Source organism: Carassius auratus, unplaced genomic scaffold, assembly GCF_003368295.1.
Source record: "Carassius auratus strain Wakin unplaced genomic scaffold, ASM336829v1 scaf_tig00005954, whole genome shotgun sequence".
Classification (NCBI taxonomy): domain Eukaryota; kingdom Metazoa; phylum Chordata; class Actinopteri; order Cypriniformes; family Cyprinidae; genus Carassius; species Carassius auratus.
Window position 1 is genome coordinate 237,373 of NW_020523716.1, and position 59,301 is coordinate 296,673.

Consider the following 59,301-nt stretch of genomic DNA (forward strand, 5'->3'; position numbering starts at 1 on the left):
AGATTTAAACTGCAAGAGTGTGTCTGCCTCCCGAACAATGTTAGGTAGGTTATTCCAGAGTTTAGGCGCCAAATAGGAAAAGGGTCTGCCGCCCGCAGTTGATTTTGATATTCTAGGTATTATCAAATTGCCTGACTTTTGAGAACGTAGCGGACGTAGAGGATTATAATGTAAATGGAGCTCATTCAAATACTGAGGTGCTAAACCAGTCAGGGCTTTATACGTAATAAGCAATATTTTAAAATCTATACGATGTTTGATAGGGAGCCAGTGCTGTGTTGACAGGACCGGGCTAATATGGTCATACTTATTGGTTCTGGTAAGAACTCTTGCTGCTGCATCTTGGACTAGCTGTAGTCTGTTTACCAAGCGTGCAGAACAACCACCTAATAAAGCATTACAATAATCTAACCTTGAGGTCATAAATGCATGGATTAACATTCCTATATTTGACATTGAGAGCATAGGCCGTAATTTAGATATATTTTTGAGATGGAAAAATGCAGTTTTACAAATGCTAGAAACGTGACTTTCAAAGGAAAGATTGCGATCAAATAGCACACCTAGCTTCCTAACTGATGACGAAGAATTGACAGAGCAGCCATCAAGTCTTAGATAGTGTTCTAGGTTATTACATGCAGAGTTTTTAGGGCCTATACTTAACACCTCTGTTTTTTTTTTCAGAATTTAGCAGTAAGAAATGACTCATCATCCAGTTTTTTATATCAACTATGCATTCCATTAGTTTTTGAAATTGGTGTGTTTCACCGGGCCGTGAAGAAATATAGAGCTGAGTATCATCAGCATAACAGTGAAAGCTAACACCATTTTTCCTGATGATATCTCCCAAGGGTAACATGTAGAGCGTGAAGAGTAGCGGCCTTAGTACTGAGCCTTGAGGTACTCCATACTGCACTTGTGATCGATATGATACATCTGGATTTACTGCTACGAACTGATGGTGGTCATATAATAGACAGCAATTTGTCTTTTGAAAATCATATTTCCAATGTTACAAAAACTGCATTCTTCCATCTCAGAAACATTGCCAAGCTACGAAACATGTTATCTGTTTCTGATGCAGAAAAGCTAGTTCATGCATTTATGACCTCTAGACTGGATTATTGTAATGCACTTCTATGTGGTTGTCCTGCCTAGTCAATAAACAAGCTACAGGTAGTCCAAAATGCAGCAGCTAAAGTCCTTACGAGGTCAAGAAAATATGATCATATTACCCCAATTTAACAGTCTCTGCACTGGCTACCTATTAAGTTCCGTATCAGTTACAAATGATCATTACTTACCTATAAGCCCCTAAATGGTTTAGCTCCTGCGTACCTAACTAGCCTTCTACCACGCTACAACCCATCATGCACCCTAATGTCACAACACGCTGGACTTTTGGTAGTTCCTAGGATAGCAAAGTCCACTAAAGGAGGTAGAGCTTTCTCACATTTGGCTCCCAAACTCTGTAATAGCCTTCCTGATAATGTTCGGGGTTCAGACACACTCTCTCTGTTTAAATCTAGATTATAAACGCATCTCTTTCGCCAAGCATTCGAATAATGTATATCTTAAATTGTGAGTTTAGTTGCATCTGATCAAATGTGCATTTTTATTCATTAGCTTGGGTTAAATTAATTTTACTTTGTTGGATCAGCAGCTATGCTAATGATGTCTCTATTTTGTTTCTATGTTTTGCCACCCTAGGATTTACACGAGCTCCAGTCTGGATCCAGAATACCTGAGAAGAGATGATGCTGACCCTCAGAGGACCCCAGATGTTGTAAGCCTGAATCAACAAACAGAACTAACAAACATTGCTACATGTGTGACTGCATCATATAATAATTATTAATTAATAATATTAATAATGTTCATCCTCTAGCTGACTACGTCTTGTATTATTTTTTTCTAAAAATCCTGTCAAATGTGCACAAACTGACAGTCACCAACATAAGCTACTACTAAATATTGTAGAAACATAGTTTTCTGTAAAAAAAAGTGCATGAACAGTTCTCTCTCCACCTTCAATACCACGACTTAGGTGCCCTTGAGCAAGGCATCGAACCCCCAACTGCTCCCCGGGCGCCGCAGCATAAATGGCTGCCCACTGCTCCGGGTGTATGCTCACAGTGTGTGTGTGTGTGTTCACTGCTCTGTGTGTGTGCATTTCGGATGGGTTAAATGCAGAGCACAAATTCTGAGTATGGGTCACCATACTTGGCTGAATGTCACTTCACTTTCACTTTCACTTTAAAGTTGCTTTGTAACGATTTGTATTGTAAAAAGCGCTATACAAATAAATTATACCAATAAACTTGAATATAAGTATGATTTAAACCATGCTAATGTACTTCCATTAATGCCAACAAAGTGTTAAAGTCTATGCAAAAGAATGTTGTGGTCAATTGTGTCAAACGCAGCACTAAGATCCAATAAAACTAATAGAGAGATACAACCACCATCAGATGATAAGAGCAGGTCATTTATAACTCAGTACTATGATATGGTCTAAATCCTGACTGGAAATAGTATCTTGGACAGAAAAGGGAGATTCGAGATTGGTCTATAATTAACTAGTTCTTTGGGGTCAAGTTGTGGTTTTTTGATGAGAGGCTTAATAACAGCCAGTTTGAAGGTTTAGGGGACATATCCTAATGACAATGAGGAATTAATAATAGTCACAAGAGGATCTATGACTTCTGGAAGCACTTCTTTTAGGAGCTTAGATGGTAAAGGATCTAACATACATGTTGTTGGTTATGATGATTTAACAAGTTTACACAATTCTTCCTCTCCTATAGTAGAGAATGGAGCTGTTCCTCGGGGGGTCTATAGTGCACTGTCTGATGCAATACTGTAGCTGACGGTTGAATGGTTACAATTGTATCTCTAATAGTATCGATTTTAGAAGTAAAGTATTTCATAAAGTCATTACTGCTGTGATGTCTGGAAATGTCAACACTTTATTATTCGTTAAATTAGCCACTGTATTGAATAAATACCTGGGGTTATGTTTGTTTTCTTCTAAAACAGAAGAAAAGTAATCGGATCTAGCAGTTTTTAATGCTTTTCTGTAGGATAGGTTACTTTCCTGCCAAGCAATACAAAATACCTATAGCTTTGTTTTCCTCCGGTTGCACTCCATTTTTCGGGCTGCTCTCTTTAGGGTGCGAGTATGCTCATTATACCATGGTGTCATACTGGTTTCCTTAACCCTCCTTAAGCTTAAAGGAGCAACTGTATTTAAAATGCTAGAAAAGAGAGAGTCCGTAGTTTCTGTTATATCATCACGTTGTTCTGAGGTTTTGGATATGCTAAGGAATTTGGATACATCAGGAAGATAACTTAAAAAGCAGTCTTTTGTGGTAGAAGTGATGGTACTTCCATACTTGTAACAAGAAGTATAATTTACAATTTTCGCTATATGAATATTGCACAAAATTAATAATGATCTGAGATATCATCACTGGCTATAATTTCATAATTTCAACACTATCAACATCAATTCCATGTGACAGTATTAAATTTAGAGTATGATTTTGACAATGGGTAGGTCCTGAAACGTGTTGTCTAATCCCAATAGAGTTCAGAATGTCTATAAATGCTGATCCCAATGCATCTTTTTCATTATCAACATGGATATTAAAATCACCAACTATTAAAACTTTATCTGCAGCCAGAACTAACTCGGACGTAAAATCACCAAACTCTTTAATAAAGACTGTATGGTGCCCTGGTGGCCTGTATACAGTAGCCAGTACAATCATAACAGGGGATTTTTCATTAACATTTGTTTCTCTGGATAATGTTATATGAAGCACCATTACGTCAAACAAGATATACTTGAAGCCTGCCCTCTGAGAAATCCTGAAAACGTTGTTATAAATAGAAGAAACACCCCTGCTATGCATCTCGTCACCACGGTAAGCAGGGAGGGGACCAAATATTGCAGTGTCTGACATCGTGCTTGCAAGTTCACACACCTCTTTAATGTTATTTTTAGTGATCTCCAACTGGCGAAGTTGAACATCATTAGGGCCGGCATGAATAACAATCTTACTGTATTTACGTTTAGCATTAGCCAGCACTTTTAAATTTGCCAAGATGTCAGGCGCTCTGGCTCTCGGTAAACATTTGACTATGGTGGCTGCTGTCTCTATATTCACATTACATACAATAGAATCACCACTAATGTCCCTAGATTACGTATGTAACCCTAGTTCCTCGAGGGAACGAGACGCTGCGTCGAGCGCTTTTGGGGAACGCCTTTGGCAAGAAAAACTCTGAATATCGTGTGCAATCAGTTCAATGGAAGAGCTTGACGTCACGGATGGGGTGACGTAGCGACCAGGAAGCTATAAAGGCATGTGCCACGCAGCTGGCTTCAGCTTCGAGTAGGGAAGCAAGCGCCGGCAGGGGTGCCGGGAGTATGGCTCTGCGACGCAGCATCTCGTTCCCTCGAGGAACTAGGTTTCCATACGTAACCTAGGGACGTTCCTCTTCGGGAACTCTTTTGGGGAACGATGTGCCAACGCTGCCAGACTACCAAACCCCTGCCTTGTGTGTATCCGAAGAGCACAGCTAAGGAGAGAGGACAGAAGAGGCAGGAGCGGCTCGCATATCAAGATTGTAAAATCTGGCGAATGAACAGAGCATGTGGGCCACCCCACAGCGTTGCAGATGTCCAAGAGGGATAGCCTCGAGTATCCAACGACTAAGGGTCTGCTTAGAGGCAGGAGAACCCTTTTTAGGAGGACCGTAGCACACAAGCAATTGGTCAGACTTTCTCCACAGGGCAGTTCTGTGGATGTATGCGTCCAATGCTCGCACTGGACACATACAGTTTAGCTTTTCCTGGTCTGGCTCCCGAAAGGGAGGAGGACAGAAGGCCTGCAGTACGACAGGTTGTGGTGTGACAGAGGGAACCTTCGGAACGTAACCCGCTCGAGGGTATAAAAATGCTTTGGCCATACCAGGGGCAAAGTCTAGATAGTTTAAGGGCCACCGAGAGGGCCTGAAGATCTCCAACTCTCTTGAGAGAGGTAATAGCCAGTAATAGGGCAGTCTTAAGTGTGAGATGTCTGTCTGAGATTTCTTGAATTGGCTCGAATGGAGCTTCGCAGAGAGCCTCTAACACCACAACCAAATCCCACAGGGGAATACGGGACCGTACTGGTGGTTTCAGACTCAGTGCACCTCGGAGGAAACGTGTAACTAGGGGGTGTCTACCCAGTGACTGATCACTGAAAGGGACGTGGTAAGCAGCTATGGCCGCCACGTACACCTTTAAGGTGGAGTGGGTTAACCCCGCAGAGAGCCTAGCTTGTAAAAACGCCAGAACTGTACCAACTGGGCAGTTAACAGGGTCAAGGTGGCGATCTCTGCACCATGAAGTGAAGAGTTTCCACTTCAGGGCGTACAGTTTCCTCATAGAGGGAGCTCTGGATTGGAGTAGGGTCTCAACAACCTCGGTTGAGAGACCAGCTGCTAACAGGTGTGCCCCCTCAGGGGCCACACCCACAGCTTCCACAACTCCGGGCGAGGGTGAATTATTTTGCCCTGCGCCTGAGAGAGTAGATCTGTCCTGATCGGAATCTGCCATGGAGAGCCGTCGAGGAGAGAAATCAGATCTGCGAACCATACTTGGCCCCGGCCAGAACGGGGCTACTAACAACAGACGGACCCCGTCCTGGCGTACTCTCGCCAGAACTCCCGGGAGCAGAGCGATGGGGGGAAAGGCATACAGACGAAGCCTCGGCCAAGTCTGTGCCATGGCATCTAGTCCCAGTGGAGCTGGGTGAACTAGAGAGAACCAAGGGGGACATTGCGATGTCTCTTGAGTCGTGAAGAGGTCCACCTGAGCTTTGCCAAATATTTACCATATCTGCTTCACCACCTCGGGGTGAAGCATCCATTCCCCGGGCCTCGGCCCCTGTCTCGACAGCATGTCTGCTCCAACATTCAATTTCCCAGGAATATACACTGCGTCAATCGTCAATATACAATCGTCGATATAACTTAGAATGCGGATGCCCTGCATACGGAGGGGTACCAGAGTCGCATCTACACATTTCGTGAATGTGCGGGGTGAGAGTGCAAGGCCGAAGGGAAGTACTCGATATTGATAAGCTTTGCCCCCGAAAGCGAACCTCAGAAACTTCCTGTGTTGTGGAAGGATGGATATGTGGAAGTATGCGTCTTTGAGATCTATTGTGACAAACCAGTCCTCGGATCTGATTTGAGCTACAACCTGTTTGACAGTAAGCATTTTGAACTTCAGTGACATAACTGAGAGGTTTACATGATGTAGGTCTAAGATTGGACATAACCCCCCATCCTTCTTTGGAACTATGAAATACCAGCTGTAAAACCTGGATTCCCTGTCTAGAGGAGGTACCACCTCGATGGCCTCCTTCCTTAATAGGGTATTCACTTCTTGTTCCATAACCAGAGCCTGATGGGGGCCGATGACTGTCGGTGTAACCCCATTGAATCTCTGCGGTGAACTGCCAAACTGAATAGCATAGCCTCTTTCTACTGTGTGCAGGACCCATTGAGATACATTTGGCAGTAGTTTCCACGCTGCTTGATAATGTACTAAGGGAATCAGTCTCTCGAGACTGATCTCTGGTGTAAGAGGCCCCCGAAGGGGAGGCGAGCTTCCCAGCTCCGCTACTCTCACCGGTGGAAATAACTGGGAGAGACACTCGCAGGAGACCGCTGCACCCTGAAACAGTGGCAGGGTTGGCAGACCGGCCTCCAGAGGGCACCGGGGAGAGACGGGCACCGTATAATGAGGTGGACACCGTTTTGATTCAGTAGGGTCTACTCTCGAGGTCACTGGAATTCTGGCGTCAGGACCTCTTCGTCGAGGACTTCCTAGCTTCGATAACTGTACGAAGATCTGATTTAACTCTAGGAGCCCCCGACTCAGAGCTTTTGAGCCTCGTGGTATGAGGAGCCAGCTAGTGGTGTGAGTATCTCCCGTACAGATAACCCACAAGAGCGACGAGGGAGGAAACTCTGGAACTCCGCCGCCTGCTTGCGAGCCTCCTGGAACATGTCTACGACAGTGTTGACTGTGTCGCCAAACAGGCCCGAGGCTTGAAGCGGGGCGTCCAGGAGGCAGAACCTGTCAGGATCTTTAATTTGGGACAGGTTCAGCCATAAATGCCTCTCCGCGGCCACCAAGGCTGCCATAGACCGCCCAATCGCGCGAGCGGTCTCTTTGGTGGCGTTGGACTTGATCCCCTCTCCCTCGTCTACATCTCTCAGCAGGTCGGCCTGATATGCTTGGAGGACGGCCATAGTCTGAAGGCATGCCCCCGCCTGCCCTGCTGCCACATAGCCCTTGCCCATTAACGCTGATGTTGTTCTAAGAGCTTTGATGGGCAAGGCTGGAGCCTTCAGAGACGATGCCGAACCGGATGACAGATAGACTAAAAGATAAACTTGTGAAAAACTGGAGCGAGAGAGAGGAGAGGAGAAAAGAAAACAGCGATAGGTTCGAATGAAAACGCTAATTACAAGCTAACGAGTGCTAACGCAATACAGGTGTACTGCATTCACGGATATAAATAAAAGTGAACGATCAAAATTAATCTGATAAGATTGATCGATAATATCAGAAATATGGTGTGTATTAAGTGAATTAATGTGTGCTACCCAAATAAAATAATGACTAAAATAAGTCTTTTAGAACGGGTTTCTCAAGCCAGGTGGTGCATTAGACCAGGGGCTCATCTCCTGTTTCCAAAATGCATCACAAAGTGCTAGAGAAAGTACACAAGGCGCAAACAACCTGTTTCACACATACTCCGTCTGCAGTGCATAAGCTTTGTGTATTTTTTTACGCACCCATGGTAACGGATTCCAGCGTTCACGCGGTTGTGGTCCATCAGTGCGTTCCAGGAGCGGTCCGTCTGCAGCAGTGCAGCGAGCATTTACGTGCCGAGTAGCAGACTGCAAACGCATCCTGTGTGAAAGCACAATGAGTATGAGTCCATGCTGCTTCAGCACCACATACATAAAACACACGGACTGCATACACACTGCAGATGGATTTTGTGTGAAACAGGCGTGCGTCTTGTCGAGGTTTCATTGGGAAGCTTCTTTTAAAAAAAGTTCCCTGAAGCTAACCCTGCGGCATCAGCTGCATCCATGTTAGCAAGTCACGTTTGATGTGATAATTTCACAGTAGGCATACACACAGGTGCAAAGACTCGTTCTCGGCCCCTACAGTGCAATTCGGCTAGGTATACATCCACACTAAAATTTCAAGGTGAAAGTCATCATAGCTTGCTTAGTATAGACCCAGCTCCCAACCCAACTTTGAGAATAGATTAACGGTGATATTTTCTTTTATAACCAGATAAGAGTCTCCCATTAACACAGCACAAGAGTCTGTTCAACTGAAGGAATTATGATTTTATCCCTTCGCACTAATTTGTTGAGCTTTGTTAAGTCAACACAGATGCGTGGATCCCCTGACTTTTTAGGCACCACAACAATGCCCGCACACCACTCTGTGGGTTCTTCCACCCTGCTTATGACCCCCATTCGCTCCATGCATTGTAGTTCATTTTATTATTTTTGGCATGAGTGGAAGAGAGATGCGTCATGGAGTTTTGAGTTTTGAGGGAAAATGGAACTGCTCCTGAGCTCAGTTCAATGGTGTAAGGCCTCTGTAACAGTCCTAGCCCAATGCACAGCTTTGGATAGCGTTTCTGATACTTTACTTGATAAAGTACTTCATGCAGTTCTTTCTGAATGGGTATCTGATTTGAGATGGCTCTAAAAATGACCAGCTCCTGAGAACACATAAATTCTAAGAAGTCAATGTCAAGAGGAATGCCAAAGTTACAGACATGTGTAAAGCCATTGTAATAAATGGTTCAACAGCAATTCTTGACAGATAATATGTATATATGAATGATATTTTTTTTTAATGTTTTTCTATTTTAATGTGATTCTATTGTTTTTTTAATGTATTATTAAGCTTAAGTATTTTAAATAGGTAAAGGCATGGGGAGTGGTAGCTAGTAAAAAGACTGCACCATTGCATGTCATTTATTACATCAAAGAAAATGCCTTGAATAATGAATTATGTTGAGCATTTACACCTAAAAAAGGTGCCATCTGTGGCAAAACGTTATTTTCTCGTGGAAAGTAGTCTTCATCAGTAATTCATGTCAGTAAAGGAAAAAATAATAATTATTTGATTTTTGAAACCGTCTTAATTTCTAAAAAAAAAAAAAAATAAAATAAAAAAACTTAGCCTGGGAATGATTGCTTGATGACTCCATTGTGATGACAGACTGCTCTACTGACTGCTCACATGGCTCAATCTGCTCTTTGTAGTGACATCATCACATACAAAAACATCTGACTCCAACCAATAAATGACTTAGCTACTCTTTTACTGTAATAAAAAATCCCGATAAAACAGGTCAATTTAGCTCAAAGGGAATCCTTTAAGATTTTAAAAGAAATTTGAACAGAATCACTGTTTCACGGCTGATCACTGAAACGGCCAGCGATTCACTGAACGAGCCCTTTGTTATCATCGAAAAGGGGGTTTCTCGAGGTTGCTGATTGGGTGGAAGTTCAGTAGTCACTGAAGTGACGTCTTGGTGGATGGTATGTGCGTGTGCACGGTATGTGTGTATGTGCATTTGGGTTAAATGCTGAGCACAAATTCGGAGTATGGGTCACCATACTTAGCCACATGTAACTTCACTTTAAAAACACTTTATAAATTAGTGTGGGTGCCTGGATGTGGTCGATTATCATTGGTGGCTTTGTTCATTTCTGCCTGACATGGACAATCTAGGTTTGTTGGCATCTATGTTCTACTTTTTCACAAAAAAAAAAATCTAATTGGCCCACTTATAGCTGTGGTTGCTCTCTTTACCCCTATGTTGCCCTGCTATATCGGTGCTCACTTCTCTGTGGCCCATCTTTGTGATATGGGCCTAGATGCAGGACACTAATTTCATGGACAGCCCAGCGGGGGACTGGCTCTACCGGGCCACCATAGGGCTCATCTGGTACTTCAGCTGGTTCAATGTGGATATAGTGCTGGACATTTGGACAGCTGTGTCATTTTATCAGGATGGGGCCTATGTGTATTTGACAGTGATGATCTTTCTGCTGCTGGGCTCTTCAGTGTTGTCACAGATGCTCAGCTGGCTCTGGTACTCTCATTCCCTGGATAAGATTGAGACTAAGGTGAGGAAATTGGCAGACCGGCATCTATTGATCAAACCTTTCCACTTCCTTCCACCATTCCACAATCTGAAAGTTATGAAACTGGGGGAAGAAGACCCGCAACTGTTCTTCTGTTTGAGAATGTGGTGTTCATGCAAACCCAGGTTAAAATTTTCTGGAAGTAAGTGTTCTTCTTGTTGGATCGAAGTTGTAGAAATACTCAAAGCAATTTATTGTAAATTAAAAAAGCTTAGCCTCACATTTTAAAGGGGTCATGAACTGCCTTTTGTGTTTTATTTTGTACTGTTCTCTTAGATCTACTTATAATGTTATTGAGATTTTTACATAAAAAAACAGCATTTTTTTTATCTGCCCTTAAATAAAAGCAGCATATTAAAATTATTTCAGAAGGTAATCTGACACTGAAGACTGGAGTAACAGGGCAAAATGTAAGTTCATGGATGGGAGCCACCACTTCTGAATGCCTCTGACTTGTGGACAGGAAAGACTTCTGGTATAGACTCATGGACAGGAGAGCAGTGTCCAGCCCAGACACACAAAATGATGACCGCCATCACGGGCAGCACAGGAGACTGTTGCATGTCAAAGGTGTGAGGCTTGGGAGCGTACAGACCAATGGGATGCCAGCAACTTACACTGACATTAAAGGTGGGTCCATCACACTTGCAATCAGTCCACATCTGCTAGAGATTCAATGGGGTTACACCGACAGTCACCGCCCCCCATCAGTTTGGGTACAATAGCCTCCCCTCAAAAAAAATTATTAGGGGAAATTTGTATAACAGCAGTGGCGTGACCAGGCTCCGGCATGGTGGTCATGACAAGTCGAGAATGTGGCGTGGTTGCCATCTAGACAGGGGAATCTAGCATGACTTAAACAGGTTTTGTCTTAGCTGGCATGACATGAGCAGGCTCTGGTATGGCAGCCATTTTATGAACTGTGTTCTGCCATTACATGATGTGAATCTGACATGGTGGCTACTGAAGGAACACAGGGTTCCACACCCACGATCCCCAATGCAAAAGCAGATCCACTCAAACATACTGGCAAGATTCCAATGAGGTGAGTGGCAAATAATTTCTGTCACAGAACTCGATGAACCAAAGATTTTATCTTTGCCGCTTTGGCCTAAATGCTATTCTTTTTATTTATTTATTTTATATTTTGTTACCTTGTAAGGCTTGGTTTTAAAATGGAGAAAACAGCTTTACGTACAATACTGGCAAAAGAGTAAAACCAACTTGACAAAGAATCATGATAAAATCATGAATTTTTGATGTTCCTGAAAAAAATATTGATATGATATTATTGCCATATTTAGAGCCAGACAGTAACAGAGCACATTTACTTGAGTACAGTACTTAAGTACAATTTTGAGGGATCTGTACTTTACTTGAGTATCATTTTTGATACTTGTAGTCTCATGACTTTACTCAAGTACATTTGAGAGGCAAATATTGTACTCTTTACTCCGCTACATATCTATCCATAACCGTAAGTACCCGTTACTAAAAAAGTCCTCTGTGTGGGTGAAAAAAAAGGAAAAAATACAAATCTAGGTAAACCAGGTTGAGCCGGCACCACTGATTGGGACAGCCTATCAGCAATCACCTTCAGCTTTCCGCAAAAGACTTCATGACATTTGATTGAATTGAAATACAGTACACACACACAAACACAGAGTTGTCACACATAGATTGTGTGTGTGAGAATGGTGTTATTCAGCTGAAAGTATTTTCTCCTGCCTTTGCCTGTATGTCAATGTGAGAGGAAGGGGCTTAATACTGTCACTCAAATTACCTTTTCCTTCATTGTACGCTGACCTAAACACTGCTGATTTTCTTGAATCATTATTATTTTCTCTTCTTTGCTCTATGCTGTGTGTATTATACGGTCAGGTTCAGAGGTGAGTCAGAACATTGCTATATTGTCTTTGATGGTTTAGGTTTATTGATTTGATTGATGAAAAACATAGAAACTCACATGTACACACAATTGTTAGCTGAATTTTCTTTTCTGATATTACACATTAATGTAAGCTGAGTATATGATTTGATGTTCTTGAGTATGTGGGTGTGTTTAACACAGTCAGGTTCAAATGCAAGTGCAAAAAATTCATTAAAACTCTAGCAGAGGTTTGTCAGAGCGTTGATATTGTGCTATGGCCTTGTGGGCAAGTGAGAAATGTTAAATAAAGCAACATAGTAAAAAGATGAAAATTACTTGATTTTACTTTCAATTCCATTTACATTCACCAACGTATTAACATTTTCATAACTCCATGTAGGATGTTTCTGTACATAAATATAAGCACTGTGGCAGTAGTAATGCAATATTTATCAAATGTACTCTTGTAATCAAGTACTTTTAAAAACAAGTACTTCAGTACTTTCACTTAAGTAGACATCTGACTGTAGTACTTTTACTTGTACTTTAGTAAAATTTAGTAAGGGGTTTCTGTACTTTTACTCAAGTAATGAAACTGTGTACTCTGGCCATATCGCCCACCCTTAGCTGTAAGTAAAACAAATATATATAATCAAAACACAATCCAAGCGAAGTGAGCAGGACAGCGTCCGAACACAGCGGTGCCATCTTTATTGCCTAAGCTTGTTGGCTGGTTTTATCAAATCTTCCAGCCTCGCTGTTGCTGGTTTAGGCTGAGACCCTAAGGCTGGGAGACTAGTTGACAAAACAGCTAAAACCAGCTGAACACCAACATCGACTCACAGGAAATGCAGAAATGTGTAGTTATCTGACCCACTTGCATGTACAGGGTTAAAAAAAATAAGATATAAGCTTTTATCACAGTAATAAATTTTACAATATATTTACAAATACAAAGTACAAACAGTTATTTGAACATTTAAGGTTTTCACAATATTATTGTTTTATTTTTGATCAAATAAATACAGCCTTGGTGTATGAGACCTTTCAAAAACATTAAAAAAAATCCTACCTACCCCAAAGTTATAGACCAAAAACAAAACAAAATGTATAAAATATATACAGTACAAAAAATATATAATCACAAACTGTTCCATGTTACTGTCCTCTATGAGTCATGAACGATTAAAAATGTCATGTTAAAGGGATTATAAATCCCAAAATTAAAATGTTGTTGTTAATCACTTAAAGAGCCAGTAAGATGAAAATTCTAAGCTTCCTATCACTGTTTATAAGTCCTGTACATTAGGTTTAAATCCATCCAAGGTTAAAAAACATTGTCATTTTGTCAAAATATCATTTTAAAATTACCTCAATTTGAGATCCCCAAACGGTTCACGTGAAGCTGTTCAAAAGATTCAGTTTCCTTAAACCCCACCTTTCGGTAGCATACTGTCTTCTGATTGGTCAACAGAAATAGTTTTGATTGGTTGTTCCGCACACAACTTCACGGTAAACAATGCGTTAGCATCTGTTTGGGGTGAATTATATCTTATTCCTCTCACCGCGAAGCAAACAGTAAAATAAAAAACTTGAACAGTCTCGCTGCTTTTTCTTCTGTGTGGGTGTATTCAAGCCGTGCGCTTCAGTTTGAATCTGAATAGCGCGGGGGCGTGGTCACATTAGATATAACGAAGGGAGACGTGAAAAACAGACATCGCGTTGTTTTCATATGGATTACTTTATCACAGAATATCTGTTTTCGGCAGCACTTGTTTAGTTTTAAAGTAGACATGTTACGCTTTCTATAGATATCGCTCTCATGTCTCTTCGTTCAGTATTCACGGAGTTACACTTCATTTTAATGACGTGTTTGTAAATGAAGATCAGCGCAGAGAAAGGCAGCAGACAGCACACATACTGATAAGACGCTCGGGAGAAAACAGACACATAACTCCATAATCATACTTCGCGTTGTGATTCGGAGATGCTCATTGGTCTAAATAAAGTTGGTAATGGACCCTCTTTTATGGCCAAACGCTTTGAAAATCCCGCTGTACTCACCGAGATTAGAAAAGCAGTCAGTGAAATGTTGTAAACACAACAGAAGGGATTTGTTGTACTGCTCTGGTATTGTGTTGAAAATGAATTTTAGCCATTGGTTCTTCTGATCTTCATTCTTTGACAGTGAAAATAAAACAAACTTGCCTTTACAATTAAAAACACACTGTCTCCTCGACATGATGCTATCACACCAATCAGAGCGTCTGTGTGTGGGGGCGGGGCAGGTCAGAGGTCAGTTTCTCTCAAGACGGTAGGCGGAGATTATTATGCAAAGTCTTCCTAGTGACGTACATAGGGATGGGCAAAAGATTTGAAATCTATAACGACTCGTTTCAGCGATTCAGAGTCGACTCCTTACTTTAGAAGCCAATAACTTTATAAATCGTGTACTTTTTGGTTTAATTACTTTGCACATTGTTTACACAGATGGACAGCTACATCATACACTGTAATACAGGTCATTTTTGATTTCCCATCTGTGTGGCTCTTTAACCCCATGGTGTTCCAAACACGTAATAGCTTTGTTCATCTTCGGAACACAATTTAAGATATTAAAGTGAAATGACATAAAGCCAAGTATGGTGGCCCATACTCAGAATTCATGCTCTGTATTAAACCCATCCAAAGTGCACACACAGAGCAGTGAACACACACACACACACACACACAGCAGTGAACACACACACACAGCAGTGAACACACACACACAGAGCAGTGTTTATCATTCATGCTACAGCACCCAGGGAGGAGTTGGGGGTTCGGTGCCTTGCTCAAGGGCACCTCAGTCGTGGTATTGCCAGACTGAGACTCAAACCCAGAACCCTAAGGTTGGGAGTCATACTCTCTAACCACTAGGCCACAACTTCCCCTGTTGTGGTCTTTCCCTATTTTGGATGAAAACCGGGAGGCTTTTGACTGTCACATAGACTGCCAAATAAATAACAGTGTCCAGGTCCAGGAAAATATGAAAGACATTGTCAGGAAGGCCACTGTTGGCCAGATGGGTGTCCTACACAGGATTGTATTGTTGTGCCCCACTTGAAAAAAAATACTACTATATGGGTAAAAACAGAACTTTAATGAAAGAAAAAAGTAAATGTAACTTTATTTTTTATTGTTTTTCAAATTACAATTGTATCTTTTGACAGTTACCTATGGATATGACTTTATTAATACAGTTGTCTAATTAATTTTATAGGCTCAAAGCATCCAGAAATCATTCAAAAGAAAATTAAGCAGTTTTACTATGATAAAACTATGGTTTATTTTTTCAAGGGTTGTTATGTCCACATGAATTTTGTTGAAGAAGTTATAGAGGCTGTGTCATCTATAGCAAAAAAGCTGGCCATTAATTAAAGATTAAGTTAATATTTGAATTACATGTTTGGACAAAAGCCTAAACAAGGATTTTATCCTCCGTAACAACAGCAATTACCCTTTGGCTCCCTTTGTAGGTATTTGTAAGATTCACATCAAATTTTCAGGCACCTGTAGCATTTCTGACAGTGATAACAGATAAAAACAGATTAATAATAAAAAAATAGGCCTACAATATGTATATATATATATATATATATATATATATATTTAACTTAATTAACAAAAATGACGACGACAAAAAAGAAAACACTGAATCAGTTTGAAGCTTTTTGAAGTTGAAGTTTTTTCGTCAAATTAAAATAGCAGGCCTACCTCAATGCACACCTTGTCTCCTTTTTATTTAAAAAACGTTAAAAAAAACAATTTTGTTTTGTTTTTTAATTCATGAAGGGCCATGCACAATTTTTAACATAAAATTTCCATTTCATGTATTGTACCGGATTTAGCCAAAGGCTATTTTTCATCTGTACTCCCCTAGTCTACATGATATGGGATTAGTCTGGAGTGCAGCACTGTGGACCGTTCGACCTGCAGCAGAAAACACCCTCTCCGATGTCACAGATTTTCGGGAATACAGAAACAATGTCTTGCTGGAGTGGCCAGCTTCGGGAAGCGCATTTCATTTGCTTGTGGATGTTTGCATCGCAAGTGATTGTGTCGTTGCACTACTGCTTTATTTTAATACCGCGTACCATATTTTGAAATTAACTTCGTCACCCTTTCTGTCAAAATGGTCCCACAAAGTAGCCTAGTTCTTTTTGCTCACTTAATTTTGCTTGCTCAGCAAAATACGGTATGTCTGTGGTAGGGCTGTGAATCTTTGGCAAGGCAGCGATTCGATTACGATTCATAGGTTTTCGATTCGATTCAAACACGATTTTTGCTAATTTAGAATGATTCGATTCGATTCACAATTAAATTTGATTTGATTCGATTATAACGATTCGATTCTTTAAGTGCATTCACGGGATTATTTAAATGCTTCTACTAAATTCTTTAAATGCTTAGTCAGGGGACAAATTACAGTAGCATTTTTGGTTAGAGAACCACAGGTTAAAAAAAAAAGTCCATTGTTAAATGCTAGTTTAATGATGCGACATGGCATACGTAAAAATGTATGTGAGCCAAGTTTTTAAAAAAGAGCTTAAAGAGTATTATGTATAAGCTAACATTTTGTCACACCAGGGGCGTAGCCATAATTTCAGAAGTGACAGAAATGTCAAATACAATCATTTTATGTATGTAGCCTATATAATAATAATAATAATAATTATTATTATTGTTATTATTTTACAAGGAATTATCTTCTTTTTTAATTACTTTTAATTAGCTGTAATAAATCAAATACACTGCTGGACTATAATCAATCATTTGTAATCGATATTTTTTCCTAATGGCAATTTTATGACTGTTTTATATACTAGGCTACATTTAATTAGCAATTATACATTTTCTGCACAGAATAAGGTAGAAAATATACTTTATAGTTTCGGTACTGTAATAAATGTCAATTAGCACTGCATCATTCATAAATTGTTTGTGGGTTTGTTTTAGTTTCATCAGTTCATTCTGCTTTTATTCAGTTTAGCTGAAGATATAGCCTGGCACTTCTATGAGAGCGAGATTGCTTCTCTTTCAGTGTGAAAACGTCTTCATCTCTGTTTAACTTTTCCTCTCCATCAGCGAATGATTCTAAGAGAAAACGCGCCAGATGTCTGTTTGCTAATGAAACAAACGCTACTTTCATGCATCTGATTATCAGATAAATCTCGCACTCTTATTTCAAGGTCGTTGTTAATGCTGTGGTTAATTTTAAAAGTTTCCTTGGTATATTCGGTTCATCCGCATTGTTTAAAAACATTTATCATTCAATGGATCTGTGCGTATGATATAGACACTTACATTTCAGCTCCGTCCATGCAATAAATACAGCTGTCGACGGCTACGGTAACTCCGTCGGTAAGATGCAGAGAGCCATTGACAAACTACAGAAAAGTAAAACTACTTCACGTTAGCATGACTGGCCACAAGTCATGCCTGTTTCACATATAATCCATCTGCAGTGCGTATGCAGTCCGTGTGCGTTACGTATGTGGTGCTGAAGCAGCACGGACCCATTGTGCTTTCACACAGGACGCGTTTGTAGTCCACTACTGATCCGCGGCTGTTTAAGCCACAAAACACAAGCTTTGTCAATTATTTTGATATCAAATCATATATATATAAAAAAGCTTTTTCAGCATTATGATACTCTTTCATCACAGTACAGTAACAATCTTTAATAGACATATTTAATTCAAATATAAACAACGTATTACTCATGCATTTGACTGCTACGTTTTTATAATAAGTTGCTGAAACAAGCTGCAACACATTTAAACACAACGTTAGCCTACTTTTCTTGTTAGGATATCACAAACATTCAAAATTAAAACTCACCACTGACAGAAACAGTCGACTCTTTTGCCTTTTGCATTTAAAGCTTTATTACACGCAATCCAATGGGTCTTAAATAACCTTGTTTTTCTTCCTCTATAAAAGTGCATAATGTTGCCTTGTTTCTCTAAAGTTGCTCCTTTTCTTGTTTTAAATCTAGCCAAAACCCATGTGTTGCGTGTGAAACACAGTAGGCTTTGATTAGTATTTATTGTGAAATGACTGCATTTCCGTGTCAATCCATGTTAATTTTTACCGCGAACAATGCGCTGTCACTTTAATTCAGCGCGTGCAGCACAGCAAAAATAGACTCGGTACGCAAACGATCGCTGCACTGCTGCAGACGCACTGCTCCTGGAACGTACTGACGGACTGCAACCGCGTGCAGTGTGAATGCTATAATCCATTAACATGGGTGCGTAAAAAAATATGCAACACATACGCACCGCAGACGGAGTATGTGTGAAACGGGCGTCAGCTGCTTCAGAGACGAACGGAGCGCGAGCGCAATCCTGTGACAGTCTCGCGGTAAACAGTGGAGCGCGTGAAGGACAGATAAGAGGCACGATTCACGAACACTCTTTCTGGTCTCCATTAATTCGTGCATGTATTAATTTAATGTGTATACATTTTGAAAGCATTGAATCACTATAGAAATCGCGATTCATTCGATTCTTAGCTTTTTGAATCGATTACTGTCCAAGATCGGCAATTCACGATTCAAAAATCATGTTTCAAGATCGATGCATATGAATCGACAGGGTTTGTAATCGATGCATCGAGAAAACGAGTGAATCGTTACACCCCTAGTCTGTAGGCATGTGGTTGCGCGTCGACACGCCCAGTGAGTTAACAAATATAGGGTGTACACATAGTATTTTTTTTTTACCATGCATCAAAAAAAAAAAAAAATCTTAAAATTAAATGTAAAAAAAAAAAATATAAAAAAAGGTTTAACTGATAGTCTTAATCGGTATTTTTTTATTTCGGTTAACAGTTAAACGGTCAATATGAGCATCCATATACCAAACCAAATATTTTCACATTTCATGAAAAAGTTGTAATGTACAAAGTTACACCCTTGGAGGAACTTCTGCTTGTTCGGCTAGACCCTTATGGGCTAGACCAGGACTCCACTTGGACCCTGTCCTAGGCCAATTTCAGGGAGATGCGTGTGCACCATAGACTGTAAAAGAATAGGTGTGCATTCATTCAGTGCTCTGGAGATGGACCATTGTTACGCTGTCTAGTCTCTGTTTCTTTGGGTGTCCACTAGTGGGCTCACTTCCCCTCACCGTAGGCACTAGAATTCCTCTAGTCTGGTCCTGTCTTCACAGTAATTACACTCCTGTTAATTGCACCTCTCCCGAGATTGACCCTAACCTCTCGTCTTCTGAGTTCCCTTTCCTGTTCCCTCCTTGTTTATTTGTTTGTTTATTTTTGGACTGTCTGTTTGGCTTTGACCTCTGCTTGTTCAACCAAGATTTGGATTACCCTTATACTTAATAAATACCTGCGATCGGATCTACTATCTCCTGTGTCTCTCTGGTACACGATTCGTCACAGATGGACTCCATCCAAAAGAGATCCAGCGGTATGTCTATTCATATTTCCTCCCCAGTCACCTAGCGGGTGAGGAATGGTTTCGAGGGTACTCGCCTGGTCATGTTTCGTGGGACCAGGGGAGGTCGCTCAGGAGTGAGTGGTCAAGAAGAGTTCCGGCATCATTCTCCAATATGGCCCCCCGTCGACCCTGAGTTCGGATGGGAATCACCGTCACACCATTGTGGACTGAGAGGGAAGGAGGCGCAAGTCTGCCGAGCCAGCGCCGCTGCACAAGATGGCCGCCAGTCCAGTGCCGCTGCACAAGATGGCCGCCAGCCCAGCGCCGCTGCGCAGAATGGCTGCCGACCCAGCACCACTGCACAGGATGGCCGCCAACCCAGCACCACGAGGCAAGATGGAAGCCAGCCCAACACCACAGCACAAGATGGCCGCCAGCTCAGCACCACGAGGCAAGATGGACGCCAGCCCAGCGCCAAAGCACAAGATGGCTGCCAGCCCAGAGTCACTGCGCAGAATGGCTGCCGGCCCAGCACCACTGCCCATGATGGCCTCAGGTCGAGCGACACTGCACAAGATGGCCGTCAGCCCAGCGCCACGAGGCAAGATGGACGCTAGCACAGCGCCACAGCACAAAGTGGTCACCAGCCCAGCGCAACGGTGCCAGCTCAGCGCCAACGCCCAAGATGGCCGCTGAGACGTTTTTGGATTATTTCTCCATGCTGTTAAAGATCCTAGAGATTCCCAGGAGTGTTCATGTCACGTCTGCCGTGTACAAGTACAAGATGGCCACCAACCCAGCGTCACTGCACAAGGTGGCCGCCAGCCCGGAGCCATTGCAGAGGATGGCAGCTACAGTGGGCTTTCCTGAGTTGAGTCATATTCCCGTTGACCCTCCAGAGTTGAGTCATATTCCCGTTGAACTTCCAGAGTTGAGTCAGGTTCCAGTTGACCCTCCAGAGTTGAGTCAGGTTCCAGTTGACTTTCCAGAGTCGAGTCAGTTTCCTATTGAGCATCCAGAGTCGAGTCAGTTTCCTGTTGACCCTCCAGAGTCAAGTCACGTTCCAGTTGATTCTCCAGAATCAAGTCAGATTCCTGCTGACCTTCCAGAGTCAAGTCAGGTGCCCATTGACTTTCCAGAGTTGAGTCAGGTTCTGGTTGACCCTCCAGAGTTGAGTCAGATGGTCATGGACCCTCCAGAGTCGAGTCAGGTGCTCATGGACCCTCCAGAGTCAGGGTTAGTCACCATTGACCTTCCAGAGTCAGGGTTAGTCACCGTTGACCTTCCAGAGTCAGGGCTAGTTCCAGTTGACCTTCCAGGGTCGAGTCAGATTCCAGTTGACTATCCAGAGTCGAGTCAGGCTCCTGTTGACCATCCAGAGTCGAGTCACGTCCCAGTTGATCCTCCTGAATCAAGTCAGATTCCTGTTGACCTTCCAGAGTCTAGTCAGGTGCTCGTGGACCTTCCAGAGTCAGGGTTAGTCACCATTGACCTTCGAGAGTCAGGGCTAGTCACCGTTGACCTTACAGAGTCAGGACTAGTCACCATTGACCTTCCAGAGTCAAGGCTAGTCACCGTTGACCTTTCAGATTCAAGTCAAGTCACTGGTGATCTTCAAGGACCGAGTCAAGTCACTGGTGATCTTCAAGGACTGAGTCAAGTCACTGGTGATCTTCAAGGAAAGAGTCAAGTCACCGGGGTTCTTCATGGGAGAATTCAAGTCACCAGGGATCTTCATGAAAAAAGGCAAGTCACCATTGATCTTCATGAACAAATACAAGTCACCAATGATCTTCTTGAACAAATGCATGTCACCAATAATCTTCGTGAGTAGAGTCAAGTCAGCACCGATCTTCTGGAATCCAGTATAAACACCATGGGATTACCGGAGTCTCGTCACTCCTCTGTGGAACTACCAGAGACTCTCCACGTCTCTGATGAACTACAAGAACCGTTCCACGTTTCTGCTGAACTACCAGAGTTTCTCCTCGCCTCTGCGGAACTTCCAGAGACTCGTCATGTCTCAGTGTTCCTGTAGGTCAACTGGTAGAGCACTGCCAGGCCCGTAGTCAAGGGGGGGCATCGGGGGGCAGTGCCCCCCCAAATGACTTTTTGTGCCCCCCTAAACGTAACGCACAGAATAATTAACCAAACTTGCATTAAACTTTTGATATTGCATGTTCTTGATTTAGATCATTAATGACATTAATGAGTTTAATGACGTTGTTTCAGCAGAACTTGGCTCACAGGAACAGTAATCACTACAACGGTAACACTAGCACGTGTAGAGAAATTGTGAACTTTTAGTGTTCCTCTTTTTCTTTTTAGACTTGGGCATTCGTGGTAGCCTACAATTACTATGTCTTGCTATATGATCGTTTTTTTTTTCGTTTTTTTCTTCCCCTCCTCTCCTTTTTAAGGTTCTGCCATCAAATTATTTTAAAAAATGGCAGTAATATCATAAACCCTTCGAAATTGCTTGCAGAGTGACAAGCACACGTCCTCCTATAACGCTGCCATCTTGGGTCTAATTATGAATGGGCCTACTATTAGTGATGACGTGATTGCCGTCGCTCTGGCTGTTACTGGGCAAAGCTGCAGGCCATTGATGATCTTGGAAATGAAGGACCGAATCAGATCATTTTACAGCGATATCCTGCTCGCTTGTATAATAATAAAAATCGCTCTTTTGTGTCTTCATGGTATCAGACTCGTGACTGGCTTGAATATAGTGTCAAAGCTGATGCAGCATTCTGCTTGCCATGTCGAGTGTTCAATAGTGCGCACACCGTAGTAGAGACGTTGAGATTATACGGTGAAGTATTTTATTTGAATAATTGAACAAAACAAGACTATTGTGGTCTATTTTAGTTATAGCCTAATATGGGTTGTTGTTATGGTCTGTCTCAGATCATTAAAAAAAGTGTGCCCCCCTATGAAAATTAAATGCCCCCCATTTGGTTTGTTCTGGCGACGGCCCTGAGCACTGCGCTAGCAAGCAAGCAAGCAAGCGCAAGGTTGGGGGTTCGATTCCCCGGGAACACATGATATGTAAAAATTGATAGCCTGAATGCACTGTAAGTCACTTTGGATAAAAGCGTCTGCTAAATGCATACATTTTATTTTGTTTTATTTAATTTTCATTTAATTTAATTTAATTTAATTTAATTTAATTTAACATACTCAGTGCCATGCCTAAAGTACTAAGTACATATAGACACAAACCATAAACTCATCAGGTAACTTGAGAATGTATTAAACAATAAATGTAATATGCTCTTCAATAGGCTAATATTTTTAATATTTCCTACATTATTCAAGAGTTTACCTGTAGAAAAATGCAATGCTTTTGAACTGTACAATTTAGTGATCTTTGCTGGGATTGACGGTTGTTCACGCAAGGTGAGCGCACGTTTTTATCTAAAAGTACAATATATACTGGATATGTGTGCTTGAAATGCTTCTGTCTTTTGTATAGATAATGTACCTGGGAGCTGCAGACAACAACCGATCTGACACAACCCTAGCTTTCTTCAGTCAGGCTGTTGAGGAATTTGGATACCCACTGAAGTAAAACTATCCTTTTTTTATTATTATTTATTGCATACTGTAAAAATATATTAAAAATAAATAACTTCCTATAGACTAGCAAGTTAAAAACAATGTACACATTTAATACATTTGACATTAATTACATTTTATAAATATACATTTGATGATATATTAGAAAAATGTTGGTTCTTCATTATGTATGTTATATTATTGTTTAGAGTGCGAGCTGATCAGGGAGGAGAAAATGTTGATGTGGCTTGTCTGATGTTTTCTGTACATGAGCCAGACAGTAACTGCTTTATAGCAGGCAAAAGTGTTCACAATCAGAGGCAAGGTAGATTAATCTAAGATTGCTTAAATTTATTTTACTACTTAAAAGACTTGTAATGTAATTCTTTTTTTTTACTTTTTCTTTTTTTAAATTAAGAGTAGAGAGACTCTGGCATGATCTCTGAATGGGAGTCACCAGCATGTTCTATCAAATCTTGCACACATTAGAGGAACAGGAAATGCTGGATTTGAGCAACACTCTTCACCTGTTTTCCTGCCATTATGTATTTTTGCCCCGACTGCAAGCAAACCTCAATGTGTTCCGTGAGGGATGGGACAACCACCCACTGAGAACAGAGCAAAACCTCTCACCAAACCAAATCTGGGTGGTTGGTCAGATGGAAAATCCCATTGACAACCAAAAGGTACTGAAGCAGTTAAACAAAGAAAATATCTTTTTACAGGGATAGGTTATACAGATATTTAAATGTAGTAATTTACTCCGCCTCAAGTTGTTCCAAACCTGTACGAGTTTTTCTTTTGTTGAACAAATAAGAAGATATTTTAAAGAATGTTTGTAACCACACAGTTGATGGCACCCTTTGACTTTCATAATAGGATGGAAATACTGTACTAAGAAACTCAGTGGAGGTTTGGAACAACTTGAGGGTGAGTAAATGACAATTCTCATTATTGGTTTAACTATCCCTTTCATCCAAATATTACAGACCATTTAGATTTTCAAGATGATAGTAACACTTTAATTGAATTAACCAATATTAGTGATAAAACAGTGAATCTTTCGCTGTTGTTTTATTTCAGGAGATGAACATTCCTTACGTTGACTGGGAGGACAGTGGGTATATTCTGGATCCACACACTGTGGTGAATGTTCCACAGTTAGATAGTGTTGCATGTTTTTTTCTTTTTTTATCCTTTTTAGTTGATTTTTATAAACATAATTATTTTATTTTTTTTACCAGAAGATGTAATTTTATCAATTCAAATAAACAACATTGTGTTTTTGGAAAATATTTGTATTGACCATATCACATTGAAGCTTACGTCTATCTCATTAAACTACAAAATGTAAAACACAAAAATAGGTGAAAGGCCCAAATTAAATTATTAAATTATTAAATAATTGTTATTATATTATTATAACATTGCCATATTTAATAGACAATCAACAGTAACAGAAAAATTTAAATCTAAAACAGATTTAGAAATTCATAAACAAAAAAGAGAAATAAATAACTAGTTTAATGGTCACATATGACAAAAAAATAATTTATTAGTCAAAAATATTACCATGTTCAACAAAGGTTCTCAAAAGACCAGTAATGAAATAAAGTTTATCAGACTGTATGTAATCAGCATCGCTGTCTTCGTGGTTGGGGCCACTGGATGACTTGCAGGATCATCTGTAATTCCAAAAAAATGAATTCAGTGTTCAAGTCATGCTACCAAACTAGGGATGCTCATTTCATTAAATTTTTCAGACCGACAACCGCCGTTCGTTATCCGATTATTAACCATTAACTGATAAAATTACAATATTGAATTGGCATTAAGTAAAAAATAAAATTGACGAGTGTCTGTTAACCGAAAATAAAAATAAAATAAAGGGTTTATTTTAACAGATCCTAGATTCACATCAAATTTTCAGGCACCTGTAGCATCTCTGACAGTGATAACAGATAAAAACAGATTAATAAAAAAAAAAATAGGCATACAATAAATGTCACATTCGGTGTTACAGGAACGAGAGAAGAGATCCAAGTGCAGGTATGATTCTTTAATAAGGGTAATCAAAACGGGTAAACAAGCCAGGCAGTGTCAAAACCAGAAGATCCAAAACAAAACATAAACAGGACACAAACAAAAGGCAAGGCAAGGCAAGAATGACAGACACAAAATAACTGTTACATAAAAAGGACTCCGTAACAAAGACAGAAACAAACCAGGTATTTAAAGACAGGTGCAAACGATGTAAGTGGAAACAGCTGAAAACAATGAACAGTGACGATAAGGGGAAGTGAGAACTCTAGTGGACACCCAGGGATCCACAGACCAGACACTGTGACATTACCCCCCGTCTAAGGAGCAGCTACCCAATGCTCCTCAGACACACAAAACAAACCAAAAAGACCAGGAGGGAGGAGGACCAGAGGAGGTTCAGGGGGAGGGATGGAGGGCCAGACTAACTGAGGAGAACAGACAGAAACATATCAGAACCCAAGTACACAAAACAGAAGTCCATGAGGAACATCATGTGGCGCCCACCAGGGCAGAGCAGAAGACCACAACAGCCTTGTGGTCAACTCCAGAGCCCTCCAGGGCTGAGCTGAGGACCACCATGTCCTCATGGTCGCCACCAGAGTCCCCCAGGGCGGAGCAGATGACCACCACGTCCTCGTCACCTGACTCGACTCCGGAGAGTCCACCGAAACCTGACTCGACTCCGGAGAGTCCACCGGTACCTGACTTGACTCCGGAGAGTCCACGGGAATCTGACTTGACTCTGGAGAGTCCACGGGAACATGACTCGACTCCGGAGAGTTCACCGTAACCTGCCTCGACTCCGGAGAGTCCACCAGAACCTGACTCAACTCCGAAGAGTCCACCGGAACCTGACTCGACTCTGGAGAGTTCACGGGAACATGATTCGACTCTGGGGAGTTCACCGGAACCTGACTAGACTCTGGACTGTCTGTGAAGACCTGAGGCGCCTCGGCTTCGGGCACTGGCTCTGGTACGGTCTCGGGCACCATCTTGGTCACGGCATCGGGAGTGGCCTCGGGCACTGCATCGGGAGCAGCGTGGGGCACCGCCTCGACCTCCGGAACAGCATCGGGCACCGCCTTGGTATCGGGCACCGCCTTGGCCTCCGGAACAGCATCGGGCACCGCCTCAGCATCGGGCACCACTTCGGCCTCCGGAACAGCCTCAGGCACCACCTCGGTCTCTGGAACAGCATCGGGCACCGCCTCGACCTCTGGAACAGCATCGAGAACCGCCCCGTCCTCCGGAACAGCATCGGGCCTCGGTATCGGGCACCGCCTCGGTATCGGGCACCACCTCGGCCTCCGGAAGAGCATCGGGCACTGCCTCGGCATTGGGCACCAGCTCGGCCACGGCATCGGGAGCGGCCTCGGGCACTGCATCGGGAGCAGCATCGGGCACCGCCTCTACCTCCAGAACAGCATCGGGCACCGCCTCAGTATCGGGCACCACCTCGGCCTCTGGAACAGCATTGGGCACCACCTCGACCTCCAGAACAGCATCGGGCACCGCCTCGGTATCGGGCACCACCTCGGCCTCTGGAACAGCATCGGGCACCGCCTCGGCATTGGGCACCACCTCGGCCACGGCATCGGGAGCGGCCTCGGGCACTGCATCGGGAACAGCATCGGGCACCGCCTCTACCTCCAGAACAGCATCGGGCACCGCCTCAGTATCGGGCACCACCTCGGCCTCTGGAACAGCATCGGGCACCACCTCGACCTCCAGAACAGCATCGGGCACCGCCTCGGTATCGGGCACCACCTCGGCCTCTGGAACAGCATCGGGCACCACCTCGGCCTCCGGAACAGCATCGGGCACCTCCTCGGCATCGGGCACCACCTCGGCCTCTGGAACAGGATCGGGCACCACCTCGACCACGGCATCGGGAGCGGCCTTGGGCACCACCTCGACCACGGCATCGGGAGCGGCCTCGGGCACCACCTCGGCCATGGCATTGGGAGCAGCCTCGGGCACTGCATCGGGAGCAGCATCGGCCATCGCCTCGACCTCCGGAACAGCATCGGGCACCGCCTCGGTATCGGGCACCATCTTGGCCTCTGGAACAGCCTCGGGCACCACCTCGGTATCGGGCACCACCTCGGCCTCCGGAACAGCCTCAGGCACCACCTCGGTCTCTGGAACAGCATCAGGCACCGCCTCGGCATCGGGCACCACCTCGGCCTCCGGAACAGCATGGGGCACCACCTCGGGCACCGCCTCGGGGACGGCAGCGGTCCGCTCGGGAACGTCCTCCTGGACGGCAGCGGCCCGTTCGGGAACATCCTCCTGGACAGCAGCGGCCCGCTTGGGAACGTCCCCCTGGACGGCAGCGGCCCGCTCGAGAACGTTCTCCAGGCCTTGAGGAACGGTAGACGCCCGTCTCCTCGTCCTCCTTCCTCTCTGAAGGCGAGTCCGTGGCACTATGACTGGCAACTCAGGCGTTGAGTCAGCCATCTTGTGCTGTGGCGCTGGGTTGACGGCCATCTTGTGCTGTGGCTCTAAGCTGGCGCCCATCTTGTGCTGTGGGGTTTGGCTGGCGGCCATCTTGGGCTGTGGCGCTGGCTCAGCAGCTTTGACGTGAACAGGCTTGGGAACTTATAGGATCTGTGACAGCGTGGAGAAATACTCTAAAAAAGAGTCAGCGGCCATCTTGAACGTCGGCGCTGAGCTGGTGGCCATCTGGTAATGTGATGAACATCACTTTAACATCACGCAGGAAACTGCTCAAAGACAGAAGTAAAAGCATCAGTAAAACACTTGTGTGCAAAAGGAGAGAATAGCTTATAAACTGTGTTCAGAGCAGATGTGTGGTTGACAGAATGCACTTTATCACACTGAAGAACATGTTTCACACAATCTAAAGCAGCACTTCTTCATAATGCACAGACATATAGTGCAGATCTAGAAGAATTTCAACACTCAGATCAGAGGAAGTTAAAACCACACGAGGAGCTGAGAGTATTTAAAGAAAGAGTTGAGAGCAAATGATGAAGAGAAAGAGAAAATGTCTGAGTGTCATCTGTGTCTGCTGGGACTGATCGCTCTCTCTTCACTTCTCACAGGTAAAGACATCTGTGTTTTCTCTTCAACACATTCAGTGCAATCAGTCTGAGAAAGAGTTTCTTCTTGTGTTTGATACAGAACACACTGATTCTTCCTGAACACACTCAAACTAGACAGATTCACTCTCAAACATCTCTCAATTATTCTCTGATGAAGAGTGTGTTTGTGATTTGAACAGCTCTCTGATGAAGAACAAGAGTTTATTCTGGAGAGTGTGTTTGTAATAACTGCTGAAAAAGACTGATCTGAACCTTCTGCTTTCTGTCATTCATTTATTAATATATATCATAATGATCACTCAGATCTTCTTGTGTTTCAGGTGTCAGTGGAGAGGATGATGTTCATGTGTTCATCAGATCTGGTGAAAACGTCAGTCTGTCCTGTAATAATGCTCTTCATGATGCTCTTCATGACTGCAACTCAACTACATGGATCTATAACAGTCATTCAGCAGCAGATGAACTGATCACTAAAGGGATAAAGAAGAAAGACATCCAGAGACATGAGAGACTGAGTCTGGGATCTGACTGCTCTCTGAACATCAGGAACATCTCAACAGAAGATTATGGATCTTACACCTGTCAACAATGGATTGATGTGGATGGAAAAGACCAAAAACAAGGAAATGACACTCGTGTTGATCTGCATGTTCTTCATGGTAATTTAATGATTATTTGTTCAGTTTAAAAATGACAAATTCTTGATTAAATCTCTCCTGATGGTTGAAGAGTGTGTGATGTGTGTGTTATTCTGTGTTTCAGTCTCATCCTCACAGACTCAGATCAGTTCAGGTCTCTCTGTGTCTCTCTCCTGTCGGCTGTATTCATATCCTCGAGTCTCTTGTGATGATTCGGGTCGTTCTGAGGGAATTCATCTGTTCTGGGTGAATCCGGCTGGTCTTAAACTGGATATATCAGACTCCAGATATCAGAGATCATCCTCATCAGATCCCTGTTTCATCTCTCTGACTACAACACTCCTGAATGAAGATCACAACAGAGAGTGGAGATGTGAAGTTACTCAGAAAGATCAAGTCAAGGCCTCAGTCACATTCACTGTCAAGAGATCAGGTGAGAAAACATCTCCTCTATCAGTGTTAGACGCTCATAATGTTAACATTAAAGACTGTTTGTGCCAAAAACTGAGGAACTAAAGCTTCTTTCAGTCTGACAGAAGAAACTCGAAGCACTTCTGCAAACTAATGAACTGTAGTTGAGTTTAACAGCTCAAGATCTGCTGCTGGGAACGAAGGAAATGAAACTTTTAACTTTTAATGTAATGTGATCAAAGTTATAATATGATTGTCATATTCTGCGTCTGGGGTTTTCTCATGTTTTAGATCCAGGGACCAAAACTTCCCGAAGCTCCTGATAATTACAGCAGAGTTTAAGACTAAAGTTAATGTGTGCGAGTGTTGAACATAATGTGCTTGTTTTATTGTACAAACGCTCCACATTATATTATACTGTATTCTCCAGAAAATAAGACTCAACTGGTCAAACTTGATAGAAAACAACAAAAACAGACAAGTCTCATCGATGTAGAAGTCAGATTTTATTACATTCAGAGGAAATTTAACACAGTCTAGCAGAAAATAAAACTAAACGTTAACCAAGTTTTTAATCTATTTTAATGTCAGTCCGCTCCAAATCTTATTTAAAGTCAGTGTGAGACTCTTTCTCTGGTTCAGTGTGAAGTCGTGAAGTTTGATTGTTGAACTATTATTTATTATCTAGTGTTTGTAGAGGAGCGCGGGACACACAGTAACACAGGGTTAGATGATACACACATGATTGAATATTTACACACACGCTAGCAGAACAACATTTACTGTGTTTAGATATCACTGAACATTTATTTTACCATCGTAGAATGAGATAAATCAGATATTATTATAATCTCTGATCTGTATTTATCAGTTTATCAGTTTATTAATGCTTTGATATCTATCAGAAGACAGTAATCAGTTCAGATGAGGCTCGTTGTTACACTGTTACAGTCTGCTCTTCTGTGACATTAGAGACGTCATTTACACGGTTTACTTTAATGAGTTTTAATGAGAAACCAGGAAGAACCGGTGAATAAAGACTGACACTCAATCTTTAATGATCAGAAGTGGATTATTACAAGAAATGTAAAGTATTTTTGCTTTAAAATCAGATCATTTTTATTCTTTATTATTTTTATTATTTTATTTTAAAAAGTTAATTAATGTATTTTATTGACAAAATATATTTGTTTGTCTTGTATATTTTTTCATTATATCAGATAATATTTTAAGCTGTCATATGGACGTTGTCACATTTAACTTCATTTTTTTTTTAGGGTAAATACATAAAATTGTATACAGTGTAATTATGAAACAGAGCGATGTATTTGTACTAGACAAGTGTGAAATGACTGTGGTTAAAATAATTATTCTATGAAGCTGATGTGGATTCACACAAACTGAGGAAGTCAAAAGTGTCACACTGTGGTCTGCTCTCCTCTACTTCTCTCGTCTCAATATCTGATGATCAGCACAGACCACAAACTGCACAACAGATGAATTAAAATAAAAACAAATAATTCTGTTCAGCTGCAGCTCGATCCCCACCAAAATACTCATCCAGAAAACACAGAGCTCTTTATAAAAACTGAATCAATTATAAACTGTAAATGTGTTCAGAATTCTTTTTTAGGATATTCTTTACTGTTATAAGTGGTGTAATAATCAGGATGTGTGTTAATTAAGATCTAACAGCAGCCGCAGTGCAAACCTTAAAGGTGCAGTGTGTAGATGTTAGCGTGAGGTGTTGATTAGCATCTAGCGGCTAAGTCCTCCCTTTAGAGAAGCTACGGTGGCCCACACAGGTCAAGATGTGATCGCTAAAGACAGAGAGAGCAATGAGATTTATTTATAAAGGTGAATCAAGGAATTTTACTTAATTATTCATCGATGGTATTGTAAATGTTAATGTACTTGTTCAGCATGTAGAGCAGTTTGTCTGTTTAGGGCTACTGTAGAAACATGATGGTGACTTCTGTGTAAGGAGACCCGCGGTGTATGTAGATATAAGAGCTCAATATAAAGTAATAGAAACATAACAGTTCATTAAGTGAGGTCTTTATATACATTGAAAACATAGTTAAGTATTTAATATATTGCATTTCTGTAAATAGATCATTATAAATATTACACACCGCACCTTTAAGCAAACAATTTCATCATGCTCTTTTTGTCAATGACGGTTGTCCCCGTATATTTAACAAATAACAAAAAAAAAATTCTGATTATCAAACTTCAAAATATCTTCACAGTGATTCCAAAACCATCTGTGAATACTATCACACACACATCAGAAATATTGCTATAAAAACCTACTTTAGTGCCTACTTTAAGTGTCTACGGTTTATTTAGCCGTTTTGTGTATTATACAAGTGACTTTGGGAAGTAAATCAGCACATTTCAGATTATTTAAAAAAGGAAACTGGAAAATACAGTATAGAAAATGATTTGGGGACACTTTAGAGATCTCTGTTCTACATGTGATTCATCTGAACTAACATTCATCTTTTACAGCTCCAGATAAACCAGAGACAGCAGTCCCAAACTCTCAAGATCTCTCGACTACAAACACACAGAAAACTACAGGTACACTGTCCTCATCTGTGCACTGCATCATGCTAGAGTTATCTTGTGTTATTTTGTGTATTAAATGATTAAAATATGATTGTCATATTCTACAGTGATTCATCTGAACTAACATTCATCTTTTACAGCTTTAGCTACAACAACCAGAGCAGGCCCAGACTCTACAGGTACACCGTCATCATCTGTGTAGTGCATCATGCTAGAGTTATATTGTGTTATATTGTGTATTAACTGATTAAAATATGAGTCATTTTCTACAGTGTGATTCATCTGAACTAACATTCATCTTTTACAGCTCCAGATAAACCAGAGACAGCAGGCCCAGACTCTCAGGAAACTACAGGTACACCATCATCATCACAGTCTTTCTCATTCAGTGCTGTACATCATGCTAGAGTTATCTTGTGTATTACCTGTCCAGGTGGAAATTATGTAGAATTAAATTAGGGCTGTGCAATATGGCAAAAAAAAAAAAAAAGGATTTTTGGATTTTTTCTGTAGTTTTTTATTTATTTTATTATTATTTTTATGTATTTATTTAAGTTAATTTGCTTTGTTTTGTTAACTTCAAAAGTAAAACTTTTAAATATCTTCAGGTTCAGGATAGGTGAAGTAAAAGGTTAAAATAAATCCTATTTCAGGCTGTTAAGTATAATAAAAACGCTGTCAAATGAACTTTTTTTTGCTCTTTTTGACCACAGATGGTCAAGATGTTGTAAAACATGACAAATAACAATTTATGGGGTCAGAATTGTATTGAAAAATGTGTCCATTTGTCTCTGTGAGTTGTTTACATCAAAAGTTATGCCACTTTAAATCATATTTAGATTTTTCAGGTTTGGTGCAAAGGGTTAAATATAAAGCATTTATTCAGCATTATTTCAGCTTGGTACCCAATTTAATCTTAAAATATACACTTGAATGATAAAGAAATAATATGTTGTGGGAAAAAAAAAACACCCTATGCGCTTGAGAAAACAAAAAAATAGTTGCTCCTCTACACATCTTTGGCCATTTTTTTCTATTTCTGTTCAGAAAAAGGTCAATATGTTGTCAAATGTCAAAAATAACCATTCCATTAAATTCCTGGGGTCAGAATTGTATGGGAAAATGTGTTCATTTGTCTCTGTATGTTGTTTACTTCTAATGTTATGCCACTTTCTATATCACTTTTTGATTTTTCGGGTTCCGGTCGGGTGCAGCAAAGGGTTAAAAAAGAACCCTTTGGGACATTATTTCAGCTTGGCACCTGGCATATTATGAAAATAGACACTTTAAGGATTTTAAAAAATCAGGTGGCATAAGAAAAGCCGGGGTGTGCGCGTGGACCCCTATTTCCATCTACACTAATAAAATAAAACCCGTGTCCAGGCAGCTCATTGTGTGCTCATAGAGCTCATTGTAGCGGTGTCTCAGGTGTTGAAATAGATTTGTTATACATTATACAGGTTCACATATTCTCCGTCTGCAGTGTTATACAGTGTGTGTATGTGGTGCAGAAGCAGCAGTGAGAGCGTGTTAATGTAACACGAAAGCACATTAAAATAATGCACGAGTGCGAATCTCTCAGTTCACACACAGATTTCCTTTGCTCTGTCACAAAACCAGACTCGTGTGCTCAGATACACGCTGCTGTCGCTCGGAGAGAGTGCACGCACTTAAAACATGTCTCCTCTCAATTAAACTGTGTCCTGAGCACTCACAACTCTCTCTAAGCTCATGTGCTAGATATTCATTCTTTCCACACCTTTCTATTTCTAACCTTTTCTGTTCTCATATTTTACCGTGTGCAGTGAACGCTCTGATCCATTAACACGGGCTCGAAAAAATATGCATCACAGACAGAGTGTGTGAACCTGGAGTTAGGCTCAGTCTGTTCTGTTCTGTTCTCGAGCTCCATTAATGTGCGCTGCATCATGATTGGATCAGACAGCGCACTGCAGGAGGTCAGGGCCACGGAAAATCATGCTATAAAGTGATTTAGAATCACAAACACTCAAATCGTGATTTTATTATGATTTCAATTAATCACACAGCCCTATATTAAATCAGGTCTAAAGCATAAAGCTCTGGATTTCAGCAGTATAAAGAAGAGCAATAGACAATAAATCAGTCACAGCACATAAATCAAAGGTCAGAGGTCACAGTATATATTATATCAGATAATATGTCAAGCTGTCATATGGACATGTTGTCACATTTCACTTCCATTTGTTGAGAGTAAATAAAGAAAACCGTAACATTATAGATATAGAATTAAATGATTGACAGTTGATCGACTCCATCTACGTTTTGATCATCATTCTGAATCCAATTCATAGTCTTTTTCAGCTTTTTGTTCAAAATGTTATTCCTTTATTTTTATGAAACACATTAAAGTGTTTAAAAAATAATGCATAATAAATTGTTTTTTCTTCACAAGCAGACCCTGTTCTTTCTTTGGATGTTTTGTATGTTCAGATATTCATATAACAAAATATATACAATAGGGACATAGTCGTATTCGTAAAGTATGATGTAAAGTTTACTTAAAGAAAACTTATCAGTATACTTGCAGTATAAAACTACTAAACTGTATACAGTATGTACATGAAGCTATGGCAATCATTTACATTCATGCCAATAAAGCAACATTGAGTTGAATTGAAAATTGAGAGAGAAAGAGAGAGAGAGAATGAATTTTAACACACCTTTATTACAACTACCCTAAAACAATTACAATCAGTTCCTACCTACAGGAGTACAAAATATATACACATTCAAATATATCAAATATACAAAAAATTATCCATAAAAAAACTCATTCCAAAATACATGCAAACTGTAAACTCTCATTAATTATTTCACACAGAGCCCCCTTATAACACCAAATAAATTCAAAAGACATAAGATCCCCCATAGCATTATAATACCGAAAATCTATTAAAATTCTGGATTTTACTAGGTTAAGAAACACAATTTGCAAATTAACACTTGAGTTACGTTCAATTCTTATTTTTCTAGTGTCATATATTGCCTTCTTCGCTTGACCCAATAAAAAGTTTAGTAATTGACAACAAACTCGGCGTCTCCGGATGTATTTAAATCCACAAATAAACATTTCCATAGAAAAAATCTCTTCAAAGCGACCAAATAAATTCTCTAAAACCTGAAACAATGGTACAAGCCTGATACAATGCACAAAAGCATGAAAAATGTTCTCCTTCTGAAAACAAAAAGGGTATTCATCGCTAGTATCATGGTTTATAACTGAAACAAAAGCGTTCACAGCAATCGCTCCATGAAGGATCCTCCATTGTAAGTCACCCACTTTTGACACAGGTGATTTATATAATGCTCGCCATTCTGGCTTGACATCCTCCCCTAGATGGAGGGCAGAACGCCAAGGCGTATCAACTCTTTTATGCAAAAACTTCTTATTCAGAGTTTTGACACAGTTTTTGTAGTACATTTTTCCAGACACTGGATTAGGACCATTTAACATCAACAAACTGGGTTGTAAGAAAATACCTTCACATTCTTCAAAATCAGTCAACAGATACAAATCAGGAAAAGGGTCATTACAATCTGGAGTAATTGACCCTTCAGAATAATCTTCCAACAGTTTAACTTCTTCCGACGTAAGTGCTAACTTCCATTTTTCAAGTAATTTGGCTGTTATGCGTTTCGATTTTAACCCCAAATGACTGACGACTGCATCAACATTCTCAAAGTCCAGTCCAGCCAGTTTAAATAACTTCCCAAGTGTTAAAACTCCAGCATTAAGAAGAATATCACAAATTCCAGGGAGTATTTTTTCATCTGATATGTCCAAACGCGATCCATAAACCAGAGGTTCTTGTAGCAGCCAATGAAGAGAAGTCACAGAGCCGGGTCTCTGCACCTTGAACAAAGTCCAAACTTTAAATAGGTTCCGATAAAAAATTGGCAACTTAGACAAGTCCATCTTATGCGGATTTAACCAGAACAAAGATCTCTCAAAGTTTAGACCTCTGAAATCTCGCAAAATAACACAAGCAGCTTGTTTCCAGTTTGAGTCCACTGGTCCAGTCAACAACCTTTGAGCAAACTGAAGTCTAAAGGCTGCTATTCTGCTTTGTATGTGCATTAAACCATGTCCTCCTTCTTCTTTGGGTAAATATAGAACGGATTTCGGCACCCAATGCATCCTATCCCAAAAAAAATCAACTAAAATAGATTGTAATCTTGGCAGTAAATCTCGTGGAGGATCCACACAATTAAAACGATGCCATAGAGCAGATGCAATTAAATTGTTTATGATCAATACTCGACCTTTATATGATGTTTTAGAGAGCAAAAATTTCCATTTATTAAGGCGACCTTTAAACTTCTCCACAATCCCTTCAAAATTCTTTTTCATAAACATTTCATCCCCTAAAAACACTCCCAAATATTGTAAACCTTCCTTGGTCCAGGATAAACCTTCTGGAAGTTTTGGTTCCATATTGACCCAGCTTCCAACCAATATTGCTTTACTCTTGGACCAATTTACTTTTGTAGCAGAAATGTTTTGAAACTTTTTCAGGATCTCCAACAGCACATTTACATCTCTCTGTCCATTAACTAAAATAGCAACGTCATCAGCATATGCTGATAACTTAAAATAATTTTTACAACATGGGACATGTACTCCAGACACTTGTGCTCTTAATTTATTTAAGAGGGGCTCTATAGCCAAAGTATACAGCATTCCAGACAAAGCACAGCCTTGCCTGATACCTCTCAACACTTTAAAAGGGGCACACAAATTTCCATTAATTTTTAAAATACTTTCAACATCATTGTACAACACTTTTATCAAAGAAATAAAATCATTACTAAAACCAAAAGCTGTTAAAACATTCCATAAATACAAGTGTTCCACTCTGTCAAACGCTTTTTCTTGGTCGATGGACACAAGGCCAAAGTTAAGTTTTAGGTTTTTACCTATATCTAAAATATCCCTAATAAAGGAAATATTTTGAAAAATTTGTCTCCCTGGAACACAGTACGTCTGATCAGGATGAATAATTTGACTTATAACTTCACTTAATCTACTAGCCAAAACTTTGGAAAGTAATTTATAATCTGTACATAACAAGCTCACAGGTCTCCAATTTTTTATCTCATTTAGATCACCTTTCTTTGGCAATAATGTGAGAATACTTCTTCTACAACTTAAAGGTAGTTGTCCATTGACCAAACTATCATTTATTACGTGCAATAAATCTGGACCTACCTCTGTCCAAAACGCCTTATAGAATTCTACTGGTAGCCCATCTATTCCAGGTACTTTACCACCTTCCATACTTTGAAGCGCCTTTTCTAGTTCCTCTAAAGTGACAGCTTTACTAAGTTCAACATTTACTTCCTCAGATACTTGAGGCAGATTTTCAAAAAAAAACTCATCCTGCATTTCATCAAGTATTAAGTCACTCTCATATAATTTTCCATAACAACTAACTGCCCGGTTTCTGATTTCAATGGGATCTGACAACACATCTCCGGTGTCAGAACGTAAAGTATGTATAAGCCTTTTTTGCCCATTTTTCTTTTCTAAATTGAAGAAGAACTTGGAAGGTGCATCCATCAACTCAATATTCTGAAATCTTGACCTGACGAGGGCTCCTTGTGCAGTTACATCTAACAATTCATTTAAAACATTCTTTTTCTCTTTAAAACTCTTGATAGCAGTCAACTCTCCAGTGACGTCAGCAAGTTCTTGTAACTCTTTTAGTTCTTTTTCCAACATTTCAATTGCACCTTTTCTTTCACGTGTGGCATTAAAGGTGTAATGTTGGCATAACTGTCTCACTTGGGTTTTAGCAAAATCCCACCACTGCTGTATAGATTGAAAGGAGGATTTTTTTGATCTGAAATCAATCCAGAAATCTTTAAAAATACCTTTAAAAAAAAGATCACATAACAGATTTTTATTCAAGTGCCAATAAGCACTTTTTGGCTTAATAGACCCCACTGTCACATCACATTTTACAGACTATGGTCAGAAAAACCAATTGGGATAATAGAACATCCCCTAAAAAGATTAAGTTGGTGTTTATATCCATAGAATCTATCCAACCTCGCTAGAGATACCAGATTATCTCGAACATGTGTCCAAGTATATTGCTTTTGGGTAGAATGAAAATTTTTCCACACATCAACAATCTCATTATACTTTATCAATTCAATGAGTCTCTTTCGTGATGGCATATGAGGCTCTACATGATTTCTATCTGTTAAGTTTTCCGTGCAATTAAAACCCCCCCCCCAAAATTAAAACATCCTCTGTGTTACAATTAGCTAATACATGACTCAAAGTGTCTAAAAAACACATTCTTTCAATTGCTCTGGTAGGAACATACACAGAAATAAATACAAAAAAATAATTCTCAAACTGGGCTCTGACTTTTAGCAGTCTACCCTTTAAAACCTCTTCTACTTGATATGAACAAGGAATAAAACTATTTGAAAATAAAATAGCAACCCCTCCACTGGTAGAACTCAAATGACTTAAAATAGACAATCCATCAAACTCTCTTGCTCAATCACTCTCATTTATCTCATCACTATGAGTCTCTTGAGCAAATAAAACATGCACTTTTTTCTGTCTAATTGTCTCAAAAAGATGAAACCGCTTTTTCCCTTCTCTTGCCCCATTCATATTCAGAGAAGCAATACATATTTCTCCCATAAATGAGGAAAGAAAAAAATTAATTAGACTAAAACACAAACCCCCATAAATGTACTTTTCATTTTTCATTACAACTATTGGACTCTGGTTGGGCATTAAGCTTGGCAAGTATTTTCTTCAGACGATATATTTCTTGGTTGTTAAAACAACCTTCACTCCTATATATTTTTGCTTTATCAATGAACTGCAACACATCTGGAAAATGCTCTTCAATATGAACTTTTCTCGCATTCTTAGTTGCTTTCAAAAAAGTTTAATGTCATCTGAACTATAACTTTTATTGGAAAAGCCACTTAGCGGAACACTGCACTCCACACTACATTCCGAGAAATCACTTTCACTTTCTGTGTCCGTTTGACTTACATCGCAAACTAACCCTTTTTTCGCTTGCTGATCATAAGGACGCTGTTATAGCCTTCGCTTCAGTGGTGTTTTAAAAGCACAATCGTCTAACTCGGTCTCCGTCACACTTTCAAGAATAACAGGAGGTTTGTCTACGGTGTCCACAACACAGCCTCTATTCTCCACCTCCTTATCTTCACCCACAGTAACCATCATCCCATCATCTTCCTCAGAACTAACTGCCCGCTCCTCGTCCACTGTTAATGTGACAGCCGCCGTCACCGCTGTCTGCACTGAACTCGGTCCAGGCACCTCAGCATCCGCGACTAACACAGCGGCATTCCGATTTACATTTTCATTTACCATGTTCCCGTCCTTTAAAACATGTGAAGGTCTCTCATTTGACTTATCCTGTCTACCTGGACACGCACGGACCATATGCCCAAAAATGCCGCAATTAAAACACTTCATGTTATTTGTAGTGGCAAAAATGACGTAATTAAATTCCTCATGTCGAAAACTTAAGGACAAATCCAGTTCATCAATATTATCTTGCAGGATCATATAAACATAACGTCTAAATGACACTACATGTTTCAAAAGAGGAGACTTGGTGCCAATCGGAATCATCTTTATAGGTGAAACTGTTTTGCCATAACGAGCAAGTAATCCAATCAACACTTCATTTGGGATAAATGGGGGCACATTTGATAACATCACCTTTTTAGAAGGTGTAGACAAGGGAAGCACTGGTATAAAAATACCATTAATCACTATACCGTTTTCTACTTACTGATTGGCTAAATCCACTGTTTTCATGAATACAACAACAGCGCTGTTCATACGGGAGGCTGATACAATATTCTCGTGTCCGACCGCTTCACCCACCGCTAAACCGCATTCCTCCACACCAGCGACTGAGTCTATTTTTACACCATGACGCCTTGTCAGAGAATTAAAACTCCCGCTGCTGCCTGGGGTGGCCATGCTCCCAGCACGTGGAAGCCGACACCCCGTCTGACACAACACTCACTTCCCTCCTTCACAAATTAATTATACAAAATAGAAATGAATAAACAACTAACCAAAAACAAACAACAAAAAAAAAGTAAGAAAAAGATAGAGAAGTATAGACCACTCGTACCTCACACAGCAGCCACACGCTCGCTCACAATCGCTCCGCCCACTCAACCGGCACATGCGCACAGAGAGAGAGAGAGAGAGAGAGAGAGAGAGAGAAAGAGAGCTTGTGTGAATTAGGCTAAAGTACCTCTGTGTCTCTAAACACTCTTCAGCAGCGGCTAGTGAGAAATGTCACATGTGGTTAGTTTCTACACTATATAAGCTAACTGATGAATTCATCAGAGCAGTGCTGACAACAGCTGTTTGTGTAAACTGTGTGACCGTTATTACTGTTAACTATGTGAAGTGATATGAACTGTAATGCAGTCAAGAGAGCTGCCTGGAACTACATTCACCGTGCGTTTCCCAGAAAATAATTAAAACCTCAGAACGTTCATCAGCCAATCAGATTCAAGCATTCAACTGCCCCGTAGCAAAACTATAATTTCACTTTTAGTATAACTGCAGTACAAACTACAAACATAGAGGTAAACTAGTTGTGAACTCAAAGTTTGCTAATTTTATACTTAAAAGTATACTTTTATATACTAGAAAGTGGGCCAATTTAGTCCCAAGGAGAATTGAAACAGTACACTTACAAGTATACTACTAGAACACTGATATATGAATTCTTGCTACATGATGTATACTTAAAAATATACTTGAACTTTACTTAAGTATACTTAATAAAATGAAATTGAAGTATACTACTTTTTGGTAAAGGAATACAGTATAGAAAATGATTTGGGGACACTTTAGAGATCTCTGTTCTACATGTGATTCATCTGAACTAACATTCATCTTTTACAGCTCCGGCTAAAACAACGACAGCAGTCCCAGACTCTCAGGATCTCTCGACTAGAAACACACAGAAAACTACAGGTACAGTGTCTTCATCTGTGCACTGCATCATGCTAGAGTTATTTTGTGTATTAACTGATTAAAATATGTTTATCATATTCTACAGTGATTAATCTGAACTAACATTCATCTTTTACAGCTCCAGATAAACCAGAGACAGCAGGCCCAGACTCTACAGGTACACCGTCATCTCAGTGTTTGAATCTCATTCCCTCGACTCGATGGCTGTTGTCTTCCTCTTTGACTGTGATGGTGATCTGACTATGTCTGTCTCTTCTTCAGCGATCCTGATTTCTGCTGTCGCTGCGGCCGCTGTTTTCCTGACTGCTGTTCTCTGGCTGATCTGCAGAAAAAGAGCTGGTGACTTTCACATTTACTCCTTTATAACAATTAAACACTGTTCAGATCTCACTGTGATGATCAGTAAACAAGCTCATCATGTTCAGATTGTGTGTCTCACAGAAGCATGTGACTCTGAGATGCTCAAACACAGCTTTATTCCTGTAATGTCAGTCTCAAAGAGTTATCAAGTCAAACAAACATTGTTTAATTCATTATATTCAATGCTTCTAGCCTCAATATCATTAGTTTTGTTAATGTTCTGTGTTTGTACATGTTTATGATAAATGATAATTTGAGGCCTGTTTTTTCAGGTAATAAAAGAGGGACTGGTGAAACAGCGGTGAGTTCAGTAAAACCAGTGATGTAGATCTGATTTCTGTCTTTAAAGCTCAATAAAGAGTGAATCCTCAGTCTGAACTGTTTGTGTCTGAAGGTCAAAGATGAGAATGAAGATAAAGTGACGTATGAGACGATCAACATGTCGACTCCTGCTGCTGCGAGAGACAATGTGAGTCAAATAAAGCATTAGACGTTCAGTTCTGGTCTGTAATCTCATATTATTTGACACATTACAGTGACACACACGTCTGTTCTGTGTGTTAAACGTTTAGGAGCAGACAGATGATGTGACGTACTCTGAAGTCTCTTCTTCCAGTAAAAAGCCAGTCAAATCAGTCAAAGTGAGTAGACAGCAGCTCCTTCTCTTGTTCTTCATCACTATTCAGAGAAAACAGCAGCTTCTCTCGTCTGTACGCTGCTGAGATGTAGTTCTGAATCTGAATCTCAGATAAATGAAGCTTTATCAACATGTGTCTGTGGTTCAGACACTGACGGAGAAACTCTGTGCTGTTCTTTCAGGATCAAGATGATTCAGTGACTTACGCTGCCATCAGAGGAACACAAAATGAGCCGCTGGGTCAACTTTACGCCTCTGTGAACAAGAACAAATAAAGATTCATGATACAGATCAGTGCATGAGCTCCTCACATCAGCAGCAGATTGATGATAGTCATCATATATGTGGAAGAATTATATAAAACGTATGTCAGATATTTCAACCAAATACAGTTGAAACTACTCTTTCTTTCAGCATGTAAAGACTGTTTCTTGCAGACAGTAGTGAGAGATTACATCAGTGTCTGTGTAAATTATATTATATATGTCACAAAATTAAATAGCAGTTATTTCTTTTTCCACGAGTGACCATAAAGAGTCATGAGTTTAAATAAAAGTGTCTTCTGATCCAGTCAGAAAGCTGATGTTTGTTGACTGTATTATGAGATGAGGATGATTGAAATGATGTTTGATTGTGTCCCGTTCACATTCTTCCGTCGAAACACCACAACATCCAGAAATCAGAAGAAAATCTAAACGATGAAGACGATTAAGATGTTTTGTGCGGAGATGATTTATATTTTCATCAGTCCCTGTTCTCTTGGTTTCGTGTCTCTCCTCACTGAATGTGGTTGTTTTGTCTTCATTAGTCTACATGTGAGTTTAAATCTTCATTTGTGTGTGTTTTTCTCATGATAATGTGTTCAGATAAATAAAAAAGCCCCATTAAGAAGATTGTTTGTTTTTGTTTTCATTATTCAATATTTACATCATTCAAATACTGTGTGTGTAGTCAAATATTAAAAAGTCTCATTACTGTATCTGGCTCTTTTGTTTCTAATGTCAGCTTGCTCTTGGAGGAAATGTTCATTTGCTGTTTTGTTTTGTTTTGGCTTTGGCAAATGATCATGATCAGATCTTCATTCCACAACATGTGAAACATCTTCATAGACACTTCATTTCTGAAGACTTCTAGTCGAACTAGTCCTGAGTGAAGAATCAGATATTCATGCTCTTCTGTGAACGACTCGCTGTTTCTGAACGGATGTTTGAATGAATTGTTCTCGTTCACTGAGTCTCTTTGTGAGTGTTTGTGGTGAAAATACTTCTATTTCTCACATCGCTGGTAATATTGTGCTTATGTGGTAACACTAAAACTGTTTCTGGGTGTGAGCAGCAATGTTTTTCCCTCACCGAGCAGCAGTGTGAGCCTCACTCTCGTCTCTACAGTTACAGGAACAGAGACTCAAGGATGATCAGCTCAGGTCACTTGTAATAATAGTGTGTGAGTGTTACAGTGTGTCTGCAGCAGGGACGGATGTTTCCAACGGTCCATCTATATCAGACACAGGTTTTTCTTGGCTCTCAGGAAACTGAACTGTGAAGAGTTGGGCTGTAGTACTCAAGTCCGGTCTCTGACTCGTGGCTGTGGCTTCAGATTATTTTTAATGACTTGCAGTTCAAAATAAAACTTTTTAAATTAAACATTGTTTCTAGTTCATCTAAAATAAAATATGCTATATAAATAAATGCTCTCCATGAGAGCAGAGGCCAAAGCTGGTGGCCAGTGGTGTTTGGACCCGAGTCTGAACCTCTGCTTCATGATGAAAACAGGAATCACTCAGGAGCGTCCCAGCGGAGGGGGGAGATTTTACTCTATCGATTTATTCCAAACAACGGGGCGACCCAGGGCACGAAATTCACAGCTAGGAGGGGGTAGTGCTGCTGGGTGTAACTAAAAGGGTGTCAATGTCTGGTTAGTCTCATTTCGCATAATCTTATTAACTGTTTATCTCCTGAACTTTCTTTACCACACTATTCAGCACCAATCCCACCATTCAGTCAGTTTCACTGGTTAAGGTAAGGTGTGGGGTAGGTTTAGGGGTTAGCATTTTATGTCGCATAGTGTATGAAACATTTTAACTGAAACAACCAATAAAAACTTCAGAATCAGCTGTGGGGCGGAGTTTGCACTGAAATGGATTGGGGAGAAAATTTTTGCATGCGTGTCATGTGCCTGTCTGTCAATGAGTGGGAGACACGCCCTATTTTGGAGCTCCCACCCTGTTTTGGAGTTCCCGTCCCTATTTGGAGATCTCCAGGCTAAAGTTATACCCTTCTCCTTTTTTTTCCAAAGCACTCTGTGGCCTGCGCTCTACACTTGCGCTCCAGTGGTGTCTGCTGTTGCTAGGCAACCATGACCTGCTCTCCATTAAGAGGCAGAAGTTACTTGATAAGACCTTGATAAGATCTTTTTCTTCATATTTATCACTGAACATGTCGTATTAAACTTAAATAATTATTTGTTTCTAAAATAATATTTTTCATGCAAGCAGAGGTCATGACAAACGTCTAGTGATCATTTAAGCATGACTGAATCCATTCAATGCGCACATTTTCATTAAGCAGAACTCTTTAAGCAAGTCTTTTTGTGAACTACACTAAACAAATGTGTGTGTGCCGCGCAAACCAGCAAAAGATAAATATGCAAACATGTAGGAGAAGTAGAAAAAGTATCTGGATGTAAGCTGATTATTAGCCTACTCTTGAGAGAGAACTGGTTTAGATTTTGAGACTGAGACGCACAACGCACTGTTTAAATCATTGCCTTTTAAATATATACAACTAATATAACGTGTATGATGTTATTATAGGTGAAATTACTCTTGCAATGCTCTGATTTCTGAGAGATGCACAGAGAAACAACAGCAATGCTGTGTTTGATTTGCACTCTTTTCATTCATAAAGTTCACATTCATTCACTTCACACTCATTGCTTTAGAGGTCTGTGTATAATATTGCGCTGATCCCCTGACTCAACTGTTATCTAGCAAACACCAGACTGTGTCAGCTTCAGCCGAGTACTCAGACAGAATTATTCCTTGTCCGTCATTCGTTTTTGAAGTCATCATCCGTGCCATTCCAAATTAGGTATTCGGCTTCAGGCACAACCCTAATTATTATATTAAATATTTTATTTTTTACATGCAACATAGATAAGGTCATAGAAAGTAACAGCTCCACACAATATTGTAATCCTAAAATCCACGTCGTACTTATTATTATGGTTAATTCTTGCTAGAGTAGTCGATTGTTTCCGAAAAATATTTGCTGTATTTATGTGAGCATGCCTAATAGAGCCAAACACATCCCTTCTAGCCTTTAGAGTTTAGCTCCTACCCTAATTATACACACTTAATTGATTTAATTTGCAGTCTTAATGTTTCAATGCATCAGATCAGTTATAATGTGCAGAAATCAATTTAAATGGGAATTTAACCTTCTTTAATTTGTGTATTTAACTTGCTGCTCTTCCATTATTGATAAATAGTTTCTGGCCTACAGGTTTTATTTATCTTTTAGTTATTTTCCCATGTGCCAAGATCTTACTTGTTTTAGAAGCTGTTAGAGCCGAATCCTCCCTACTGCTCTCTAAAGAGAGATGTGCTAAAAATAACACACTGTGTGAATGTGAAACAGACAGATGTACAAATATTAACCGTTTCAATGTGTGAGAACCACAAGTGCGTAAGTGACATTTCACCAACTTTGCAGGAGGGACAAAACAAAAATTGACCATAGTTTGATCTGACTTTGTGTACTGATTTTAATTATTTATAATAAAAACGCTACGATGCAGTAGCGACGAAACATAGCAGAATCTAATTGACATACAAGTTTATTGAACAGAACACCAGGAACACACACATATCACTGGTGTAAAACAAACATTACCAAACAAGAAACAAGGGGCAGACACACTTTAAATACACTGAAACTAATGGAACACACCTGGGAACAATGAAACAGAACGAGAACACCTGAAACAAATAACACAATCAGGACAGGAACAGGAAGACCAAATAAGGAAATAAACAGAACAAGAGCACATGGAGGAAAGAAACACACACAGAGACACAGAGCAGAGTCTGACATTTACTGAACTGATATACTTAAAGTCTGTTTAACTAATGTAGTACTTAATTCACTTTAATTGTAAGAGAGTAGTTCTGAAGACCAACTAAAGATATACTGAACTATATCTGACTGTGTTAAAAGTGGAACTATACTTTATTTAAACTTTAAATGTCTTGCATATAAATATTGTTCAAAGATCATATAATCCTCATCAACAGTGACATTAAAACACATTTTAGGCTTAATATTGAGAAATGTGAATTGTGCACAGTAGTACTGCAAATAAAGTTTAATTATAATTTTTGCAAGTATGGATTGATATGTCAGTAAATAGGAAATAAATAAAGCAAATAAAATGTTAATAGATTTTTACATTAATATATATTATTAACAATAATAATAATCCTTTCTCTGCCTTCTCTCTGGTGGCTAAGGCTATATAATCTACCATTAGAATGTATGTTATTGGTTGCTAGCAGGCTACACCTCACTGACATTGGATGCTGGATATTTTAATTTGAGCTCTTTTTCTCAAAATAAGCTTGAAAATATATCTTCAGTAGTTAAAAACGTCTGTTTTCTCACGGTTGACCCACCAGGTTTTCTTGTTGTGTCAGTAATTTTGACTCATGTGAAATCCACAAGCTTTACCACAATATAGCAAAGTGGTGTAAGTGCGGTTACGTTCTTTTGGCACCAACTGACTTCACATTTTCAGTGTTTTTCAAGTCTTTTGGTTTCTAATGAACAACTCAAACATTTTTATGAATTCACTTGTGTCTTTTAGGCATTAGAAAGAGCTCATCTTTCAGGTATGTGTCACCCTTGGCCACACAACACATCACTTTCACTTTTCACTTTCATTTGATACACACACACACACACACACACACACACACACACACACACACACACATATATATACATATGTATACATACACACACACATATATATATATATATATATATATATATATATACACACACACACACACACACACACATATATATATATATACAGTATTGTTCAAAATAATAGCAGTACAATGTGACTAACCAGAATAATCAAGGTTTTTAGTATATTTTTTATTGCTACGTGGCAAACAAGTTACCAGTAGGTTCAGTAGATTGTCAGAAAACAAACAAGACCCAGCATTCATGATATGCACGCTCTTAAGGCTGTGCAATTGGGCAATTAGTTGAAAGGGGTGTGTTCAAAAAAATAGCAGTGTCCACCTTTGACTGTACAAACTCAAAACTATTTTGTACAAACATTTTTTTTTTCTGGGATTTAGCAATCCTGTGAATCACTAAACTAATATTTAGTTGTATGACCACAGTTTTTTAAAACTGCTTGACATCTGTGTGGCATGGAGTCAACCAACTTGTGGCACCTCTCAGCTGTTATTCCACTCCATGATTCTTTAACAACATTCCACAATTCATTCACATTTCTTGGTTTTGCTTCAGAAACAGCATTTTTGATATCACCCCACAAGTTCTCAATTGGATTAAGGTCTGGAGATTGGGCTGGCCACTCCATAACATTAATTTTGTTGGTTTGGAACCAAGACTTTGCCCGTTTACTAGTGTGTTTTGGGTCATTGTCTTGTTGAAACAACCATTTCAAGGGCATGTCCTCTTCAGCATAGGGCAACATGACCTCTTCAAGTATTTTAACATATGCAAACTGATCCATGATCCCTGGTATGCGATAAATAGGCCCAACACCATAGTAGGAGAAACATGCCCATATCATGATGCTTGCACCTCCATGCTTCACTGTCTTCACTGTGTACTGTGGCTTGAATTCAGAGTTTGGGGGTCGTCTCACAAACTGCCTGTGGCCCTTGGACCCAAAAAGAACAATTTTACTCTCATCAGTCCACAAAATGTTCCTCCATTTCTCTTTAGGCCAGTTGATGTGTTCTTTGCCAAATTGTAACCTCTTCTGCACATGCCTTTTTTTTAACACTTTGCGGGGGATTCTTGAAAATAGATTAGCTTCACACAGACGTCTTCTAACTGTCACAGTACTTACAGGTAACTCCAGACTGTCTTTGATCATCCTGGAGGTGATCATTGGCTGAGCCTTTGCCATTCTGGTTATTCTTCTATCCATTTTGATGGTTGTCTTCCGTTTTCTTCCACGTCTCTCTGGTTTTGCTCTCCATTTTAAGGCATTGGAGATCATTTTAGCTGAACAGCCTATCATTTTTTGCACCTCTTTATAGGTTTTCCCCTCTCTAATCAACTTTTTAATCAAAGTACGCTGTTCTTCTGAACAATGTCTTGAACGACCCATTTTCCTCAGCTTTCAAATGCATGTTCAACAAGTGTTGGCTTCATCCTTAAATAGGGGCCACCTGATTCACACCTGTTTCTTCACAAAATTGATGACCTCAGTGATTGAATGCCACACTGCTATTTTTTTGAACACACCCCTTTCAACTAATTCAACTAATTGCCCAATTGCACAGCCTTAAGAGCGTGCATATCATGAATGCTGGGTCTCATTTGTTTTCTGAGAATCTACTGAACCTACTGGTAACTTGTTTGCCACGTAGCAATAAAAAAATATACGAAAAACCTTGATTATTCTGGTTAGTCACATTGTACTGCTATTATTTTGAACAATACTGTATATATATACATACACACACACACACACATATATATATATATATATATATATATATACACACACACACACACACACACACACACACACACACATATATATATATATATATAAGGAACCTAGGTGTGCTATTTGATCGCAATCTTTCCTTAGAAAGCCACGTTTCTAGCATTTGTAAAACTGCATTTTTACATCTCAAAAATATATCTAAATTACAGCCTATGCTCTCAATGTCAAATGCAGAAATGTTAATCCATGCATTTATGACCTCAAGGTTAGATTATTGTAATGCTTTATTGGGTGGTTGTTCTGCACGCTTGGTAAACAAACTACAGCTAGTCCAAAATGCAGCAGCAAGAGTTCTTACTAGAACCAGGAAGTAAGACCATATTAGCCCGGTCCTGTCAACACAGCACTGGCTCCCTATCAAACATTTTAAAATATTGCTTATTACTTATAAAGCCCTGAATGGTTTAGCACCTCAGTATTTGAATGAGCTCCTTTTACATTATACTCCTCTCCGTCCGCTACGTTCTCAAAACTCAGGCAATTTGATAATACCTAGAATATCAAAATCAACTGCGGGCGGCAGATCCTGTTCCTATTTGGCGCCTAAACTCTGGAATAACCTACCTAACATTGTTCGGGAGGCAGACACACTCTTGCAGTTTAAATCTAGATTAAAGACCCATGTCTTAAACCTGGCTTACACATAACATACTAATATGCTTTTAATATCCAAATCCGTTAAAGGATTTTTAGGCTGCATTAATTAGGTAAACCGGTAACACTTCCCATAACACCCTATGAACTTGCTACATCATTAGAAGAATGGCATCTACGCTAATATTTGTCTGTTTCTCTCTTGTTCCGAGGTCACCGTGGCCACGAGATCCAGTCTGTATCCAGATCAGAGGGTCACTGCAGTCACCCGGATCCAGTACGTTTCCAGACCAGATGGTGGATCAGCACCTAGAAAGGACCTCTACTGCCCTGAAAGACAGCGGAGACCAGGACAACTAGAGCCCCAGATACTGATCCCCTGTAAAGACCTTGTCTCAGAGGAGCACCAGGACAAGACCACAGGAAACAGATGATTCTTCTGCACAATCTGACTTTGCTGCAGCCTGGAATTGAACTACTGGTTTCGTCTGGTCAGAGGAGAACTGACCCCCAACTGAGCCTGGTTTCTCCCAAGGTTGACACATTGTTTTCCTAATTAATCTTTTTCAATTGCTCTGACGCAATCTTTTTCGTTTAAAGTTAAAGCTATATATATAAAGGTGACTTGACTTGACTTGACTAGTGTAAATGAAATATTGTACGATGTCCACAGTGGTCTCAAAGTCCCAACTCCTACAGTTATTTTAAAATTAGGGTTAGAGTTAGAGGTTTTAAAAAAAACCTTTAAAAAAAATTTTTTTTCAAACTCACCTTTCTGTGATTCTGTAATGATCCTGAAGACACTGATAATCATGCTCTGGTGTGTTTGATCAGGCTAAGAGCTAAGCTCTGCAGGAAAGCAGATCTTGTGGGCCAGATTTGTGGATCCCTGCTGTAAGCTATCAACGCATGTTCCCAAAATTGACACTAGGTTGAAAACACAGCAATTGGTATTCTGTACAGAACTCTCTCTATATATAGAATTTCATGACTTTGTACATTATGTACATCATTTAAATCACTCACCTTTAAAATGGCTGCTACGCCCTGGAAGTCTTTCTGGTGAAGCTGGTGCAGCTGTTTTTGTTGGTTAATCTGTGCGTGCGTGCGTGTGTGTGTGTGTGTGTGTGTGTGTATATATATATATATATATATATATATATATATATATATATATATATATATATATATTTATATATATATATATATATATATATATATATATGTGTGTGTGTGTGTATGTATATATATATATATATATATATATATATATATATATATATATATATATATATATGTGTGTGTGTGTGTATGTGTGTATATATATATATATATATATATATATATATATATATATATATATATATATATATATATATTAGGGGTGTAACGATACGCGTATTCGTATTGAACCGTTCGGTACGACGCTTTCGGTTCGGTACGCGGTACGCATTATGTATACCGAACGGTTCGTTGGAGTAATTAATTATATTTGAAAAAAAAAAAAAAAGAGAGAGAAAGAAATATAATGATATGCGTTCAACAAGGTAGCCCAATAACCCAAACAACGTAATAGGCAACGCCCCTGACACTCCCGAAGAAGAAAAAAACACCATCTTATATGTTTATGTTAGGCTACTCAGCAGGCGCTCGCTCACTCAATACGCGCTGAAGGCTCGTTGCAAAATAGCCAATGCGTTTAACAGACTAGAAATGAGAAGATCCCCCAATAACCAACAGGTCTGGTGTTTGGGTGCACTTTGGATTCCCTTTAAGCTTCACCAGAAAGACTTCCAGGGCGTAGCAGCCATTTTAAAGGTGAGTGATTTAAATGATGTACATAATGTACAAAGTCATGAAATTCTATATATAGAGAGAGTTCTGTACAGAATACCAATTGCTGTGTTTTCAACCTAGTGTCAATTTTGGGAACATGCGTTGATAGCTTACAGCAGGGATCCACAAATCTGGCCCACAAGATCTGCTTTCCTGCAGAGCTTAGCTCTTAGCCTGATCAAACACACCAGAGCATGATTATCAGTGTCTTCAGGATCATTACAGAATCACAGAAAGGTGAGTTTGAAAAAAAATTTTTTTTAAAGGTTTTTTTTAAAACCTCTAACTCTAACCCTAATTTTAAAATAACTGTAGGAGTTGGGACTTTGAGACCACTGTGGACATCGTACAATATTTCATTTACACTAGTCAAGTCAAGTCAAGTCACCTTTATATATATAGCTTTAACTTTAAACGAAAAAGATTGCGTCAGAGCAATTGAAAAAGATTAATTAGGAAAACAATGTGTCAACCTTGGGAGAAACCAGGCTCAGTTGGGGGTCAGTTCTCCTCTGACCAGACGAAACCAGTAGTTCAATTCCAGGCTGCAGCAAAGTCAGATTGTGCAGAAGAATCATCTGTTTCCTGTGGTCTTGTCCTGGTGCTCCTCTGAGACAAGGTCTTTACAGGGGATCTGTATCTGGGGCTCTAGTTGTCCTGGTCTCCGCTGTCTTTCAGGGCAGTAGAGGTCCTTTCTAGGTGCTGATCCACCATCTGGTCTGGAAACGTACTGGATCCGGGTGACTGCAGTGACCCTCTGATCTGGATACAGACTGGATCTCGTGGCCACGGTGACCTCGGAACAAGAGAGAAACAGACAAATATTAGCGTAGATGCCATTCTTCTAATGATGTAGCAAGTTCATAGGGTGTTATGGGAAGTGTTACCGGTTTACCTTATTAATGCAGCCTAAAAATCCCTTAACGGATTTGGATATTAAAAGCATATTAGTATGTTATGTGTAAGCCAGGTTTAAGACATGGGTCTTTAATCTAGATTTAAACTGCAAGAGTGTGTCTGCCTCCCGAACAATGTTAGGTAGGTTATTCCAGAGTTTAGGCGCCAAATAGGAAAAGGATCTGCCGCCCGCAGTTGATTTTGATATTCTAGGTATTATCAAATTGCCTGAGTTTTGAGAACGTAGCGGACGGAGAGGAGTATAATGTAAAAGGAGCTCATTCAAATACTGAGGTGCTAAACCATTCAGGGCTTTATAAGTAATAAGCAATATTTTAAAATGTTTGATAGGGAGCCAGTGCTGTGTTGACAGGACCGGGCTAATATGGTCTTACTTCCTGGTTCTAGTAAGAACTCTTGCTGCTGCATTTTGGACTAGCTGTAGTTTGTTTACCAAGCGTGCAGAACAACCACCCAATAAAGCATTACAATAATCTAACCTTGAGGTCATAAATGCATGGATTAACATTTCTGCATTTGACATTGAGAGCATAGGCTGTAATTTAGATATATTTTTGAGATGTAAAAATGCAGTTTTACAAATGCTAGAAACGTGGCTTTCTAAGGAAAGATTGCGATCAAATAGCACACCTAGGTTCCTAACTGATGACGAAGAATTGACAGAGCAACCATCAAGTCTTAGACAGTGTTCTAGGTTATTACAAGTAGAGTTTTTAAGTCCTATAATAAACACCTCTGTTTTTTCTTAGAGGAAAGAAATTACTCATCCTCCAATTTTTTATATCGACTATGCATTCTATTAGTTTTTTCAAATTGGTGTGTTTCGCCGGGCCGCGTTAACTTTTATCCTAATTCTTAAAAGACAAAAAAAGTGTCTTTAAAAATGATCCGAACACTCTGTGTTTACTTATATAACCAGTTTTATTTAACACCTTGAACATAAAATTCAAATAAAATATATTAAATCAATTCAATTCAAGTTTTTGTGTATAGCGCTTTTTACAATACAAATCAGTACAAAACAACTTTACAGATTGGTCCCACTTTATATTAGGTGGCCTTAACTACTATGTAGTTACATAAAAAAATAAGTACAATGTACTTATTGTGTTCATATTGTATTGTAAAACACTTTTGCTGCTATTGAGGTGGGATAGGAGTAAGGTTAGGGAGAGGGTTGGAGGTATGGGTAAGTTTAAGGGTGGGTTAAGGTGTAAAGTATGGGTCAACAGTGTAATTATAAATGTAATTACAGAAATTAAATACAGATGTAATTACATGTAGTTTTTTTTTAAATATAAGTAAAATGTAAAAACATGTATGTGTCACGGAACCACCAGTAACACCTGCCACACCATCAGAGTCCGATCACCTGACTCCTCCCATCCGCTCATTATCCCCTGATTATTGAAGTCACCGCACCTGCACCTGATCACCACTACCTCTTCATAAGCCCTCAGCTCCTGTCACTCTCTGTCTGGTCTCGTCAGAGAAACAACGACTCTACTGCCTAAACCTCGCTAGTATCATCTGAATATCCACCGTCTGATCACCCAGCTTGCCTGCCACCATCTGTTCTCCGTTCCCGATCACGTAATTCCTGCCTATATCCTATTAAACCTCTACTTACCTGAATCACCTGTTGTCTCTCTCTTCTGTCCGTGACAGAAGACCAGACCAACAAAATGCAACGTGACGCTAAATTGGAAGAGAGCCCTCCACGAGTCTCTCTCCCCGAGTTGGCGCAAGCGGGCGGTCCACCATGTTTTCACTCTCCTTCAATACCTGCCTCTCACAGTCCCATGGCTCGACCTGCAACATACACCGGCGAGGCAGAGGGTTGCAGCGGATTTCTTCTACAGTGTTCGCTCTATTTTGAGATGCAGGTACATGCTTTCCCTACGGATCGTACTAAAATCGCCTATTTGATCTCCCTCCTCTCAGGTTCGGCCCTCCAATGGGCCCAGTCTATCTGGGAAGCGAATGGCCCCCTCACTCGTTCATGGGAAGCTTTCACCACCCATTTCAAGGAAGTCTTTGGCCTCAACACTGCCGCTCTCTCCATTCATGACCAGTTGTACCGCCTTCGTCAAGGAAAGATGACCACGAGTGAGTACGCTTTACGTTTCCGCACTCTAGCCGCCAACTGTGGTTGGAATGAAACTGCGCTTATCACCTGCTTTCGTCATGGATTGAATCCTGCCATCCGCCATCAAGTGGCCGTTTATGATGATGTCGTCGGCTTAGAGAACCTTATTCAGCGTACCATTCGCATCTCTCAACGTCTCACCGCATGTGATCTGGATCAATCCGCTGTGCAACCTCTGCCTCCCACACCATCTACAGACCTTCCAGCACCAGAACCCATGCAAGTAGACTCCTACCATCTCACTGCAGTAGAACGTCAACGACGCATTCACAATGGTCTCTGCCTCCACTGTGGTTCCGAAGGACACCTCCGCCTACAGTGCCCAGTACGACCACCACGCCCAGCGGTGAGTACAATCCAGATTCCTCCCATGATATCTCCCTTATCCCGTACCTCAGTCATGCTAGTGACCCGTTCTCACTCCGTTTCAGCATATGCCCTCATTGACACCGGCTCCTCGGGGAACTTCATCTCCCACAAACTCCTCAGGAGGCTCAACCTCCCGAGGAGAAGGATTACGAAGAAGTTAGAGATCCATACCATCTTGGGTAAACCGCTGGGCCGTGGTCAAATCTGTCATCAATCCCCCATAGTCTCACTCCGCATTGGATGTCTTCATCGGGAGGAGATTTCATTTCTGGTGCTGGAGGGGTCCACCGTGGATATCATCCTGGGACGCCCGTGGATGTCCGAACACTCGCCGCGAGTCAACTGGACCACAGGGGAAATTACGCAATGGGGTGAATCCTGCTCCTTATCCTGTCTTCAACCCGTCATCAAGATCTGCAGTCGGAAACCTGCTCCGGATGAATCCCCTTCTTCCTCTCGTCTTCACCTTCACTCCACGTCGATCGAAAGTCCAGAATCCAACCACCTAGCAGAGGTTCCCCTTGAGTACCGGGCGTTCCAGGATGTATTCAGCAAGCAACAAGCGACACAGCTACCACCTCATCGGCCATGGGACTGTGCCATTGACCTGCTGCCTGGAGCCACCTTACCCAAGGGTCGGATCTACCCACTGTCCATCCCGGAGCAGAGGGCCATGGAGGAGTACATCAAGGAAGCCCTACAACAGCGGTTCATTCGACCATCTACTTCCCCTGCTGCATCCAGCTTCTTCTTTGTGGGTAAGAAGGACGGAGGCTTGAGGCCGTGCATTGACTACCGGGCACTCAACGAGCAAACGGTCAAATTCCGCTATCCCCTTCCTCTGGTACAGACTGCTCTGGAACAACTTCACGGAGCCAAAATCTTCACCAAATTGGACCTCAGAAGTGCATATAATCTCATACGCATTCGAAGAGGCGATGAGTGGAAGACAGCGTTCATTACCCCATCTGGCCACTATGAATATCTCGTTATGCCGTATGGGCTGTCCAACTCCCCATCTGTTTTCCAAGCCTTCATGAATGAAGTGTTCCGTGAGTTCCTGACCAAATTCGTGATCGTTTATATTGATGACATCTTAATCTTCTCCAAGAACCTATCTGAACACCACCGCCATGTCTGTCAAGTCCTGCAAAAACTCAGAGATCATCAATTGTTCCTTAAATTGGAGAAATGTGAGTTCCACTGTACCACGGTTCATTTCCTCGGCTACATCATCAGCCCACAGGGAATCCAAATGGACCAGAGGAAGGTGGACACCATCAAAAACTGGCCGCAACCTACCACCGTCAAGGACCTCCAGAGATTCCTAGGATTCGCAAACTTCTACCGTCGTTTCATCCATCAATACAGTATCATCAATTCACCTCTCACCTCCCTCCTTAAGGGTCGGCCCAAGTCTCTGTCCTGGAACCCAACTGCCATCCAAGCTTTCCAGAATCTGAAGAACGCCTTCTGTTCAGCTCCCATCCTGATCCTTCCCAACCCAGACCTCCCCTTCGTGGTCGAAGTGGACGCCTCATCGACTGGAGTGGGAGCAATACTATCTCAACAGCAGGGGAAGCCTCCAGTACTCCATCCATGTGCCTTCTATTCCAAGAAACTGTCCCCGGCGGAGCGTAATTACGATATCGGTAATCGGGAACTACTGGCTATAAAGATGGCTTTCGAAGAATGGAGACACTGGCTAGAGGGAGCACACCATCAAGTTGAGGTCATTACGGACCACCGTAACCTCCAATATCTTCAGGAAGCCAAACGTCTAAATCCTCGTCAAGCCCGATGGGCCCTCTTCTTCACTCGTTTCAATTTTCGAGTAACCTATCGACCAGGAGACAAAAATCTCAAAGCAGATGCTCTCTCACGTCTTCATGCACCAGAACCCGAATTATCACCTCCTGAAACTATACTCCCTCCAGCCGTCATTGTCAGTCCCATCGAATGGGCTATTGAAGATCGTATCCGGGAAGCCACCCGCTCCGAGCCAGCTCCGCCGGGAGGTCCTGAGGGAAAGACATACGTTCCATCTTCTCTATGCCTGTCCCTCATGGACTCAGTTCACACGTCTCCGGGCTCTTGACACCCAGGCAGCCACCGAACCCTCTCACTCCTTCGCAACCGGTTCTGGTGGCCCTCCATCGCGCAGGATGTCGCTCAGTATGTTCGTGGGTGCTCAGTCTGTGCCATCTCCAATACCCCACGGCGACTCCCAGAAGGGAAGCTGAAACCACTTTCCATAACACATCGTCCCTGGTCCCATCTGGGCATAGATTTCATGACAGATCTCCCACCTTCAGATTCTCACACCAGTATCCTAGTCGTGGTCGACCGCTTCTCCAAGGCATGCAAGCTCATCCCCTTAAAAGGTCTTCTCACTTCCTTTGAGACTGCCAACCTACTATTCCACCAAGTATTCCGTCACTTTGGTCTACCAGAAGACATTGTATCTGACAGAGGTCCCCAATTCATTTCCCGAGTCTGGCATGCATTCTTCAGGCTACTTGGAGTCTCAGTCAGCCTATCTTCAGGGTACCATCCCCAATCCAACGGTCAGACTGAGAGCAAGATTCAAGAGATTGGAAGGTACCTACGAACCTACTGCCACCAGAACCAAGGAAGCTGGAGCCGCTACCTCCCATGGGCCGAGTATGCACAGAACTCACTACGCCAAGACACCACCGGTTTAACACCATTTCAATGCATACTCGGGTACCAGCCTCCTCTCTTCCCCTGGTCGGGAGAGCCGTCAGAAGTCCCAGCGGTCAACACCTGGTTCGAAGCGAGTGAGAGGGTATGGGACTCAGCACACGTCCATCTCCAACGGGCAGTGCGAAGACACCAGAGCCAGGCCAACACCAAGAGGAGAGATACACCCCAGTACCAACCGGGTCAAAAGGTCTGGCTCTCCACCAGAGACATCCGTCTACGCCTACCATGTCGTAAGCTGAGTCCCCGATACATAGGTCCCTTCACTATCGAGAGGCAGGTCAACGAGGTCACCTATCGTCTTCACCTTCCCTCACACTACCGGATCGCACCATCATTTCATGTCTCACTGTTGAAACCCTTCACTGACCCTCTTGTTTCTCCTTCCCCAGGACCTGATGGTGTGGACGTACCCCCTCCTCCAGAAATTGCTGTAGATGAGTCAATTCACCGTGTGCAGGATATCCTGGATTCCCGTCGGCGGGGCCGTCGCCTAGAATATCTAGTAGACTGGGAGGGATATGGCCCCGAAGAACTTTCTTGGGTCCCTAGGGACGACATCCTGGACCCATCCCTCCTCACCCAGTTCCACAACTCCCACCCTAACCGCCCTGCGCCGAGAGGTCGAGGTCGACCCCGTCGACGTGTAGCACGGGCGTCAGGAGCCGCCCGTAGAGGGGGGGGGGTACTGTCACGGAACCACCAGTAACACCTGCCACACCATCAGAGTCCGATCACCTGACTCCTCCCATCCGCTCATTATCCCCTGATTATTGAAGTCACCGCACCTGCACCTGATCACCACTACCTCTTCATAAGCCCTCAGCTCCTGTCACTCTCTGTCTGGTCTCGTCAGAGAAACAACGACTCTACTGCCTAAACCTCGCTAGTATCATCTGAATATCCACCGTCTGATCACCCAGCTTGCCTGCCACCATCTGTTCTCCGTTCCCGATCACATAATTCCTGCCTATATCCTATTAAACCTCTACTTACCTGAATCACCTGTTGTCTCTCTCTTCTGTCCGTGACAGTATGTACACAATATGTACATTGTACTAAATAATTAATTAAAATGTAAGTACATAGTAGTTAAGGCCACTTAACATAAAGTGGGTCCGAAAATTACGTTTGTACAATATTTTAAGTGGTGACTGTCAGTTTATGTGCATATGAGAGGACTTTTCTGAATAATAAATACAAGACGTAGTCAGCCAGATGATGAACATTATTAACAGCAATTATTATATGATGCAATCACACTTGTAGCAATGTTTGTCAGTTCTGTTTGTTGGTTAGATATCTATATGAGTAAGATTCCATGCAATAAAATAAAATTTAGTGTATGATTAAAACGATGAGGGGGCCCAGTGACATTTTGCTTAACTCCAAAAGAGTTTATTAGGTCAGTAAACGCAAGTCTTAATGCATCATTTGTATTTTCAACGTGAATATTAAAACCTCCCATGATAAGCTCTTTATCAACTGTAACCAGAAGGTCTGAGAGGAAATCTGCAAATTATTTTAGGAATTCTGTATACGCCCCTGGTGGTCTATACACTGTCAGATATGCAAAATAAATCTATTGTGTCTCTTGCTCTGGCTACAGTGTAACATTAAGCAGAAGTATTTCAAATGAGTTAAACCTGTATCCTGTTTTCTGGGTAATATTGAGAATATATTAGAATATATAATAGAATATATTGACTATATATTGTTGCAACACCTCCTCCACGACCAGTCTGACGGGGCTCATGCTTATAACAGTAGTTTGGTGGAGTAGACTCATTTAGACCAATATAATCATTTGGTTTTAGTCAGGTTTCATTCAAGCAGAGTTCATCAAAACTATTATCTGTGATCATTTCATTTACAATAACTGCTTTGGGTGTGAGTGATCTAATATTTATGAGCCCAAACTTAAAAAATTGATGTTGTCCAAGAGCAGCTCCGCTCCAGCTCTGCTGGGGTGCAGGCCATCAGCGCGAGAAAGCCTGGGACGCTCCCAGAAAA

General features: G+C 40.9%; 1 protein-coding gene across 2 annotated transcripts; it reads left to right on the forward strand.

The window, feature by feature from the left end:
- The first annotated feature begins 27,983 nt into the window (after nt 1–27,983).
- LOC113071100 (uncharacterized) lies at nt 27,984–42,789 on the forward strand. 2 transcript variants are annotated; one of them, XM_026244465.1, is made up of 13 exons: nt 27,984–28,240; nt 28,561–28,899; nt 29,003–29,311; nt 31,804–31,875; nt 32,004–32,042; nt 32,171–32,218; nt 40,844–40,915; nt 41,034–41,072; nt 41,177–41,254; nt 41,548–41,576; nt 41,670–41,744; nt 41,848–41,916; nt 42,095–42,789. In XM_026244465.1, exons 1-13 carry the CDS (start codon nt 28,183–28,185, stop codon nt 42,185–42,187), a joined length of 1,320 nt encoding a protein of 439 aa, XP_026100250.1. In that variant the 5' UTR covers nt 27,984–28,182; the 3' UTR covers nt 42,188–42,789. The 2 variants fall into 2 exon arrangements, with proteins under 2 accessions (XP_026100250.1, XP_026100251.1); XM_026244466.1 differs by lacking the exon at nt 32,004–32,042.
- The last annotated feature ends 16,512 nt before the right edge of the window (nt 42,790–59,301 follow it).

Excerpts from the sequence above, each read along its gene's own strand:
- LOC113071100 (XM_026244465.1), top strand. The coding sequence starts at position 28,183 with ATGTCTGAGTGTCATCTGTGTCTGCTGGGACTGATCGCTCTCTCTTCA. Across the intron at positions 28,241-28,560 it reads TCTCTCTTCACTTCTCACAG|GTGTCAGTGGAGAGGATGAT; the intron begins GTAAAGACATCT and ends CTTGTGTTTCAG. Across the intron at positions 41,073-41,176 it reads AGCAGGCCCAGACTCTACAG|CGATCCTGATTTCTGCTGTC; the intron begins GTACACCGTCAT and ends TCTCTTCTTCAG.